Source organism: Toxotes jaculatrix, chromosome 3 (genome assembly GCF_017976425.1).
Source record: "Toxotes jaculatrix isolate fToxJac2 chromosome 3, fToxJac2.pri, whole genome shotgun sequence".
Classification (NCBI taxonomy): domain Eukaryota; kingdom Metazoa; phylum Chordata; class Actinopteri; family Toxotidae; genus Toxotes; species Toxotes jaculatrix.
The window spans coordinates 4,557,366-4,629,454 of NC_054396.1; the positions used below are offsets into that span (position 1 = coordinate 4,557,366).

At 41.5% G+C, this 72,089-nt stretch overlaps 1 protein-coding gene across 1 annotated transcript; it reads right to left on the minus strand.

The window, feature by feature from the left end:
* Window positions 1-903: 903 nt before the first annotated feature.
* Window positions 904-22,924, minus strand: wnt4 (wingless-type MMTV integration site family, member 4). Its single transcript, XM_041034653.1, has 6 exons — window positions 22,334-22,924; window positions 4,168-4,249; window positions 3,419-3,572; window positions 2,988-3,119; window positions 2,573-2,715; window positions 904-1,815 (listed from the first exon to the last, which is right to left on the minus strand). The coding sequence occupies exons 1-6, from the start codon at window positions 22,408-22,410 to the stop codon at window positions 1,345-1,347; spliced, it is 1,059 nt and encodes a 352-aa protein (XP_040890587.1). The 5' UTR covers window positions 22,411-22,924; the 3' UTR covers window positions 904-1,344.
* Window positions 22,925-72,089: the final 49,165 nt, after the last annotated feature.

Consider the following 72,089-nt stretch of genomic DNA (forward strand, 5'->3'; position numbering starts at 1 on the left):
GGCATGGGAAACTGTGTGCGCGTGTGTGTGTGTGTGTGAGAGAGAGAGAGAGAGAGAGAGAGACAGAGGGAAACTGAAAATTGTATATGTGGTTGGGTATTTGTTGCTGTGGGGCGAGGGCTCTATGTGCGCTTGGAGAGAAAGTGCTTAAGTCATCATGCATGGTGAACATGCTCGGCGACCCTCTGGCAGACCCCTGTGTGTGTGTGTGTGTATGTGTGTTTGCTGGTGCATGCATGTCTCTGTGTGTTTACTTGTGTTCGCATCAAGCCAGCTAGCATGTGGCACATGGTGACGTGCAGGAGGAGGCCAAGATCAACATCAGTCTAAATGAGCACACTAAATTTTCACAATATGATGCTCTGAAACGATAACAAATCCTTTTAAATCTGATCTGGAAACTGTTTCACTACAAGGTGTGTGGTTTCTCGTTGCAGGTAGCAGCTATGGGTGAATCCAGGTGTTGTTCTGGAGTAATTTTGGTGAGTATGTGAGTGTTTTGTGTCTGATGCCCATCACCTGCCAGCGCTACTGGCCGACAGAAAAGACAGAAAGGAGCTGACAGTGGCGTTCACCTGTTCATCCTCCCTCTGACAGAAAGAGACTGAATGTGTGTGAGTGGAGCAGCATCAGGGCATTGCAGGGGGCAAAACAAATGACTCAACAGCAACTGAACCTCAGCGCAGCACAGCCGTATACACTCAGGAACCAAATTACAGGAAGTCCGTCTGTGACTTGTTGTTCAAGTCCATCCTCTGACAGACTTGGCGTCTCCCTTTTTGACATCCGGCACGCCAAGTGAGTCACCGAAGCAGCAGCAGCAAGGACAGAGGGCAAATAACACTCCTCTTGACCCCACCCTAACCCCTTAATCCCACCCCCCCCCATCTGCCCACCCATGGGTCCAGTTTGTCCCTTATCTCCATTTGTCTGTCCCCTCCTTCTAGGTCCACTCCCCGTCAGTCTCCTCAGTCTCAACAAATAAGTTAAACATTACAAAAATAAGGAGCATCAATGACAAACCAAAAATGAGAGTGAGGGAGGGAGACAAAGTGAAAGATGCTCTCTACTAGAGAAGAAACAAACTGCCTCTGTAGCTTTGAAGGAAATTCCATGCATAAACTACTGATATCCATTACGGTGGCATAAAATGAATAGGACCTTCGACCTCTCAGCCACTCAGTCTGTTTCCATTGACCAGTAGTAGGAGGATGGGGTGGTTTCAAGCAGGAGAAGAGGGAGCTTCACAAGTCCTCTTCACTCCCTCTATAGCCTTGGTAACTGAGAAAATGTGTGGGGCGTTTGTTTTGTTCATCAGCAGTGCCTTCTGTGCTCCCACTTCCATCACCGGCAGGTGTGCATCTCCACCATTTTGCGGCACTGTTTGCATTTGACATAACAGCACCAGTGGAACTTACAGCTGCACCTGTCCACCACCTCCACCTCCTGCGTCTGGAAGCCACGACCGCAGCACATCAACTCGCAGCCGTCAATGGCCTTTGATGTTCTGTTACACTGGCGGCCCACGGTGCCCAGCATACCCGGCGTGCGCGGATCATAGTCGCAGAAATCTGGACTAGGGTCCAGGTAGACCAAGTCTTCGTCTGTGTGAGGTTTGAACTGGGAATTGCGAGGCACCAGGACCTTGGTGGTGCCCACCTTGCGCTGCTCCACCTCAGTGGCGCCGTCAAACTTCTCCTTGATGACGTTGCCCACCTTGCGGAAGGGCGGCATGGCTTTCCAGCAGGTCTTTACCTCACAGGAGCCTGACACGCCGTGACATTTGCACTCCACACGCATGTGGGACAGGATGGCCTGCAGAGATGCCAAAGGACCTTTGGTCAGCTGACAGATACTAAAACAAGATGATAACAATGCAGAATCCATTTGTCCTAACAGTAAGAACAAAATTTTCTGCTGCTATCAGAGCTGCAGATTTGAGAAATGGACCTGGGTTGAACTTGAGTCACAAAAATGAAGAACTGGGACTTGATCTTAAAATTACTGCTGTGAGACGTAACATATTTCAGAACTCAGTGCCTAAAAACTTGTCTTGAGACTTTCAAATGGAAAGTTCTAAACTAAAAAATAGTCCTTAGTTTTGTAAAATTCAGACAGACTTGGTAATAACTGGAAATTTGTCTGGCTTGACTTGGATTTTTCATAAAATGTCTTCAGATTTGACCTCAGATGTCCTCTAACAGACTTGGAGACTTGACTGGACTGGTCTTGAATGACCTGAGACTTGACTTACACTTGTGTCAGACTACTTGAAATTATTTTGAATGACTTTAGACCTGCCTGGGCTTGGACTTATCTTCATTGTGTTGAATCTTGCCTTGGACCAGTTTCAAATAACTGATAAATAACTTGACTCTCAATTTTCATTCTTCTCAGTTTTGCTGCTGTTGTAAACTCCCAGCCACGAAACGACCTGTGCCGAGGTCATTTCTAATAAACTAAGCTCATTTTCAAAAACTTTTCCCAACTGTAGAAAACATCTTGTTTTAACACTCAGAGAAGCGCAGTATTATACAAAAGGGTTCATTTTACTTGAGGAGCAGAGAGTTACCTTTCTTCCGGCCTCGTTGTTGTGCAGGTTCATGAGAGCCCGACTGGAGGACTGGCCTTTACTCCTCTCTCTCACATCCACGAAGGACTGAGAAAAGGCCACTCCATACGCAATGTTATCACTGCAGCCCGACCACTGGAACCCTATGACATTAAAATAGAGACACAAAGTGGTGGTTCAGTGTAGTAATGCATGACCTGGTATTGATGTTGTAGAAGATTCTAGCTATACACACGAGGAGATAAGATGAAATAATTAATATGCAACCAATGATGATCTCACAGGTCTTTTCAAAATACAATAAGTATTTAAATGTCACATTATTTGTTGGATTACCATGTACTGGGTCAGTTGTTCTTTGTATGTGTGTGTGTGTGTTTGTGTGAAAGAGAGAGCAAGAGAGAGAGAGACCTACCCTCTGGACTGACTCCATGTACGTTGTGGTCACAGCCACATTTTTCCAGCTCTCCGCTGCTGCAGGCCCTTGTGACCGCAAACGCCACACTGGCGGCTGAGATGGCATACACAAAGGCTGCCTCGCGGGTGCCTAGCACACACACATGGACAAACACAGTCATATTGTTTCATCATGCAACTGAAAGGAGCTTCTCATTCTGAACTGCAAAAAAAACAGTTTGTATATAGATAAAGAGTGTGTTAAAGTCTAAAGGAAGGAGCCCAGACATTAACACTCAGCAGCCTCCTGCTGAGTGTTAATGTCTAAAGCAACACAGATGGAAACAAATGTCACAGTGTCTTAAAAGAAGTCACATCAAAGATGTTTAGATAATTTAATTTAATTTAATGTGTGTTTGTGACAGGAATCGTTGCAGTGTATAATCTCACCCTGGGTGACCACTTTGCCAAACACAGGCATCGTCTCGAGAGTGGAGCAGTTCCACCGACGGTTGCGAAACTGAAACTGACACTCGTCTATGGCCAGCTGGGCTCCACGACGCACCGCATCCATCACCTCCACACTGCGCTTGCAGATCTGAACCTGGAGCAGAGGCACGCAGAAACCACATCAGCTACAAACAAAGTGCACATACAAACTAAGGTACTGAATTTAGACATTGATACGTTGTTATGAAATCAATTGTGGTGAAATAGACCAAGACTAATGCTACTCTTAATGCCTAGATATTATAAAAGAAGCATATTGTTTTTCAAGCAGTTATCAGGAGGAACATGAACATCCAAAAAACAACTGCAGGTGCCATACAAAAAAAAAGAAATCTTCCTTTGAATAAAGCACTGAATTCTGTTTCAGGATATATATACTGTATTTATAATATTTTCACCTTGGGTAAGGCTTTTAATGCTGGGCCTTTTACGTAATATTGCTGTGATATTCACATGAGTGTGATGTGATCACTCCCAGTAACAGAACAACTGGGTATGTTGTTCTCACATGTTACAAATGACGACCTTAGACACAGTTTTTCCCCCCACATACACAAAAATGACTCATAACTCAGAGTCCCTCTGAGTTATGAGTTTGCTTTCTTTGTGTAATGAGGATGTGTGAAAACATTCATGTACATGGAGTTCTAATTATTCAGTTATTATTGTCAGTAGTTAGAGGTGTGAACCTGTCTCTGGATGAGGCCTCGTAACCTCTCGCACGTCTCCTCATCCCTGATGCTTCCCACTGACGACAGCTTGGCCAAATACCTGACAGAAAAAAACCAGAACAGGAGTACTTCAGTGTGTGGTAGTACAGTTTAGTTTTCCAGGGAAGGAGCAAGAAAGAACATCCAGAAGAAAAAAAAAGTTGAAATGACTAAATCTAGTGTCTGTGAGTTAAAGTGGTACAAACTGAGATACACGCATGATCACCATCACGGTGTCACTTTGGTTCAGTAACTGTCACAGTTAATGTTCTCTTTCTAACCAGGATGGTTGAATTAGATGACACCACTCAAGGAGGGTTAGTTCCCATGATGCTGTGGGAATGTTTTGGATAAATGTCTGGTAATGAGGACACTGAGAGGAGGGAAAGTGGCTTATCACACACACCACCTCCAGGCCAGACAGGTCAGGCAGATAGCTTGCATACACACGCGCATAATCTGAGAAAATGGCATTGGTCTGGATGCCTTGACCCTCACACATCCACCTCACCTCACTTCAGTCTCATATCTCCTCGCCCAGCTGCACCTTACAGAAATAGGCTTTCTTATAAGCAGCCCTGATTATGTTCTGTCTACACTGCTCAAAGTGTCTGAAGACGTCATTTTTAGACTCAACAGATTGTGGAGAATTCAAAGTTTTTCTAAAACAAAGGGAGGTGATAATTCCTCATTCTCAGCACAGGTTCACTTGCTGTAGTAATTCTTTGAGGAACGAGGCACAGAAGGACAGATCACTTCTGTAAATGCTGGAATTTAGTTTGCCATTTTGAACTTTTTTGTCAGCATTTTTAGACTTTCTTTTTATGGCTTAATACTTGATTAAATTATTTGTTGAGAAAGATTTTTTGATGCAGCGTCGATACAATAAAACTCGTTTAGCATTCCACCCACTTTTTATTTTGCAGTGTGGCAGGTCTCTGCACATAAATTGGCAATTAAAAAAATATTTAATCATGCTCTCAAATCAACAGAACAAATGAAACAATAGCATTACTGTCCAAGCCCAGCTTAGCATAAAGAGTGGAGGCAGGGGCAAACAGTCAGCCTGGCTCTGCCCAAAGTGGACAGGGGACTTTCTAATTAACATGATGCATCTTGTTTGTTTAACTAAATAACTATTTTTTTCTTTTAGGAGGAGTTACATTCTGGAACTACTTCTTGACAAACAACATCCATGCGCAAGTAGCGTGTGAGGCTTCTCAGAGTCACGTCACCACAGTGAGTCTATTCGTGTTCGACATTACGCGTTTTTCAGTGTGTTACTGACAAGATTTACATGTGTTGGTAGATATGTTTTCAAACTTGCTGTTTCCCTCTACTTCCAGTCTTTGTGCTAAGCTAAGCTAATCATTGGGTAAAAACTGACCAACAGGTAAAATATTCACATCCAAAATAAGCAGAATTTAATCCAGGGGTCATGTTTACATCAAACTGTCCATGGGCTGACAATTGTAACAGTTTATTTTGAACTGTATTAGACTGTGGTGTATATGTAACTGATAGCAACCAAAGCTGCCATATAATGAGAAAAGAAGCATCACAACTGTATAAAAAAAACAAGTGTGTTAGGGAAATAAATGTAATAGCCCAACTATTTTAAAATGAAGCCATGAATTTGGTATTTGCAGGCTCCTCCATACAATGGGCACATTCTGTATATCAAAATGACCCTTAATAAGGCCAAATTCCAACAAAATGAACTCTTAGGCTGTAGTTCTGTACAAGTAGCCATGTTTTTCCTTAAGGTTTCTCAAGCTTGTTTTATGAGTCTTGGGTTATGAATTCCCAAGACCACACATACCTCTGTAAAACCCTGTTTGCCCGTCTCAATCAAACCCTGGCTCAGATCCAGATTGCAAAGAATTTTGCTGTCACATTATTGACAGAGCTATAATGCACAACAGAAAGTCATGCTACCGCTGCTTTACACCAGTGGACAGGATTGATAGGTGCAACATGGTGATTGTTCATCTTATTTTGCCTGTTGGCTGGTAGCTAGACCTCAGCTCTTTAAACCCTCCTGAACTTGGGTGCTAAAAGGGATAGAAGTACGAGACGCTTAGCATTAGGGCATTATGTTTAATGCTATTTGTAAACGTATTAGTATATTTAGTATATCATGCTTCCAGAGGTCAAACAGCTCCTCCTCTCCATTCACCCTTTCATCTCCTCCTCTCAACAGTCCAGATAATCTCTCTCTCTTTCTCTCTGCCTCTTTGATGGCAGACTTCTTCTCTTCCCATCCAGACAGTGTCAGTATTTAGCACTCATCGCTGTGATAACCCCGCTCTCTCCCACTCCACCACACCTCAGCCACATCCGCTCACATCCACCCTCGAGGGTGACCTCACTTTCTCATATAGTCGAAGCACCACCAAGTGAGTCAAAAGAAATATGAGTGATGAACCCACTGTATGCTACCCACCACCACAGACAGACACAGCTGGAGACAAGCTGGTGAACATAGTGTTGCTTTTAGGAGCTAAAGAGTCGGGTATTTTCCTCAGGAGCTGGTAGATATCAGGTGGACGGAACCATGAGTAAATGCTTATGGAACAGGAAAGAGGTTTAAAAAGGACCTGTGGAGAACACTGACACTGAACAGACCCTAGCTGAGAGGAAGCACCAACCTACAGCAATGTGATGATAATGCCCTAACAATAAATGTAAAGTCATACTAACTAATTCCACAAATAATTTCTCTGGCAGTTGTATGGAAATGTTTTGTGAATTGAGTTGCAGTGAATGTAAACTGTTGGGGGAACCCTGGTCCCCGCTCTCTGTGAGGTTATTGCTCCTCCTAAATCAACAGGTCTTGAAACTTGTGGATTGAGTCCAACTCAGCTCTGCCCTGCTCTGATTTGCTCCATTGCAGTTGTGAGGCTTTCATCAAAGCCATGTGCGGCGTTTGATCCCTCTTTGTTGTTTAGCGTAGCCTTGGGCAGGGCACTGCGTTTAGGCCAAGGCATCCAGCTGGGAGACCATCAGACAGAAAACACAAGATGACAACATAACGCTGCCCCTCTGATGGGCAGCACCGCACACACAAAGACACAAACAGCTGGATGGCATCCCGCTGCCCTGACATTCACCCTGGAAACATTTAATAAACATTGGATAAGCTGTTATTCAGGTGATTTTCTGGATATGTGTTTGTGTGTGTGTGTGTGTATACACACATGGGAAAAGTTCAGTGCAGGCCTTGGGCGAGCGTGTGTGAGCGTTTTCAGCCCTGTCTAGTTTTATCTCCTCATTCTGCTGTGTGTACCCTTCACTTCCCACAGACGAGGTTAACAAAACACCTCAGCAAAGAGACAGGGGAGTCAACCAGTAGAAGGACAGGGCAACACACACACACCATCATCCCACATCTCATCTTCATTCCTCTCCCTGTTCTCTCTCTGGCCTCTGGTGGTTGCGTGCTTAAATCCCAGGGGCCTAAGCCCAGTGGAGCCAGTGATGTTGTGAAGGCTGCGATGTGTAATGCAACACAAACACACAGCGGCTTGCGAACGCACTAGTGTCCAGGTGGAATGCTCCATACCTCCCACCCAGAGTCTCTCACGGCCTCATGGGAGGCTGAAACTGAAAATAAGAGATCATTCTAAACGGAGCAGACACTTATGACGCAGGTTGTTCTGTAGACAGGAAATAAAGGATAACATAAAAATGGTGAAAACCATGTAAAAATCACTTTTGAACCACTTTTATCAATCAAAAAATGCCAATTACTGCAGGTATTAGTTAATCAACAACAAACGCAAAGGTCTACTCACTAGCTTGTGGAGCTTCATTCTGAATGAAGACCATGAGATGTGGTTGAAAGCTTGGTAGTAAGTTGACCCACAAGCTTAGATTAGGCCTATTTTGTTGCACATGCTGTTAACACAGGGGTTTTTTTTAGAAGTTAAAAAAAACTGTTTCACAATCTTGTAAAAGTTAGATGAGAAGATCAATACAGCTCTTCAAGTCTGTACGGTAAATGCAAAGCTACAGCCAGGAGGCAGTTAGCTTAGCTTAGCGTAATGACTGGAAACAGGAGGAAACACCTAGCCTCGCTTTTTCCTGAAGATAACAAAATCCACCTACCAGCACCTCTGAAGCTTTCTATTTAACACGTTATATCTGTTTCTTTAGTCTGTACACAAACGGAAGTGTAAAAACAGGCTTCAGTTTTACCCCTGGTTTTATGCTGGGCTCTTTCTTGGTCAAGAGCAGTGGCCACCATCAACTCAGGTATATTTCCCATAATCTGAAATTTTTCTTTTTAGCCCATTTCTCTTTTCAAAACAATTAATTTGTAGATATTCCCTTGTTAAGTCTGTTAAGTTTCAGGAAATTTGGGTAACTGACAAGGTGCTAAGACCCCTACACCTTATGCTACCACTGTTGTCTTTTATTTCTTCATTGTTTAATATCAGTTCCCTTGTTAAACAATGTTTTTACCTGGTCCATCGTTCTGGCTGGAATGTATCCAAACAATCGATTTTCTGCAGCTCTACGTTGTCGCTGTTTCTATTCAACATTGCATATACTGGCTAGAAAAATGATTTTTATCAGGTCTGAAGGAAAGAAACATTAAGACTAGTGGAAAAGAGAAAAAGTAGTGAATAGAAGGATACAGAAGTTAGACACATCTGCATGACAGTAATGTGCTTCTGTAAACCTCACAGCATCCTGCATGCACACACACACACACACCTACACACACACGAGCGCGTGCAATGACACAAATGCACACAAACTGTAACACACTCTCTGCACCTCCATCATCTCTAATGTGTATTTATATGAAAATATCCTCATGTTTGACTTTCCAGCACTGAGCACACAGCGGAGGTACACAGTGACAGGTAAATATAGCATGGATGGGAAATGCAAAGAGGAGAGCTGCAAGAAAGAGCCAAAGAAATGTCTTTTCTACTGAGGCACTGTGCACAGGTCTTAAAAGAGCTAACAGACCTGCAAGCAACGCTGCAACGAGTTACAGTTGAGTCTTTAACTTGATTCACAGACAATATTTTTCTTTAGTTTTAGACCAATAAAGTGCCATGAAGAGAATTAAACTAAATCGAAGCGATAGCTCAGTTTCGCAAACGCAAACAATAAACCCTCACATTCAGTGCTGCCAGTGGAGAGCCTGCAGGCAGCAGAGATTTAAAGTGCTCGTAAAGACAAGTGTGACTGCGGTGTGACCTGAGCTAACCCTCCCTGTCCCCTCTGCAGTGGACACCTACAGTGTGTAAAACATATAGTGACCTCTAGAGGGCACTATTCTCCCAGTTTACCTTCAGACACCTCACGAGACTGAACAGTTGTAGATGTTTTGGTGTTCTGTCTGTTCACTGTGTGTCTGAGAAGACAGCTTTGCCTGTTAACTGCATGTCAGTCTGAATAAAACACTGATTAAGTTCTTAAATTACTGATATGTTGTGAAAAAAAGTAATTAATAAACCTATCTTTATAAATTTTCTAGTTGGAGCTACTTTTAGAGTAATTATTTGAAGGTCTGATTTAAAGGGACACTTTTAAAATTCTTGAACTGTCATTTCTTACAAGCTGGAGTCAGCTCCACAGACCTTCAGAGCTGCTGTTTTACACTAAAGATTTGCCTTTCTAGAAAGCAGCAGGTGGGCAAAGAGCAGGATGAAAAGCATAAAATGCTTAGATTTACCTCGCCTTGTAGTGTAGCTGTATCATGCTCTTTAAGAGCTCCTGCAAGCCTCTTTATATCAAAAGATGCTGACGCCTGTCTCGATCACATATTTCATACAAACCTGGCTCATTCTGACCAACACTATCCTCTTACAAACCTCATATTGACCTCTGAATCTGTCTCAGGGCCAGTGTCAGTGAGAAAGACTGAGACCAAGCTTTGCTGTGCCGCAGCTGTCCCATGAATTCAGAATCAGTATTTTACTATATTTGTCATTAATTTACTGTTTGGACAGATGAAACTCACTACTGAGTGATTTAAACGCCATTGTCTCAAAGACACTGCCTCAGGCAGTCATTTTAGTGTTTGGTTGAAGCCATAGTTTCTTTTGTGCAATTTAATTGACGTTTACCATTGGGGAACATAAACATGTATATTTACACAGACTTACTTTAAGTAGGGATCTCTATGCAGCCAGTATGAACAGGAAAAACAAATACAGTGACTGATAATCCTCTCATTGTACATTTGGCATATGTGTATTGTATTTAGACAGACTTGAAATAAACTAAACCTAACCTTTAAGGTATTTTGTATTTATAACCAATTTCCTATCATTACTTCAACTTCATAGCTCCAGGACACCAGACTCAGCAGATTAAATGCCACGCTGCGTCTTTTCCACCTTGTCCATTATTTGTGGCTATTAGTACATATTATCGCTTACATGTCTAACGCCATCATCTTGTGCTGTTACATGTTCATGAAGCACAGAGAAAGATAAAAGTGATGAGGTTGAAGAATGTTATGTAAATGTTTGCCTTCAACACCAATTGGGTGTGTTTGCATCTTGGCTGATGCCAGTGGGTTGACTTTTACATGAAACTATGACCATGATCTGTTGATAGTTGTAGTGAGGTCAAACATCACTCACAACATAAACTCCAGTATAGCTGTCATGGATTTAGGAATGACAGAAGTCAGGAATTATCCTGTATTTTGAACACATGTTGCTGACGTCACATTAAAGATAATGGGAACATTAAAAATGTAGTTATCTAGTATAAATCTAGTGCCAAAAAATATATGATTTTAAAAACCATCTGCTCTGAAATACAGTATAGTATCTGTATTTCTTTATCAGGAATCAAAAAAGCATGAATCATTTAAATGCTGGAAATCTCACAGGAATAAAACTCCTAAGATGATTGTGAACCAAAACATCAATATCATGAAAACAAAGCCTTGCTGATATACAGTCGTTGGCTCAGGAACCTTTGGGTGGTGGTGGTCATAATGGATGGGTGTGTGGGTTATTGTATTGGAGGACTAGGTGGATCTAATTTTGAGTCATAACACTTATAATAGTCCTGCTCTTATGTATTGAGTGACAGATAAAATAAATGTGGGAGGGACACGGTACCTTGAATGGAAAGAATGAAAGATAAGAAGGAGGGAGGATGTGAGGGGAAAGAAAAAGGGAAAATGACAGATGGAATCAGTTAAAGTCAGACAATGAAGGAAAGAAAAAAGTGGAAGCAGGGAGACAGAAAACTGATAAAACGGGAAAGAGTTAAAGGAGAAAATGAAAACTACTTGATGAGTTCAATTAACGATTAACTACGAGAGTACTGAGTGTGTGTGTGTGTGTGAGTGTGTGAGTGTGAGAGAGAGAGAGAGAGAGAGAGAGAGAGTGTGCGTGTGTGTTCGTGTGCCCACGCGTGTGTCTGAGTGTATTTTTATGCTGCTGGCTCCACTAGAGCTCATTTCCCCCTAAAAATAACATGCTCTGCCAACACCACAACCCTCACACACACACGCATACATGTACACACAAAAACACACTTTCACACACATTTGGGAAAAGAGGCAATAAAAGCCATGAAATTAACCTCTCGCTTAGTGTTAGTGCTGTGGCCCCAAAAAGCTAGAAACCAGTTAGTGTGTGTGTGTGTGCATGTGTGTGTCAGAATAATGTTTGTGGGCACCAGTCTCATCCAATCATAGCTTCAACCTGTTTTCATGTCTCTGTCCTCTGATGCTTTGTCCTGCTTTCTGTCGTGTTTCAGGTGATGTAACAGACACTCTGGCGGCCATGTTGGAGGTCTGTAGCTCATGGGAAACAATAGCTGTGAACAGCTGATTGTTTCTAAATGCAGGACTTGGCTGCAGCTGATTCCTGTGCTGTGTACCTGGGACCATTTCTGTGTTTAGGTAAAGTCAGCTTGTTAGCCAGCTAACGATGTATCATACCACCAAAGTGACGTGGCAGTTTTGCGTAGTTGGGTTTGGTTGGACAAAGATGGTAGACGTGCATGATCAGCTTCTGAGCCAGCAGGTCTCTACATCGCTGTAAAACATCATCCATTCACAGGGGTGCAGCTTCTAGTTCTCTGTGCATTTTCTTTGCTGGAACTTCTTCATGACTTTATGAAAATGTGAAACATGTTATTGGGCTTTTCCTGTTAAATTAATATTCAGTATTAGTCAGGATCACTGAAGTCATTATGATATATTTTCTGGCCTCCATGATCAACATCCAACAACAGCAATGCATCCAAGTCTGGAGGTCTGTTGGACCAACAGACAGGCTGAATGTGCCTCCCATACATCCAGTTGTAGTTTGTATTCAACAAGCTTCCCCAAGTCTTAGCCAGGAGCTAACTGGAAAATCTGGTGGAGGAGCACCAGGGCTGGCCAATCAGATTCCAGTGGATGCCAGTGTCCCTGCTTCAATCAGCTTTTTAACTGTGTAATAGTTTAAAACAGCAGCTGATGACAGTAAATTGTATTTTAATGGTTAGAAACAAGGAGATAACAGGGAAGTTCCCTGAGCATGTTTAGTGGGATAGGGTCCAATATGCAAGCTGAACATTGGATGAATTGACAATTTAAAGGCTTTCTAATGACACAGGAGCAAACTGAGCAAGTGAACAGGTTGGCTTTACAATAATATACAAGCAGAGTTTTCAGACACCTCATTATCAGACTAATGATTTGATCTCATATTATTAATTGGTTGGATACAAAGATTTATAGAATTGTAACCTCAGAAAAATGTGATTTGCATGTATATCTTTGCATTAGTGATGAATTTCTACAGCGTCAAAGAGGAATTTACGGCTGTTTTTATTTTCACATTCAGTCTGAATAGATCAGCTGGCTTATAAAGTTGAAATCAGTTATGCACAGTGGGCAGGTTTGGACATGCACCATTTAGCCCTCCTGCTTACTGTTTACACAGTTAACACATGTAAACTGTGTGTTGTTCATAAGTTAGCATGTATAAAGCACTCTCTGTGCACAAGGTCGGAATTCATTTTCAGGATGGTTCTCCCTTATCTGACACCTCGCCATCACTACTGAACAGAATCCCTTAGTTTTGCTTTTTTAATTTTTGTCTACAGAACAATGTGAAGCATTGAATGTTACCTTAAATATCCTTAAATGTTCCTACTGTCCTAAAGTTTGTTTTTTTCATCCTTAATTAAGTGGTATTAGCCCGGACAGGGACATGATATAAGCAACCCTTAGTTTACCGCAGGGATTTTCAGTGTGCCACTGTGAGTCCCACGCAGACAATGTTGGGATTATGTTGCCACAGATTCAGGAAGCTAGCTGTGGGCTACAACTATTTCCCTATGTTTTTAGCTGTTTTTTTCCAATGCAAAATGACAATATTAAATGTATGCCATATTGGCCATTAGCAGTTCCTGTTTCCAATGTAGAAAATGATGCACAGACAACTATCACTGGATAACTTTGGCTTTTAAAGTGGCTTAACTGCCTCCATGGATTGTATGTCACTGCCATTGGTGCTGCAACTTCTGACCATGTTGATACCCAAGCCAAGTCAGTGGGCTAAACAATAATAAGTAACTTCCTATTGGTTTTAGAAAAGAGACAGAATGTCTTGGAGGACTAGGTGGATCTAATTTTGAGTCATAACACTTATAATAGTCCTGCTCTTATGTATTGAGTGACAGATAAAATAAATGTAGGAGGGACACGGTACCTTGAACGGAAAGAATGAAAGATAAGAAGGGGGGAGGATGTGAGGGGAAAGAAAAAGGGAAAATGACAGAGGGAATCAGTTAAAGTCAATGAAGGAAAGAAAAAAGTGGAAGCAGGGAGACAGAAAACTGATAAAACGGGAAAGAGTTAAAGGAGAAAATGAAAACTACCTGATGAGTTCAATTAACAGCAACTACCAGCTCGCACTGTGAGAGTACTGAGTGTGTGTGTGTGTGTGTGTGTGTGTGTGTGTGTGTGTGTGTGTGTGTGTGTGTGTGTGTGTGTTCATGTGCCCACGCGTGTGTCTGAGTGTATTTTTATGCTGCTGGCTCCACTAGAGCTCATTTCCCCCTAAAAATAACATGCTCTGCCAACACCACAACCCTCACACACACACGCATACATGTACACACAAAAACACACTTTCACACACATTTGGGAAAAGAGGCAATAAAAGCCATGAAATTAACCTCTCGCTTAGTGTTAGTGCTGTGGCCCCAAAAAGCTAGAAACCAGTTAGTGTGTGTGTGTCTGTGCATGTGTGTGTCAGAATAATGTTTGTGGGCACCAGTCTCATCCAATCATAGCTTCAACCTGTTTTCATGTCTCTGTCCTCTGATGCTTTGTGTTTCAGGTGATGTAACAGACGCTCTGGCGGCCATGTTGGAGGTCTGTAGCTCATGGGAAACAATGAGCTGTGAACAGCTGATTGTTTCTAAATGCAGGACTTGGCTGCAGCTGATTCCTGTGCTGTGTACCTGGGACCATTTCTGTGTTTAGGTAAAGTCAGCTTGTTAGCCAGCTAACTATGTATCATACCACCAAAGTGACGTGGCAGTTTTGCGTAGTTGGGTTTGGTTGGACAAAGATGGTAGACGTGCATGATCAGCTTCTGAGCCAGCAGGTCTCTACATCGCTGTAAAACATCATCCATTCACAGGGGTGCAGCTTCTAGTTCTCTGTGCATTTTCTTTGCTGGAACTTCTTCATGACTTTATGAAAATGTGAAACATGTTATTGGATTTTTCCTGTTAAATTACTGTGCACTAGTAATGTACTAGAAAGTAAAATTTAAGTATTTCTAAGAATTTCAAAACAAAACTACAGCTGCCATGCTAGCAGCCCCCAGTGTCCCATGGTCCCTCTGACCCATCATGTCAGTTTGGACATTTTCATTAAGTTGCAGGTTAAAGTGGTATGAGTCAGCTGAGGGACAGAAGTCCTAGTGTATCAGCTTTTTAACTGTGTGATAATTTAAAACACCAGCTGATGACAGTAAATTGTATTTCAATGGTTAGAAACAGAGAGGTAACTTCTATATTTTGGAGAATTACTTTTAATTATTTTAGGTCAATGAGCTACAAGGAGAGTGAGGTGATAATAATGTATGAGTTGCATGAACACATTTTGTAGGATAGGGCCCAATGAAGTTGAACTGAGTTGAAATTTGGATGAATTCACAATTTTGAGTTGTAACCTCAGAAAAATGTGATTTGCATGTATATCTTTGCATTAGTGATGAATTTCTACAGCGTCAAAGATGAATTTATGGCTGTTTTTATTTTCACATTCAGTCTGAATAGATCAGCTGGCTTGTAAAGTTGAAATCAGTTATGCACAGTGGGCAGGTTTGGACATGCACCATTTAGCCCTCCTGCTTACTGTTTACACAGTTAACACATGTAAACTGTGTGTTGTACATAAGTTAGCATGTATTTTGCACTCTCTGTGCACAAGGTCGGAATTCATTTTCAGGATGGTTCTCCCTTATCTGACACCTCGCCATCACTGCTGAACAGAATCCCCTCAAGCACTGAACGTTCCATTTGCATATGATCGAGACATTTTCAAAGGTTTTTAAGGAAAGTCACAATTCCCACCTTGTTTAACTTGCTCATTAGAATTCAGAAATGCAATCAGCTGTTCACAGCCCAGGGGAACATGACCTCCAACGTGGGTGTGTTATGTCTCCCAAAAACCCCCTGCACCTCTCTGCTCTGTCTCTCGTCTTTCAGTGACCCTGGTGTTTCCTCATCAGCCCCGAGCTGTCCTGGCTATGATCTGGTCATCCTGAGTGATTCCCCGTGTCTCTGAGTGCTTCACAATGATTGTACACACACTGGTGACAAGAGGTCTCGAAATAACATGCCACCGCTTCACCACATTTGTGTGTGTGTGTGTGTGGGTGTGTGTGGGAGAGAGTCAGTCTGTAAAATAAGCGTGAGGCGCCAGCATGTACCGCAAGGTCTCTGCTTTCTCTGGTTACCCATCAGCTGCCGTCCCTTTAGCACCTGGTTGTCCAGGACACATGCATATCTGCTCACACACTCACACAGACAAAGAAACAGAAAGACAACGAGAGAGACTGAGGGGGAGACACAGAAAGGAAGACCACTGTGTGTGCTCCTTCTCCTGTGTTATATAAATGGACATCGATGGTGAACTGTGACTCTCCCACTCTGTATGTCACTCTGCTGTGTTTTCCCCCTGTACGTAGTTGGTAGGCGGAGTCAGGAGGATCATTTGCTCAAACACGCTACACACAACACACAAAACACCATACTTACACTCATCGACACATTACACGCACTATTGACTTCTGCCCTGTTTATATGCTGCATAGCTCTGTTAAACTATTTCGGTTTTTTTTGAGATCAATAAATTACTTTTTGTCTCCTAATTGTGCGTGTGGCCTTCATTTTTGTTGCCAGCCTTAACCCAGGTGGTAACACGGCCATGACGCAACAGTAATAGCAAAGCAAAACGTTTAAAATCAGAATTATCCTGCCTAAACCAGAACATTTAGAGACAATCTTCCAACCATTTCCATATTGTGTTTGCTTTGCTGCTGTATCTTTTGCTTAATGTTGACAGTAGCACATGGCATCCAAGCTTGAACCCAGTGTTCCCTACTGAAAGTGAAGTGTTAAAAAAGCAAACACTCAACTCCTTCTGGGTTTTTTAAAGGAGACGTGCTTTGCTAAGCAAATAAATGAGGATTGTCATCCTTTCTGCAGAGCAGATTCATGACAGTTTAACTAAACAAATAAATGAAACTGAGTAAGGCCTCTTGTTTTTTGTCTCTTCTGTAGACACATGCCAAACGTAATTCTTCTTTTGCCACGGCAGTGGTGAGAGTAGTTATTCTCAACCACTGTGATTACATTTTCTCTAAGGTTTGAGATTTTTTACATTTTAAATGACTTTTGAAAACATTTTGAAACAAGGACACAGAGTCAGTTGATTTAGTTTCTATATTAAAAATACTAATTGAAAGTAGCAAAATGAAATATCTCTACAGCTATTGAGTGGATTGTCATGCATGTTGGTAGAGGCATTCATGCCCACCTCAGGGTGAATTGTTATCTCTTTGGTGATCGCCTTCACTTGTCCACTACTGTCATCAAGTTAGAATTTAGATTTTTTAGATTTAGATTTTTAGTACAGACAGAGATAAAGATTCAACAAAGGTCCCTCGTTGGACTTGAACCACTGATGTTGTGGTTCATGGTCAGCGCCTTAGAGCACGTTGACATTTTTTCTAGTCTGTCTTAAAACAATGCTCACATGTTCATGGACATGTATGTCCATTGGCACAAGCTTTGATTGCTGCAGTCAATCATACTAGCCATTAAGACACATCTTCTTAACATGCTTCCAGTGGAAGAGATGGGGGACAAAATCTGAAGCTGCTGTGAGGCTTAGAAGGAGTTGGACAAATAAAGTGCATATCTTTTAAAGTTACTCTTTTTTTTTTTGCTTGTACTATTAGTGTTTCCTTACTGTGGCAGAAACTTCATGTTTAACCCCTAAGCCACAGGGGTCCCCCCCACCCCAGTTTTCCTTTGTCCAGTGCTCTGGTTTATGACCATACAACAATATCTACATGATAGCTTTGTCTCTGCAAGCATGTTAGAAAGCACCGCTCTGCCTTGTTGTTTTTATTCATCAAGAAGTAAAGTATGAATGTACATTTTAAACCTGCTTGTTACCTAAAGTATCCGTGAGGCTCCCCATCACTATAGAACTAAATCTCTTCCATTTTGACCTCAACTGTAAAAGTCCTTAAATGTATAAGTTACTGAAAAGGGCTAAAACAACTCAATATTGTATCTGCAGTAAGTCCACCTGCCAATCCATTTTATTTCTCACAAACCAATATATTCCTGAATACACTGATCTGATTTCAAAACAAAAACACACACACACATACACAACTCTCCTGCTTCCTCTCTGCTTTCGTTTTCAGTAGTGCTTGCATCTGTGTGTGAGCTGGAGCGTGTGCGGTGCACTGTGAGTGGCTACCATTCTTCCGTAGTCAGTGTGGTAATTACTGAGTGTGTGCCACTGTTGAGGGAGACGCCAGCTTACTTACTCCATCATAAAAAAAAAAATAATCACACAGTCAAAAACACAGACACACACACAGCCGACCTGGAGCAGTGTGCAGGTGCAGCAGAACCAGTCGGTGCAGGGTAAGAGGAGGAAGAGGAGGAGGGGGAGGAGGAGAGGGAGGGTGATGACGGACAAACTAATGAAAAGTAGCATTGAAATCCCTGTTCGGCAGCGGGACACCAAACATGACTCAGCAGCCACTGAGATTTGGCAAAGTGATCACATCCTGGCTCACAGGCTAAAGGTGACAGGTAGTGAGGTAAACAAACAGTCCAGTTCAGGCAAGAACAGCTGAGAGGTGTTAGAAACAGTTAAGCTGTTGTGAATCATAATCAGTGAGTGCAGATTTAAAGACATGTTTCATGTGTGAAATCATTCTAGTACATCAGATTTCTTCAATACAGTTTATGAACAGAACAAGAGCTGCAATTATTAGAATTATTTTCCTCATCATTTAATCTTCTGAGTATTTTTATGATTAATAAATATTGAATTAATCTATAAAATGTCAGGGAGTTCTTGCGCTCACTGTTTCTCATTCATTCAGTGTTTTTTTTTTTTTCAGTTTGATCTATGCTGTCTATAGAATGAAATTAAAAAATCTATTGATTGTGCAAGTTAAATGTAGTTATCACTATCCCAATTAAGTTGTAAGACTTATAAACAAACAAAACAATCAAATTAAACTGGTGGACCACATTTAATATAATCTTGAGATTAATCTGCTAGTCATGAAGAGTTTTACCCTGAGAAAATATATATAAAACATGTATGCAGCCTCAGCTTCTTTGATTTTGACTATGTTTAAAACTCTGTCTCTTCTAATTTGTTTACAGGTGCAGTACTGCATCACTGGGCTGCCTCCTTAATCTCTATAAGCGGTATGTGTCCAGTCCCTTTTTTCATTTGTTCCATTTCCAGTTTTGTCTCTTAACTTCCTGTTGCTATTGATGTCTATAGTGAATAAAAGTCAAAAGTGGCAGTCCTGACTGGGCTACACACAGTATACCATAAAGTTGTCAAAGTTGGGAACACACATCCACATTTATAAATGTGGAGGTCACATGACCTGACATCAAGACATACACAAGGGATTAAAAAAACAATCTTTGGTGCAAAGTTACAGTCAGTGTTAAGTGGCTTAGAGCTGGCTCAGACAGCTCAGTGTATGTTGCACCAGCAGCTTCAGACCAATGATGCAGGTTATTAATTATTCATGTTATTCATATACCAGCTGATTTTTGCTTTGCTGGTCTGGAAGCTGAATTATAAACATGAAGTAAAATACAACTTTACACCCAACTATGTACTAATGTAATGCTTATTTCATTAGTAACATAATTTTGAATAGTCACCTTTTTACACATTAGTCAGACAACTTCTGTAATGATAATATTTTGTAATAAACAGATAATAAAACACAAATACCAACACATGTCAACCTACACTGTGTGACACATTCCCACGTAGACAGGAAGTTAAAAGACAAAACAGCAGAGTCAGAGCACTTCCTCATTATTATCATTATTATTATTCTCGTTATGTAATGCTATCAGTCATTAACACATGTATTAAAGAGAACCTTATCCATGTGCATGGACTCTGTTCCCTCCCACAGATGGATTGCTGAAAGGCCCTATCAGACACAGGCTTAGGGGCCCCTTGACCCTTTGGGCTCCAGGGCCTGTGCTCCTCTATAGACGAGAGCCTTTTACATGTCTGTCCCCAGGGGCCTGTTGGCTCATAATCGGCCCATGTTCTCACATCATTTCATTGAAATATTTTATTTACAGTGCGCTAGAATATAAGATAAATATGTGACAATCACAGTGAATAACTGTCTCTTGACATATGAGGGACAGAGCTGCTGATTTTCATACCTGCACGTGTTGTGCATGATAGAAACAGCCACGATACCTCGTCCAATCAAGTGCTGCTGAGGTAAACTGCTCTGTACGCACAGTACGTTGTTGTTGTTGCATGTTTTATGGTCGGAGCTACCACGACTTGTTGACAGCAGTAATCTAACTGCTTCCCATCCTTTGACCCTTGCTGCTGTGCGGAGGTGAGACTGAAGCGTGAGGGTTTGTTGAGGTGTTGAGGCCTCAGATACAGTCCACACAGCTGCACACAGATTTTCCTCAACAGTGTAATCCCGTAGAGCAGACTGGCAGCTCGGCAGCTTGCCTGTACATGCCTGCTCTGTGCTGCTGTCACCACGCCTTCAGCCCCAAACAGCACAATTACCCTGCTCTCAGTAAGGGTAGGCAGTACTGTTTGGCATGGCCTTAATTTGACTTATTCTGATGAATCTGTCAACAGTATCAGTTAGACCGTCTGCAGCTCTATCCTGATGTAAACATAGTAGTCTGTAGTGATCCCATCATGACTCTTAAAAAGGTATTAACACAAGGAAATGAAGTCACATAAAAAATACAAATGTGAAAGTCCTTATTTGGCAAAGCAGCCACCCTCAAGCCCCTATAGGAAGATTATAAGAAAAAAGGAAGTGTGTCAGACAATAATGACAGAGTCAGTGTCAGGTATAATTCATATCACCGACCCTCGATGAAAGAGTGTGAACGAGAAAAGGAAGGTGCTCCGTCAATGATGAGCGCTGCTTGTAAATTTGCTGAAGCTGAGAGGAATGAATGGCAGCAGAAAATGGAGTGGAGCCTGCGGAGGAATGCAGAAACCCACCTAACCACCTCCCACAGGCTGCTGGGAGAGCAGGCACACACATGCGACCCGACCGACCGGCCCCAGGAAGAAGTGGCACTGAGCAGCTCAGCTACAGGCTCACGCTGTGCATTATCCTCAACGGGGATTTAACTAGATTGCTGCTGTCTGGCATCCTCCTGAGTTAAAAACGTAAATAAAATGTTGACTTTTTTTTTTTTTAATTATTTCTAATCTCCATAGATGGCCCTATGATATTGTTTTATGTTCATGGAAAGACCTGGTGTCCACCTTCAGAATTTAATGGTAAACTAATAGAGAATTTATTCTATTATTATGTAATTACGTATGAATTATTTTAGCATCACTGTAATGTTGTAACATGTTTTATTTAGCCTCTGATAATGTGGCTGTAATAACTGTTTCTGTCTTAATTTTATAATTTGATATTCTTTGGCCCAGATGCAGCGGACCAGTCCCACACCTGCCTTACAATTACTTCAGGTAGGTTTTTCTTTCTCTTGACCTGTAATTGGCCACTAATGTTTACAAAAAAATGAAATCAAAATATGCTATTAAGGATGCAGAACAAAGGATAAATTGGTCCGTGAACTCATCACAGTTCCTGTAAATTAAGACATGTCTGTTCTCACATTTTAATTGCCATTTACAAGAATATTAGCTCATTAAGTTTTACACCCTGCACTAAAAATCTTAATTCTCTCCACTGCTACATCAGTTTCAACATTTACTGTTCAGATTCATCAGAACAGCTCCTGTCAAATATGGTTGAGGGATATCAGGGTGAAAAAAACAAAAACAGACCTGGTCACTTAAAAACAAATCACAGTTGGCACCTAACCTTTTTATTCAGGCTGCATGTGAATGTTATCGTCATATGTCCATCTGCCATTTAATATATCAGTTTCAAACATACATTTTATTTTTTACATGCTAAATGCAATGTCATTTTCGGTAAAGAATATGAAATTTCACCTATATGGAAACCTGCACCTTTCCAAAAAGAACATGTGCTTTTTCACTTGTGGTCTGACTTTTTTTTTTTTCTTTTTTTATACTGGTCTTTGCAGGGGGGGTGTAGCGGTGTTGGTAAGTTATTAAGTCTGGGGGAGAGTGAAAGAGAGAGAGCGAGAGACAGGCAGAGAGAGTGAGTGTGTGAGTGAGTGTGTGTGGATGGTTAACTATTAACCTGAGCGGCCACTGAGCTGGAGGGAAAGGGGACGGAGGAGGAGGATGTGAAGATGTGGAGGAGAGGATAGAGAACAGGTGAACAGATAGGAGTGGTGGTGAGAAAGAGTGCGGGATGTCGTCCACTCTCTAAAATGTGGATGAGGGTTAGATATGAGAAGTCCAACTTACAGCCAGTTACTCGCGTTGGCGGAGAGGAGCGCACAGCAGAGCATCAGGACGCACCGCAAAACATATTCCTCGGTCATCTCGAGAAGGAGGGAGGGGAGGTCGGTGAGAGCTGAAATAATCCCGAGGTGGACAGGGGACCGGCGGTGAAAGAAGAAGAAGAAAAGCGACAAGGTCAGGAGAGGGCTGTTAATCCATCATCCCGCATCCAGTGGATCAGCCACCGGGGAAGCGCACAGCTTGGCGATCCGTCCGCCCGGTTCTCCCGTCCCTCCCTCTGCCACTCCGCACTGAGAAGGGACGGGGAGAGGGGGATAAGAGGGATGCAAAAAAAAAAAAAAAATACGGTCAAAACTCTGAAGCCGCTCGGGCTGAATCGGACCCTTCTTCTCAGTCAACTTGTTTGCTTTCCTACTCAGCTGCGCGTTTACGTGAGCCGGGAGAGCGCGTGGAGAGGCAGTCAAATAGAAGCCAAACGGACGAGCTCTCAGGCGGTTCTTCCTCCTCCTCCTCCTCCTCCCTGAAGACTTATCACCCGCTGCCGGGTCCCGCTCTCAGACAAGCGGGGCTCTCCTGTCTGCGCGCCGCGGGCTCTCCAACTCTCCCCCGACACATGCACACACTGAGCGTAAATACGCACGGCTCCTCCTCACACACCACCGTCTCTCGGTGTGTCTGGCAGAGGAGAGAGTGTGTGTGCTGACTTTAGTTGAGGGGCGGTGCGAGGATATAGAGGTATGGCAGCGAGATGGGAGTTTTCTGGGGATGAAGGAGGCGGGTTTAGTGAGCTGCTAAGGTAGTGTGTGTGTGTGTGTGTGTGTGTGTGTGTGTGTGTGTGTGTGTGTGTGTAGACTGTGTGTGTTTTAGAGGTCTCCTGGGAGGATGCAATAGCACAGCCATTCACTAATGCCCTCCCCAGTCACCCTCCACTCCTCTCCAACACACACATAAACACGCTCTCTTTCACACACACACACACACACACACACACACACACACACACACACACACACACACACACACTTCTTGGCAGCACGTCACTCTCTCTGTCACACACTCAACCAAATATTCTGCGGTCAACAGGCTATTTAAAGCTTGGCTGCAAAATGTCTGCATTTGAAACCGGCAAATCCCAATAATATGACAAATGTCAGCTACTCACTATTGATTGATGAAAACGTTGTAGGAGGATAATAAGGTGAGGCAGCCATGCTGGCCTCGTGTAACGCCACTGAGGACTCCACATGACTCACCTGATCCTGGCGGAGAGGAGCGAGGTGAAGGACTGAAGACTGTAAGATGATATTTTTTAAAAATCATTTACACAACAAAAACATTTATGGGAGAAAAAACACATGCACCTTATTTATTGCACAGGGATCAACGCTGCCCGGGTCCATCACTACAAATGGCTTTTACTTCAAACCCGCAGGATTTTATTTTTAACAGCAGTGAGGATCCCAGCGTTTCCAAATATACCAAATATGTCAGACTGAATTATGGGGAAAGGTGTATAAAAAAAAGATACACAAACATGTAGAGTATTTCTCTTTTAAATGTTGCAGCCATAAGAAACATGGCACTGGATCAAGGTTTGAATGTGTACAAGTACTTTGAATGAAATGAAAAACAAGCAGATACACAAAAGAGATATTGTACAGAAACTACATATACACCTTGAAAGTTATTTAAAGGGAATTTTAAATAACTTTAAAGGTCAAACCACTGTCTAAGGAGTTGTTAATAATAATAATAATAATAATAATAATAATAATAAATAATACATACACACAGATACAAACAGTAAAGTACATATATATTGTCTATATATAACAAGATCAAACTTTAATGATCCCAGGATGGAAGTTTTACATTACAGCAGCACTTAGTATATTTTTCTGCTTTTATTACTATCAATGTAATGACTGTACACATACATACATAAGCTATAAACATCATCTTACAATACTGTAAAACACAGGTGTAATAATATAAAACAAATGTTTTCACAGGACAAATTGTAATTGTCAACAAACACTGTGCATTAATAACACAAACATCCTTATATCTGCTTAGAACTACATTACAACATGTTATTAACCATTTGTTAAATGTTTATATATTTATAATGCCAAATGGGGGACTTAGAGTTCAGTGTAAGTATATAAGTAATATGATACAAACCATAAAATAATAAGCAAAATAATAATATTCAACCAAGTCTGTATTATTTTAGGAATAATAATATTGTGTATAATACAATGTAATCTAGTGTATATATACAAAATAATATAACACTGTATACTATGTATTATTTTATAACATATATAATATGCAATAACACGACACAATTAAAGTAAATGCATAAGAGACACAAACAACACAGAACAGAACAAAACCCACAAAAAAAGACATATTAACTTGTCTGTTTTGTTGACCCCACTGACCTGCTGGTGGGCGAGTCAGCACAAAGTCATGCTGTTCAGCCAAACTTTTGTTCAAACCCACAGAACTTTATTTTAAATTCTAGTGAATTCGAGCGGAGAAAAGCTTCCAGAGACACAAACGATGTCAGACTCAGTTTAGGAGAAAATGTGTAGAAAATGATGCACAAGGATCTGAATATCTCACTCAGTTTAAACATCATACAGCCTCGATGAAGAGATGGAACAAGCTCATGCAGAGACACACAGACAACCTTAAAGCTCCTTCAGAGGGAGATAAATTACATGTTAAGGACGTAGAACCCGTATGTTAACATGTGACATCAGAGCTGCTTTCAGTCACAACACACAGATGTGGAAAGACCCAGAAAAACCTTCAGCAGCAGCAGCCACTCTTTACACATGGGCTCCGTCTTAAGCTTCTGAGTGTGTGTTCATGTGTGGGTGGTGGTGGTGGTTGAGGTTTGGGCTGTGTGTGTGTGTGTGTCATCTAATCTCATTTCACTTATTGGGTTTTAGGAAGCTAAGAATACACCCTGCTGGGACAAGACGCTGCAGCCTCGCCACCAGCTGTGTGCAGTGTGGCTCCTGGCACACACACACACAGCAGCGTTGAGTAAGACAAGTCATCTGTCTGATTTTGGATACTTAAAGATAAGATAAATGTATATCGATCCCCGTGGGGAGATTCTGCTCCAGCAGCCAAACTAAATGAATTCAGCAGTGGAAAAAAAAAAAAAAGGCTGATATCTGAGTCCAAAAACAGAGGATCAGCTAAACACTGAAAACTGTAACTGACAAGTGGCTCTAAAGTTTTCTCCTCTGACCGTAAAGTCTGCAAGTTCTTCAGGAAAAGCCACATAACCGAAGCTCCCGCACAGCAGAGCAGGGCTGGTGTGGGATCCTGCTGACCTACATTCTGTGTTGTCAGTTCCAAACTTGTGCTCCCTCTGAACCCGTTTGTGCTTCACAGTGAGACAGATGGCACCTGCACCGAGCTCAAGGGAGTGTATAAAACTCACAGCGCATTACGGAGCCAGTGCGAGAGCTGCCGCCGCATTGTCTGCTGCCGTGAGGGCTTCAGTGTCCAGCGGTGATGTGAAATGAGGAGAACAACGTCTCATGAGTGCATCCAGATCGTTTCCCAGAGGTCACCTGCCTCAGCTCTGCTGCTGATTGGCCAACAGAGGGGGGAAGTGAGTAAAGAAGCTTGTTGATGATCAGCAGGGAATCACAAATTCACAGGTTGCTTTTACATAATGGAAATATAACTCATTACCACACCATCATGTTACACAGCTGAGGCTACAGCATCTATATGTGTGAGGGAGAAGTGTACAAGTCTATACAGTGGAATTCATTTTCTGTTTAGATTCTACAGATCAGCATGTGTGAAACAGAAAGACTCAGCTAATAAGTTTCAGGGTCATCACAGGACATGACTGACATGAAAACCTTTTCACTGTTGCTTGTTTTCATACTGTTTCTGACTGTGATTTCTCCTACTATACCTCTCTGTGTAGGACTGTGTATCATCTGTGGCAGAGTCTGCCGTTCCCTCACTGGAAGGGCTCACAGAAACTATGTAAGTAGCTGCTAAAAGTCCATTTCTTACCCCTAACAACTGAGAAATAGGCCTTTCGTGATGGAATTCTGGGAGTTTATTAATAAAACGTTCTGAGCGTTAATACCACCAGTAACCTCAGGTGTCGCCAAATCAGCCAGGACTGAAATCTCGTGGGCTGCAACTTTAAATGCTAACAATAAACTGGAATGATGGAGCAGAAGCGATCAGCTTTCATTTTTCAAAATGTGTGTCAGAGGATGTAAAGTGGGAGCAGTCACACAGCTGTGAGTGCACATGGAGAGTTTTTGACTGACTCGTCAGTTTGCAGCTGTAAACTCCTGCTGTGTCCTGAAGTGTCCTGTGCTGCTCACAATCACCATCAAATCTCATTTGCATAAAACACACAAGCATGCGAGGACTCGTGCCAACACTCAGCAGCCTCAGCCCATCGCTTCCTCTGCAATGCTGTGTGTGTGTGTGTGTGTGTGTGTGTGTGTTGTAACTAACTCCCTTTCAGTTTGTTGAAGTTAGATTGCTGCAGGCACTTGCCACCACTGAGGTCGCACACACTCATACACATTTGAAGTTACTCTCTCTCTCTCTCTCTTACTCAGATACGCACTCACACACACACACACACACACACACACACTATTGCCTCTGAAAGAAACCATTATCCCCCATGGAGCCCCAGACATCTGGGCTCGCTACACACACAGCATGCAGGCAGCCCACACACACACACTCACACACACACACATCTGTGCATGACGGTGTGTGACTGATAAAGACAGTGAGCGAGACAGACAGACAGACAGCCATGGACAGTGTGTGTGTGTGTGTGTTTTCTCTGGACAAATGAAACACAGTCAAAGGGGGTCATGAGAGAAAAAGTCTGACTCAGGACGTGTTACCCTAACAATCCCCCTTCCCCTCCTCTCTCCCCCATCCCCGTGGCAACGGGAGCTGGCACACATGCCCCGGCACAAAGGCATTCTGGGAAAGCACAGGTTTTATATTGCCCCTGGCTTTACACTCCTGTGCCATCACCCCGGTAACACTAATGCTGCTCGGCCCTCTAACATTTACTCTCGGGCGACACACACAGTCGTGCACAAATGAACTGACGCACATACACACACTCACACAGACAGCGTGTGACCTCTGGAAGAGTTACGACAAGTCTGACAAGTGTCTTCCTCTCTATGTGTTTCCCACTGTTTCCTAATCTGTCTCTCTCTCCCTCTCTCTCTCTCTGTAGATGAACATCCTGCTGCCTGAAGAGACAGACGAGATGTTTGAAGCAGAGGACAAGGAGGGAAAAGGTATATTGTGTTTGCACATGTAAACATCTTATTAAACTTTAAGAAAACTTGGTGAGATCTTATTAGATGATTATTATTATTAGACAGTTATTGCTCAGAGGTACTGCAGCATGAAAACAGCTTATCCAGATATCTGGATAAGCTGTTTTCAGTCAGACACTGGTGGGTTTTGTTGCTGGTGTGAAAGCAAAAGAGGCCAAACACAGCTCCTGTAGCCAGAGGAAACTTCTTGGAAGTTGGATTTTACTGAGCAGTTCTTTTTTCAGCATAATAATGGAAAATTGGAAATATATCATATCGATAACAATGGAATTTAGGATTAAATTGATGAATTAGTTCATCTAAATCTAGAAGCTGCTGTGCCTGTTGCGTCTTGGTCCTACTGCAGGATTCACAATATTTTTTCAGTCTGATTTTCTTGCCGTCCAAGTTCATGCAGTGCATTTTTTATTTTGTCAGAAGACAGCACTACAGTTACATTTAATTATATTTGGTGGATGAGACTTTCATAATGCCCTCACAATGTAGGAAAGGTAACTTCACTGGGAGCACAGAACCGTCATAACTACGCATTGGTTGAAAGTTGCATTTGAACTATATCAATTTGTGTTAATCTGTAGGGGCAAAGTATCCTGTACTACAGAATAGCATAGGAAACCAGGGGCTGGAGTGTATCTCTCCCCCGGCTTCCAACAGAGTGTCTTAGTGTGGAATATCAGGACCAGCTGCGCCTGATGTGAGGCACATCAATCAACAGCGATCAGAGAGAATATTTCTCAATACTCATCACGACTTTTCACAGTCATGACCAGCCAATCAGAAATGACCAACAAAGTCTAAACAGATTTTGATACTATTGTGCCTCACATGTATAAGTACAGTATTGTACAGACGTTCTAGGCTCTAAAATGTAAAGTGAGGGTGCTTACCCACTGCCAATGGATAGTTTTTATTTATCAGTTAAGAAGGTAAAGAAAAACTTAAGTGGTGTGACCACCCTTTAAAAACAGCCTTTAAAACAGCACCGGTTCTCCTCTGCGCACTTACACACTCCTTGGCAGGCAGGGTGTTCCACGGATCTTGGAGAACTTGCCACGGTTCTTTTGTGGATTTAGGCTGTCTCAGAGAACCCTGAGATCAGGGCTCTGCTGCAGGACTGCTTGGTCTTCTTGTCTGTGAAGATAGTTCTTTATGACTCTGGTTGTGTGTTTGTAAAAACTTGATACTTGTGTGCATGTAAACACTCTCAGCATTCAGACAGGCACACACGCACACACACACACTAGACGGGAAAAAATGTTGTGCACATTTCCTGTCTTCTCTCTTCAAACACAAGTTAGATCAATGCTGTTCAATATTGACTATAGAAATCAATGATGACATTGCGCTGTCTTTCTGTGCATTCTGACTTTCTAAACCATTTATTACACTGATGAGTCTTAAGGTCTGATTTCCCTCTAAACAAGTGAAAATAATCTGCCAGTGGGATAAAATTATTTTTATCTAATTCTCAGAGCAACAGTAGCTTGATAATTAGATTAAATCGCCTAGTATCACTTGTTTAAATTTCATCTGTTTAATGCTTACTCAGGGGCAAGGATGAAAAATATTTCTGCTTTTTTGTGCGTTTTGTTCGTTCATTTGCTGCTTCACTGTCATTTCATTGTATTTTAAAAACTTTCTGCTTAAATTCTGTTTTTCTTCCTGTTGAGCTCAGTAATTACTGCACTTTCACTGCTGTAGAGACTGAATTCCCTCACAGGGAATCTGTTCAGGTTGAGTTTAATTGCTATGTTTAAAGGAAAAATAATATGCTACTTTACTGCCTTGACAACACAGGTTCATTCTGTCACACAGACGAATCAGATTTAAACTGGACTGAATTTTGTTGCGCTTTTCTTTCTCTTTCTCTTTCTGTCTATTTGCGAGTCGTATCTAGAGTGTAGTTACTGATTACCTTGGGTCGTTGTGTCCTCTGACCCCCCCAGTGCCCCAGCCACAACACAGAGGTCAGAGGTCAAATGCCCTTTGGCCTCCCCCCCTCCCCTCCCTTGCTTTGTTACCCTTCCTCCTCACCCTCCTTTTCGTTTCATCCTCTTTTCTCATTCGGCTCAGAAGAGATTTTCACAGGGTGGATGTTGATGTATTTTCTAGTAAAAGAGGTACAGGGGTGTAATGAAGTAGAAGAGGATGATGTTGGAGATGAGTGTGTGTGTGTGTGTGTGTGTGTGTGTAAATGTGTGTGTTAGGTGTCACGAGGGCTGTCAGGGGTTAGGCCAGTAAATGAACAGCTGAGAGCGGTGATTTAGTCTGTATAAAAGGAGCCCAACTGTCATAACAAAGACACTCTGACAGCAGGCCAACCGGAGACAAAGAGGAGTCACCGGCCCCCAGGAGGCCTCCAAAGACCTCTTTGGACACACACACACACACACACACATATACAACACACACACACTTACACAGACAATGGGGAGTCAACAGCAGGCTCCCAGAGGCCTTGCGAGGGTCCGGGGACCAGACTGAGCTCGGTTGAAAGGACCTGAGAGGCGTCCACTACAAAGCCTGGCAGGCGTCACAGGAGCACAGCAGTCAGTGGGTCACCCATGGGTCCCATCCCTTCCACAGTGATGCCTCATGAGCAAATACTGAACAAGATTTTCATCCGGTGCAGAGATGTAGTGATGTTAAGTGGCATGTTGTCTAATGGAGTATTTGACTTGAGCCAATTACTGAACAAAGTGTAACTGTTAATTTAAAAGTGCTCCACAGATTCAGCATTGCTCTTCTGTAACATTGTGAGACTCTAGTGCCTCCATTACCCACAATGCCACCTGGCCTCTGACAGTTCTACCAGAAATTCAGTGTACTCTGTTAGCAGCAGTTGACTTAACCTCAAGCCACTGGCCCCAAGCACACATGAGGATCAGGAAATCATGAAATCAGTTGCTCACAGTGATGAACCCTCAGCAAATTATCTTTCAGCTCGTTGCTTTGGTTTTACGGCCCACAACTTTCCTGTTTTGGTTCACTCTCTTTGCTCTTGTGAGTCTTCAGCCTCAGCATGCCGCTGTTTTCAATGAAAATCTTCAGATAAAGCCTGTATATATTAACTAACCGTCAACAAACAGCAGACAGACACAGTTAGCAATTAGATGGTGAACATAGTGGAGCGTTCAGCAGCGAGCCAGATATTTCCTTCATGAGTTGGTGGAGACCAAAAAAGAACTGAAAAGAGAGTAAATGTTGGACTTACATTCATCAAACACAGACAGAAACACAAATAAATGCTAATGTTACTTGTCTCTTGAATATGAAATTGGGCGATATTTTGCTTACGTGTTTGCTATATCATCTTCTTATGTGTTTGCTATCATCAAATCCTGTTGATGTGAAACTCCTCTGAAGTTTATCTCCTCACTTTCTCATCTGTTGTTCTGTCAGTCAGCCGGCGTCCTGCAGGCCTGTCCAGCCTCAGTAAAAGGACGAGTGTGGCGCCTTCATCCTATTAGGCTTCGATTAATCAGCCTTTTCTTCAGGGTCGAGGAGCGTGATGAGGAGAGGCATTGAGCCCTCTGTAACCTCCTGCCTCACCCCCCCTCCTCTCCTCCACCCTGCTACCCATCCACCTGCTGTGGCTTTGTCTGTGGCTTTGGAAGAGCTTTGGCTTTCAGCAAAAAAAAAGCCAACACTGACCACACACTTCAACACGACGCGCACACACACTCAAGCTGGCATAAAGGCTGGAAAAATCAGCTGCCACAGAGTGCTCCTCTCGTCCAGGTGGAAACGCCACCAGAACACGGTTTCGACCATGAAGGGACGCTTAAACTCTCCCCTGAAACTCGTGCTGCTGAAATTTTCTCAGTTATGATTGCAGACAGGGCGAGGCGACTTTCACTGCAGGTTTTATAGACTTTAGAGAAAAATTCTCCCAAGCCACAGTGGAATGATGTCTCTGCTCAAGAGATCTGATACAAAAATAAACAAAACTCAGTCCTACATAGTTGGGTGGTGGAACCTGATCAAATTATAATTAGACCTTGAATATGACTTTGTCTCTGTGAGATTAACAAGCATGAAAAAGGTCTGGAGACAATATTGTCAGAAAATGTGATATAATGAGAACTTCAGCCGTTTTACTGGCTCTGAGCTCTGAAACAGCACTCTCTCACACGCCCTGTTGGCTCTCTGACATTAGCTAATCTACAACGCTAACTTGTATTCAGTTTTAACGAAAAGGGCTCCAATCTTCTCCATTTCCCTTTGAATAATATTCCATCAAAAATGCCTTGCATGATTGAACAGTCTGTTATCTCTAGTGAAGCTGTACAATAGGCAATATACCTTGTAAAGGTGATACCGAGCTGATCCCATCAGGTTGGCCTGCCTTAAGAAGCCATATATTCTCCAGAGGGTCCCAAATGATCCTCCTCTCAGTTAAGAGGATTTAAGTCAGAAGATAAAAGCTTATGTCGGGGATGGATGTGGCAGCTCTGTTAGTCAGCAGTGGATTAAGTTCTTACTTCTGGAGTAGTCGTAATGTTTAGTTTTATTCTGAATCCTAAAACCTAACCTATAAGAAAATAAGGCACCTGTTTGACACCTGGTTAATCCATGGTTAGGTTAATTTCACACAAACCAGTTAACTTGTATCATAGTGTACATATCAGTTATTCTGTGGTTACATGCAGTTTGCTAAGCGTTAGATTAGACGATGAGACAAGAGGCAGAAACAAAACAGTGGTACAAACTGAAAACACACAGGTCAGCCACTCTGACGTTTATAAAAAGACGAACTAAGATTAATGTTATCAGGGGCTGTGGATCTGTACGTTTTCCAGTAATCTTGCGACAGACTCGTAAGACAGACCTCTCGCAATCAAGGTAACTCAGAACTTTAAAGATGGTCAGTTACTTTTGTTTATTTTCTTCTGTCGGCTTGTTCATGGTTGGAAAAAAAGCTCGCAGGTAGTGGTAGTGTATTTACCCCCAAGTGTATGTAAATAAACACAAATTTAGAAACACCTGTCAATATAAATCGGTCCAGTACAACTCTACAACACATTTCTGACAATCTTATCAAAAACAGAACATTTTGATCTTTGTTAAGTAGATAGATAGATAGATAGATAGATAGACAGATAGATAGATAGATAGACAGATATACTTTATTCATCCCTCAGAGGGAAATTGTTAAAGAACATCTAAAGAGCTGCGCCATCTTGAAAGTTTGATGTTACGGGTGAACTAATGTATTGGATTGCCTTTGATTGTCCATATGTCCCTAATAAAGTGGCACATGGTGCAAAGCGATGTGTATCAAATGAGAATAATGATGATGGCTAAAAGTAGTTTCCTTCTTATTTACCTCCACAACACTGGTGATTAGGGTCAGTGCACTCTCAGAGCCCTTAATGATTGAAGGAAAGTGTTCGGCACAGTGGACTGTGCATGAGGCACGAGTGCATGTTGGCAAATCTCTGACCCTGTCCTGGTCCCAGCGATCTCAGAGTATCCCTTCACTTCTACCCTGCCTGGGTTACACACAGTGGTTACTGAAAGTCAGAGGCGGGTGGGCCCTTGAGGCGTTGACTACATAGGTGCTGGCTTTAGTGTTGGTTGGCCCTCTCTTTCCCCACATTTACTGGCTGTGACTTCCTCTGTTTTTAGTGACAGAAGCCACAGCTATGTATGTGTTTATTCCTCAGCGTCACTCAGCAGCGAACAGTTTCCTCACCAGCAGGAGGAAAGTGAGAAAAAGTGTGTGTGTGTGTGTGTGTGTGTGTGTGCACACGCTGAAAGTTCCAATTTCCCACTTGCATGTCGACAGGAGCGCCCTATGCCATTGTTAAGGCGATAAGGAATGTACTGCAGCATATTAAGCGTGTGGGTCAACGCGTTGAGCAGTCCGCGTCCTCAGGGTATGTTCACCTACCTTATCAGAGCCATTTCTGCAGCAGGCAGGGAATCAGAGCGTTGCAGAGGTTTGTCCAAGTATTCCAGGCATCAACCACAGTACCAGTGTGAAAACAACAGCCGACAGCTCCAGCCTGCCGGGCTTCGCTCTCACCGTGGATTTCCCTTCCCCGTCCAGCCCAGTGTCATTTTGGCCCACACATAAACACACACACACTCACAGCTGAATTTAATTTGGTTCATTCCTCTGTTTTCTGAGGGCGTTGAACCGCGTCACCTCTTGCTGTCACCAAGACTCAGCCATCAGGGATTTACCACGAATGTGCTCCTCTTTGGCTGCTCAGGCTGCAACGTGCACACAAATACTCACTCATACAATTCGCATACACATTCAAAGCTAAGGGTGTGTCTAAACTACACTAAACTATGCTGCTTGACTCTGTAAAGATATTTGGACAAATTCAAGAAATGTTAGGAGGACCCTTGTTGCACCCTGTGTATCCCTGGAACATACAGGGTATTAGTGTGCCATCAGAAATTACAGTAGTAGAATGTTAAAGCAAAGGCACATGAAGCCATGGGTGTGTATTTGATTTCAGATGCGAGGAGGACACAGTGGTAGCAATTCTGCAACCAGGCACAAAGAAAGTGAATTATATTATATTTATTTTTCAACAATTATTATAACCTGCAAAAACAAACAAACTTGTGTCTACCACAAGTTCAGTGAAAGTTAGAATTAAAGTTTAAATATCTGCACAATGCACCATCACTGGAAAGTATATGTAAACTTTTAGTAATCAAAAATGAGGAAGACTGTCTTCTGCTGCCTTTGCTTTGATTAATGCTCAAATCGTGTTGAAATAACTTTCAGTAAGGTATAAATCTAACCTTTGTGTTGCTTGTAGCGGGACGTTTTCCCCCCAGTGTCCACAAGTGGCAACAATGAGCGCACTCCAAACTCACAAAGTTGACATTTATGCTTCATCTGAAAATTTTCACACAGTAGTTGTCAATTTCAAGTTCTCAGTCATGACAAATATCAGCGGGTGCTTTTTGCTCTCCGGCCTCAGGGTCAGTAATGAGCCCATTACAGATTGGTTTCCTATAAATCTCACTTTCACTATGCAGTTCTGTCTGCCACTGGTGAGGAAATCACCCAGGAAAATGAAGGCTCCATTAACAGTACAAAGTGCATCTGCCTTTGTGCAGCCAAAGCAGGATAGTGGTGGAGGTGAGGTGTGGAATTGTCTGTTGCCACTTTAATGTCCCCACCTCTGTTAAAGTGCAGCATACAGCCACTTCCCTGAGCTTTTCTGGGAAGCGTTAGGTCAACTAGTTCTTTTCCACAGTGCCATATTAAACACCTCTCTGCAACATTACTCTGGAACAGTACTATGTTTTGCAACATACTGCAGTTCCTAGATGAATATTAACACAGTGCATCATCTGAAAGTAGAATGGTGCACATTTATGCAGTATTGTCACTAATCACCCCGCCCCCAAACTCACTGCTGGTCCCTGTGGTTTTCCTCTGTGCACCTCTGTGTGTCTCTGTGTTGGACTATCAGATGGCAGACAGGGATTTAGGGTTTGGGATCTTTGTTGTCTGAGCTCAAAGCTCTGGCATTTCCAGTCGGAATCACAGTTCCAACGAAAACCACAGCGTCGACCCCACGATCCCCAATTACCAGCGCGCACACACACACACACACACACACACACACACACACACACAAGGCACTGCCACCAATCAACAGCTGGGTTAATGTTTAGCTCCAACCTTGTGGACAATGTGAAGACACGCACACTTAGATTTGGTATGTACACTCAACTGACCTGTAGTGGGTCAGACGGACATATCTCAGTATAGACAGTTCAGGGATTCATGTTTTGTTTTGAGATGGGAGGGGCAATGGTCAGGTGGCTCTGTTAACCCTGCAAAAGCTGACCTGCTCATTCATTCACATTCATTCACTTATACCTTGATGTGCTCAGAGTCCCTCGTATGTGAAATACAAACAGTTAAAGAAAGAGGTCTTTATTTCTCTAACATAGTATTTTATATATTTGCATTGTCCAGCATAAGTATGCTACTAAGTATGCTGGCAGTGGCTGCTGGTGACACAGCAGCTTCCTCCAGCCTGTGGAGCTACAGTTCTCACTGGAGGAGGGACACACACACACACACACACACACACACAGTGACGAGCCTGCCTTCAAACCACAACCCTCTTCCCCTCTCCGTTAACCCATCTCCACTCTGTGACTGAGAAATAAAGGCCGGGAAATGAAGACAACAAATACCTTTCGTGGTACATGCACATACCAGCATGGATACACACATGCGTAACACACACACACACAAGAGCGTGCTCAGCCATAAAACCACTGGGCTCCAGAGACAAAAGCCTTGTCATGCTCTGGTGGGGTCCTGTCACTAATCCACACAGCTTTAGGGGTTGCAGACAGCAGACACACACACACACACACAGACAGTGTAGATCTATGTGAAAGAGAAATTCGACACACACACTGCCTGGATTTGTGGATACATACTTACACACTCTCACACACACACACGCGCGGACACAGTGGTGTTGTGTAGCCGGCTGGCTGGGTGTTAAGGCCAAGCAGAGCTACTGGCGACAGGTTGGAGAGAGGAGATGGCTCACTAAGCCTAATCACACAGGGGAATGCTGTCTGGGGCACCTGACCATCAGGCCTCTCACTGTGTGTTTGTGTGTGTGTTTGTGTATATGCTTGCTAAGTTACATGTAGTTTTGCATGTGCATTTGACTGTGTGTGTGTGAACTCCGGATGAAGGCAGTCATAATTGGGGCTTATCACCCTGAACGGGGCAGAAGGAGAGGTGCCAGAGCAGGACTGGGGGCGTCTGACCGGAGCTGGAGTTGAATGAAGGGAGGGGGGTGGGGGTGTCGTAATGACTCATCCAGATTCTTACGGGCAAAGCCTCACACAGCCGGAGAACATATTCCATACACTGAACACAGTCCATCCCATAAAACTCAGCATCAATTACTTTAATCCACAGATCAAAGATAGCACGAAATGTTTGATGTTCATCTGTTCTGTTCATCTGTTCATATTCTCTGGAACCTGCAGGGTAGAGACAGGCTCCGACTGACGTGTCTGGTTTGCTCTTTGTAGATCTAATTGCCAAGGCTTTGGAATGACAGTAGATTTTATCAGCTAGCAATACATTGATCCACGTGACCTCTGCCCATCCAAACCAACTTATCTAAGGGCTTTTAATCAGTGGAGGAGTTGGTAAACTTGCTAAGTTTTCCCCTTTTTTTGGTTTGTTTCCACAACTGCATCACCAAATGCCACGTGTGAACGTTCAGTCCTCTCACTGGTTTGATGTGTCTGGGGCATAAACCTTGTATTTGTTCCAATCATGAAGAAATTGGGAGGGAGAGGGAAAAGAAAATGACCATCCAAGATGTTTTTTTTCTGTTCTCTATTCTTACGTTCATTTTTTTGGAATATAAGGTGCCAGTGTTGAGCACAAACACAAAAAGTTAAAAAGTTTCAGACAAAAACGTTTGAGAAAGTGTTTTATAGAACCCGCTGAGTAAATAGATTGATTTCAGTTGATGTGTGTGAAGGCTGAGTTGTGATATGAAGTTTTTTTTTTTTTAGAATTTAAATATTGCTTTGAGCATTGCTGTGTCTCTGTCAAGAAACTCTTGAGTTGCCCAAATTAACAAAACGAAAGAAGGAGAGAGCTGCAGAATCTCAGGTGAGATCTGAAAATGGCTCACAGCAGATAGTTGGTTCAAACTGAGTAACACACTACCTACAGGCTTTTATGCATTTATTTTCTTGAAAATCTATCACATCAAGATTTCCAATATTTCAAGATGTAAAATATCTTTAAAATCTGTGAAAATAAATTCTGATTCAAGTCCAGTTTCTGGCAAATAATGTCAGCAAACACATATTCAATTTAAAATTAACTTTCTCGGCTCTTTATGTGATAGAGATAGAGAACAAGTGCCTTATTATTTTGGCCATCTAACAAAAAAATGTCCCTACCAAAGATAAAACCAAACCTACGCCCTTGTACTGAAGGTCTCACAGGGTGAGAGGTTTTGGAGGAGCAGCTGCAGCTCACACTCCATCCATTCACTGAACTCCTTTGAACATGGGCTGGTGTTGCTGTGAGCAGAGGTGGAGGCTGAAGGCAAAGAAGAAGTAGATAGAGTTTTGTCTGGTTTCCAGCATCTGGAGAGTTTCACTCAAATCACAGGAGACGTTTATTGATTTTCTTTTTTAAACATTCTGCCTTTCAGCAGCTCCTCTCCTTCTCTGCCACGTTACGAGAGGACTGTCACGGAGTGAACTTGAGAGGAATTTAGAGATTTTAGAGAAGCCCAAAAGACATTCTGGTGAGGGTGATAGGAGTTGTTTGGTTGGAGTTGTCTCTGCAGGGAGGTGAGTTAGGGAGGTGTACCGGATGGAGCTGCAGTTTTAATTCATTTTGTAGGAAACACTGAGGGAATAGGGAAACGGCTGCAGGTACAGTGCAGCAGGTGTTTCCTGATGCGATCCTGGGTAAAGTCAGGTAAAAAACACATTTTGAAATACCCCATGTAGTCTTTGACATGTCACTGACACAGTACAGCTTTACAATGCAGTACACAAGGGATGCAACCTCTTAGCTACCTTCATTTCCCCACATTGAGCCAGTCATCCCTCCATATGGTCTCAACCCCCTCCATGTCTTCTGTCCAAAAACCAAAAACTCTTCCTACAAAGAGAAACTCTCCCATTTGAGTCATTTCCTCTTCTCTTATATCATTTCCCCTATTTTCCAAATGCAGACTCTAAGACAGACAGATGAAAATATTTTAATGACAGCAGAGGAGTCTTACAATTAGATGAACTGACAATGATGAGTGGCAGGAATACAAAAACACACACTGGTTTAAACCAGTGTCATTTTATCAAGCATAACTAGCCAACATGATTTTTTCTGTTGTCAGCGCCTATGACACAAACTCTCGCCCTTCAGTTCATCATCATTCCAGAGTTACTTTGCACTTGTGGACAGATGATCACTGCAAAAGTAAGGCAGAATGACAAAACTGTTGTCATTGTGCTATAGCTGTAGCCACTAGTGTCAGATTGGGTGGGCAAAAATTCAGTTGGGTTACTCTTCGTACCATTAGGGCTGTTTTCACCCTGGAAAAAGTTATACTATATTCCAGAGGTTTACACTGTGACAGGCGGGGACGACTTGCTGGTGAGGCACAGTGGGAGAGACATGAGGCAAAGACACTTTATCAGGTGAAAGGGTGAGGGGTATACTGGTGTTCTAAAGACAACGGGAGGTTAGTCATTGTAGTTTGGCCCACAAAGAGGCAACTGTGGTCAACTATGTCTTGTAGAAATTTGTGTCAAACATCATTAAAATCTGAACACAGAAATGAAAGGAATATGTTCAGGTTTAGTGTGACATATACCTTCTGAAGACGTCATTATCTTTGATCTCAATCACAAATAAATGTCCATAAACCTGCTCAGAAATCATGGATAAATAACCCTTCTTATAACTCTCGAGCTTTCCTGAGAATCATCATGTGTTTGCGTTTCCTTCTGTATCTAAGTAATACATCGATAGTTGGATGATCAGTACATCCAATGGCACATTTCCACCAGGAACTGCTTATAGATGATTTGGCATACTGAACCCTCTGAAGACCATGGGATAAAATACGCTCCCAAATTTCACTCTGCTTTTAGAGCAGCATTACTCCTCAGAGGTTTTTTATCCTAGAAGGAAACCTGAGACTAGAATCAGTGTTTTCTGGCAACTGCCCCGTTTGTCCATGTGAGCCATTTACTTCCATCACTAAACTAATACGTAAAGTTGGAAAAGTTGGATAGTCTCACCTTCTGGCACACTGCTTATTCCATCTGTAAGTATATGGATGGGTTCTCATCTGCAGTCTTTGCTGATGATGTGTGAGTCATGTTTCTGAATCAGACACTCCTGTTGGCTGCAGTGGGTGCCATCACAGCCAATCAGAGTGTCTGATTCAAGGGCTTGGCTGTGAGCCCGAACAGGAGCAAGACTGAGCTTAAAGCAAAGAGAAGTTGGTCTACGTTTATTGTAGTTGCAGAAAAAAAGGACTTAAAGACTTTACAAAAAATATATTCAATGCAGCTGAGTCTTTGGTGTTTTGGTGCTTATTGATATTCCACATATTCCGAACTATCCCAATCCTTCATGATTGCTGCAGCTGATAGCTCGTAAAATCTCTTCTGTGTGTATTGCTAACTATTATGCACTGTTATTACATTTGATGTGGCTTTAAACGCATAATCTGTTACTTCAACTGGACTTTCTGAGGCATATTTCATGTTTCAGCAGTACCTCAACAACACGCTCCCACCTCTGCAGCCCCCTGCGTTGTCTTATCGTGGGGCTTTCAGTGTGAATCCCTGCTGACAGCCTATGTTCTTGTGTTGTGTCTTCCTTCTTATTTGGGTCAGTCAAACAGGACAGCAGTATTGTGTATAGGGAAACCATAGCATAGCAGTTTAAAAGTGTGCCATTGTGAAACAGACCAATCATTAGATATGAAGCCGGAGGCTCAAGAGATCTACGTCGCTCTGAAACATCACAGTTGTAACTTGCTTATGCTAACATGAAACAGAGCTGTGACTGCTAACACAAAGTGCTCAACCACCCTAACCTCTCTGTTACACTTCATGTTTTATCCTTTCACCTTTAACACAAGCTTCATGCTTGCCCTTTGTCCTCAGCCTCTCTGTCTTACAGTATTATTGACACCTCAAGCCCAAAGGAGCAGCCATTATCATTCTGCCCCGTGGTCCAACTCTGTCGTTGCTTCATCCTGCCTCCAATGTGGTTATGATTAATCGCACTTACCAGTAATCGGAGTGCCCTTCTTCCCCTCCGCTCCCTCTCTCCTCTTCCATGGGCTCCAGATGACTGTCTGATGTTGGGGCATGAGACAATGGGATCCAGATGCGTGATCGATGGAGGACGGACGATGTTCATAAGCGGCGAGGCATTGTGGTTTAGATTTACAGACATACGGTCCTGTCCGCTGGCCCGGCCTGCCTTGTGGCTGCGCGGGTGATTAATGGGACTTTACTGGCAGCGAGAGGGACCTGTTTCCGTTCTGACACAGATACAGAACAATATGCTGTGTACAGCACACGCTGTTGTTAATGCTTAGATTCATATGTGCACATATGCAGGCACAGGGTAAACCTCTCATGCGCTCCACTGTCAGAAGTGATGAGTTCCTGGTGGTGTTGAGGTAGGCAGAGATTGGATGTGAGGGGATATATGAAGGAGGAGAGGGAGCCAGGAAATAAGAATGATGGCAGAGAGGATACAGGATGGGTATATGAGTACTGGTTAGATCACCACGAAGCATCTTGTAAGTCACATGATCGTCGGGCAGTGAGATATCACCATGTAAATCATCATCTGGAAGAAATCACCAAGGCACTCGTTCATGCTTAAACAATGTACTCGCAGGACAAATTCACCACAAATCAATAACTGATAACCCTCTCGATGCTGTCGTTTCTCCACCTCTTCTCCATATACCACTGCCTCAGTCATCCCTCATGTCTTCTGTTTTTTTCCTCACCCTGACTCATTTTTCTCCGTAAAAGCGCATCAGAGCAGAGCCCCGCTGTCTCTGGCTGCTGTACAGTACTGTATGGCATGGCTGCAGGATCATATGTTGAGCAGATGTGTGTCTGTGTGGAATCTCTGGGTGGCTCCGTGTGCTATCTGATGATAAGCAGAGGATGAGATCCGATCGCAGCTGACTCCGGACTTTTGTTTCCATTTGCAATGAATCTGTCTGGTTTGTTTTGTAACTGGTGTTTTTTTTATTTTATTTTTTTTTATATGACCTACACACTAACACAGCCCACATGAAAAACATTTACTGTAGTAAGCATAGTGTTTTGTTTTGATTAGCCATTAGAGAGACTGGAGATATGCATCTGTCTGGCTGCTCCAAAACTCCAAAATGTATTTTTGGTTATTGTGCATGATTTTCATATATATATATATATATATATATAATATATATAATTTGCCGCTCCTTGTCTAGTAATTGTACATTTTTCATAATGCCTTTTTTCCTGCAATCGTTTGTAATATATACAGGAGTTCAGATGGTGTTAGCATCTCTACTTCTGGTGCTCTGTCTCTCTCCTTTACTAAACGTAACCACACTGCCAAGAAAAACACTTCACACACGTGTGCACTCAAACACTGAACTGCGGCTTAGGAAAAGTATCATCCTAAGTGTCAGGGATTAATAGCACAATAGCTTGAATCAACAAGGCGTTATTAAAACCTCACTGTGGGGGAGGCAGCCCGGTGCAGAGGTTTAACACTACAACCACAGACACTCCCCAAGGTGAGCTCGTCACTGAGGTCTCTGTCTCTTTAAAGTGGCTTCCTAATATCTTTTTGGCTAAATGTAGACAGAATGGTGGAGTTGTTTTGAGACATTTGCTGACAGAAACATACAAATGTATTAAGTAAGAATATATTTAAGCAAACTTTCGAGACTTTACTTGCGTACTTTACTTTTCCATTTCATGCTACTTTCTACTTTTACTCAACTACATTTATTTAAACTGGTTAAGCTGCTCAGCAGTAAATTAAATTGTCAAAAGTAGCCCCAACTTCAGGAGTTTTAAAATTTGTGATGCTTATGCATCACAAAGATTGTGGCATTGCTTCTTTTACTGACTGTATGTTTTGATGTTTTACCACTGCACAAAAGAAATGTTACAAATTGGAAAACTGATAAGGGCTGGAAGGTAATAATTTATGCTAATCAGTCCCACTGTTCCCATCATCACCCACTCTCCACTTGTTCCTCAAGTATTTGTTGTACATGTTGATCACATATATTGCAGTATTCAATTAAGACAAAAGTTTCTTACCATGTAGAGAAGATTACATATAAAGTCTATACTGCTTAATCCGTCAGGGTCGCGAGGGAGCTGGAGCCTATCCCAGCTGAGTATGGGCGAGAGGCGGGGTATACCATGGACTGGTCGCCAGTCAATCGCAGGGCTGACAGACAGACACAGAAGGGCCCAGACAGGGGTTTGAACCTTGAACTCTCTTGCTGTGAGGTGACAGTGCTAACCACTGCACCATGTCCACATAACAATTTATTATAAAGCACTCACATATGAAAGAAGACCGGAAAGACTGATTACACATGAAGTCAATAACATCCTTCCACTCTGCACATTCTCAGTGTTTTTACCAGCTGTCTCTTGTTAACAGCGTTTCCATGCATTGTAAGTTGTTTGTTTATTATAACTTGACTAATGAATGTGTATTCATTAAACCTCATCAAGTTGACTCAACAACAATAAAGTATATTCCACAATAAATGTGGCTATAAATACATCAAACCCACAGCTAACATGCCTCAAACTCGGTGGTAACGTAAACCAAAGACACTCTCAATGAGCTTATTGTCAGAAGTACTAAGATTCTGTACTGGACTGAATGCAAAACTGCTCTGTTACGAGTAATTCAAAAGTCAAAATTCGAGGGTCAAATTATGGAGCTCCTGTGGTCCTTAAAGGTTTTTCAGTCTAATGCAGACAATAATATTTTGTAATCACACACTCTCCTCTGTTTCCTGTTATGACTTTATCATTCTTAATGGTTAGCTAATGTAAGTCCCAGAAGATCTTTGCATAACTCCAGGTCTAATCAGCCACATGACTGAGAACAACTGGGTACACAGGAGCTTGCATCATATTTTCTAAACTGATCATATGTTTGTGTGTAAAATCAAAGTAACTGGCAATAGCTGTATAATAAATGTAGGGGGGATGTGAGTATAAATGAATTGTGCCTCAAAACCATACCTAAGTACTCTACCTGATTAAATCTGCTTTCTTCCCACCACTTCCCATAAGCAGACACTGTTCATTCTGGTGTTTTCCATGTTTTCCCATACCTAAGGACCAATATGCAGAAGATTTTTGGGTTGTATAGTTGTTAAAATCTCGCAATTCATTCAAACAAACAATTTAATTGGGACGTAAAATTTATCTAAAATAAAAACAGTAATATTTTATTTATGTATGTTTTGTACCTTGTTTGTGTTCTCATGTTTTTCTAATGGACGCTGAGGCTGACAGGAAAGATGAACTGAACTGAACTGAACTGAGCAATTCATCTTTGACAGTGTCTTCATGCCACTTCGTCCATATTTGTCTTGTTGAGGTGTGCACCATCATGCACCATCATGTTCAAACTTGCAGCAGAAGCAAACCTATGATGTAAAACGTAAATTGTTTGGCACAAGTTCACAGAAATTTGCCTGGTGACTTGGCTTAACTGCCAAACAAATGTCAGACACATATAAAGGTGTGTGGAATATTTCTACACGCTTTGAGTGTTTAACCACATCATAAACCTGCTGTAAAGTTAGTTGGAAAATACACCTGACAGTAAATCTTTCCCCGGCTCTTAAACACACAGTATCCTCTCTGTAAGTTAGCTTCATTTGCTAATGCTAACAGACCAGGTGACCTACTATTACTTCAATCAATAACTTTATAAAATGCATCCTTTTTGGTTATTGTCAATGTGTGTGTGTGTGTGTGTGTGTGTGTGTGTGTGTGTGTGTGTGTGTGTGTGTGTGTGTGTTGGGGACGCTGGCCATAGTCTGTGACTGTGTGTGGTTTGGCTAAGTGTGTGTTTTGGCTTGTGTGCGGCCTCAGGCAGGGGGGGTCAGTATGTGTTTTGGGGTCACTCTGAGGGTCTCGGATGGAATTACCCCCTCACTGCAACACACACACCCGCATATGCACACAAACATGACCATATGAGTACAACAGTACACAGAATAGATTTTTACTGGTTCCACTTCAGTGTGACTACCACCCCATTGCTTCTGGTATGAGTTTAATCTATCACCCTGTTCTGACACTGCACTTCCATCAGCACTCTGATTGTGTGTGTGTGTGTGTGTGTGTGTGTGTGTGTGTGTGTGTGTGTGTGTGTGTGTGCCTGTGTTTGTGTGTGCGAATCTTGCCACCCAGGATGGAGACCATGGTCTGAAGAATCTGCCTCAGGCCTGCTGTGCATACGTGTGTGTGTGTGTGTGTGTGTATTTAGGGTGCTGGTCACAGCAGCCTATCTCTCTTTGTTAACACCCCCACCATCTCACCCCCACTATCCAGATGTGGAATTGCACTGGTGAAGGTGTGAGTGTGGGTGGGTCAGTGTTGTGATGTTTCTATGGTGTCTGTGTTAAGATGTGCGATTTTATCAGTGCAGTTGTGTATAACTGGTGGTGGTGTGTGTGTGTGTGTGTGTGTGTTTTGGGGCTGCGGGGCAGCTTTAGGATGACTGATATGTTGTGAGCAGTGCTGAGGGATACCTGAGACAGCAGGCAGATCAGATGGACATCACTCCATCAGTAAAGTGTCAGTGAGTCTAACACACACACACACACACCACTACCACCAGTCTGAGAGAGGAACAGGAAGCAATGAGATGAGACGAGGCAGTGAACGAGAGGGGGGTGAGAGAGAGAGGGAGAGCGTTGTATGTGCGTGTCAAGTCGGAATGTGTGTGTTAGGCAGGTGAAAAATGAGGAAGCTGTTTTGTAGACAGAACGAGTGTAATTAGTGCCACACACACACAGACACACACTCACACACCTTCTGAGAGGTCTGTGCATATGTTTGGTGGTTTGGTTTGTTCATGTGTTTGAATGATAATCAGTGTTGTTCACAGCTTTTCATGCATTAGTTTGCAGCAGAGAAAAACATCTGAGTTCTCGGGTACAGTTCTGAGGCACTTGAGTGTTGTCAGTAAATGAAACTTTGTATTTATTCTTTATTTTTTACCCTGCAAAACTTTCTAGTTACTTTGCATATTAAGATTTTAAACTCAAAACATATGTAGTGTAAAATATAATGCACTGTGATAGATTTAACTACCCAGCAGTGCAGACAGTTGTTAAAATTAGCTCCACTTCACCTAGCTACATCAAAATGCTGCTTACGTGCTAATGCAGATTTGATAGTTAAAGTACATTTTGCTGAGTTTTACATCGTGGTATCGATATTTTTACTTAATATTATATCTAATGGTATGCCTCTGTGTGGTTGGGTGCCTGTTTGTAGCAGATGTAGAGGCAGAGGATTATGGGTGTTTTGTACTGATAATGGCAATGTTTGGGAAGGTTAGAGTGTGTTAGTGGGTGTTCACAAGCAAAACTTACATAAGATCACAGTGGCCTTGACCTTTGACCTCTGACCTCCAATACATATTGACTTCATCTTTGACAAGCAGTGATAATATGTGCAAAGTCTGAAGAACATCACTCAAACCATTGTAGAGGTAACATATTCTGAAGCAATACATTTGCATTAAGGTTACAGCAACCTTGATCTTTGACCTCTGACCTCCAAAATCTACCCAGTTCATCCTTGAGTCACAGTCAACATTTGTGCAAAGTTTGAAGATAATCCTTCCAAGTGTTCTTAAGATATTGCATTGCCAAGCAAAACGTAGGCATGGTCATAGTGACCTTGACCTCAGACCTCCAAAGTCCACTCACTTCATCTCTGAGTGACAGTGAACGTTTAAAGAACGTTACTGCAAAGTATTCTTCAGATCATCACATTCGCCTGCATAAAATTAAATGTACAATCACAGTGACCGTGACCTCTGACCTCCAAAATCTACTCACTTCATCCTTGAGTCACAGTTCACATTTGTGCAGTTTGAAAGCCACCCCTCAAACGGTCCTTACGATATTGCATTACCATGCAAAACATAAATATGGTCATAGTGACCTTGCCCTTTCACCTTTGACCTCCAAACTCCTTTTAGATCTGCTTTAGGTCACAGTCAACATTTGTGCAAAGTTTGACAGAGAGACCTCAAAGCGTTTTTGAGATATAGCGCGTTGAACAATCCGGGACCGACAGACAGACGGACAACCCAAAAACATAATGCGTCCGGCCTTGGCTATCGCCGGCGCGGAGGCATAAGAACTTGTATTACTTGATTTCTTTGGCCACTTATTAATGAGCTATTGTGAACACTTTAGCAAATATTTGCCTGTTTACATATCCAGCAGATACGGAGCTACAATATTCACTCTCCTTTGAACACTGGTTTTGAGTATGTTCACCCTGTCGTTGTAAATGATGCCTGTCGCAGGCAGTGTGCAGTGGGTTTATCAGAGCTGCCTACTGCATCTGAAAGGCAATAAAAGGCTTTTCAGAGCTCATCTAATGTTCATGTAAATATATAAATATATTGATTTGTAAAGATTTATAACTTTAAGTGAGGCATCTGAATACTTCTTCCACCACCCACTCATTCCTGACAGAATGAGTTTGTATGTCGTCTTAATAAAAATGTCAGGCAGACTGAATCAGAGTGGGAGAAAGAGGAGGAGGGAGGGTTACAAATTCTCTACAAATTGGCTCCTGTTCAGGACACAGAAGCCTGCTGATGACAGACAGTCAGCCTCACAGGCCAACAGGTAGAGACGCTGACATTTAATGCCACCTTCTCCACACCCTCTTCTTCTTCTTCTTCTTCTTCTTCTTCTTCTTCTTCTTCTTCTTTTTCTTCTTCTTCTCGGTTTTCACTGTTTCTCACTTTGGTTTGCTCACTGCTGCTCCGTCATAAACAAATTCCTGTTGTCAGGTTTGCTGGAACTCCCTCACTCCCACCTCCCTGCGTCCCTGCCCGGCCGTGGTGATACCGCAGTGACACAGGCCCTTTCACAGGCAGACACCTGACACTGAGCCGCTGCTCTCACACACGGATTAACACTGGCATTCCTCCATCTATCCCTCCCTCACATATGATTCCTCCATCCTCATTCACCCCACTTCCTAACTTTCCTCCCTTTTTTTCTTGACTAATTTTCATCTTTTGTCCTTTCTTTTGCTGTTGCCTTATTTCTTCCCATTATTATTACTTGTTTCCTTTGTCCTTTCCTTACTCATCTCCTCATTCACATCACTTCCTTTTGATATTGTCTTGTTCCTTATTCTGTGCTTCCCTCGTTCAGTATATCCTCCCTTGTTCTAGTTGTCATTCTCTTAATTTGCCTTTTTCTACTTCCTCTTTCCCTTCCCTGCCATATCCCTCTGTCCAGCTCCTTCTCTGTCTTTCTGTCTTTCTTTTTTCCTTTCCCATCCCCTCCTTTCTTCGATACCTTACCTTGTGGTATCTTTCCCTTACAATTCCCTTTTAATGAGAAGGCAATTGTAAGGTCAAGACCTTATATTTTTATAGAGAGAAACCCAGTGGCTCTCACCATGAACAAGCACTTGGTGACAATAGAGAAGGAAAAACGCCCTTTAACAGGAAGAAACCTCAGACAGAACAGGACTCAGGGTGGGCGGCTGTCTGCCTCAACTGGTTGGGCTTCCAGGAGAGAAATGGGGGAGCGAGGGAGAGAGAGAAAGAGAGAGAGAACAGCTGGAACTACTGTTGTATTCAAGCACTGTCAGAGTGGTCGTTATCATGATAATTGTAATAGTGATCCTTACAGGTGTAATAGTGTTATTAATAATAACAGCAGCACCAATTAGTAATAATGATAATGATGATAAAATGGATATTGATGATGTTGAGTGTTGAGCAGTTGTGGCAGACCCATACCAGAGAGACCTGCAAACTGAGGACAGGGAGAGGGAGAGAGAGAGGACAGAGAGGAATAAAAAGTGTCATTGGGGGAAAAAAAGCCATGATGAAATCAACATGCAGTGTTCATTTGATTTTATTTATTTCATCGTCCTCTTTATTCATCCTTTTTATTTATTACTGAACTGAACACTGTTATTCTTTAACTACCGTCCTTCCTGTCTGCCCTCTGCTGCATCCTTATTCCCTCCCTCTCTACTTGCATACACCTTTGTGTGCTCCATGTTTACCTGTACTTTTATTTTACAGTGTTGTATTAGTATTTTTACTTAAAGTTTTAATTCTCAAGATTAATATATGGTACATACAGTATATTATGATACCAATAATTTCCCTTCTCTCATTCCTTCCTTTCTTTTTCTTCCCTTCCCTCCCCTGATCAGCCCTTTCTTTCTCATACCCTCTCCCTTTTATTCTGTAATCAACTCTCCTTTCCTTGAATCATTTCCTTACTTAAATCTTACAGTTCCTCCTCCTTTATTCCCTCCCTCTCTCAGCTTCCTTACTTCTTATTCTTCTCTTTGCTCATGCGCTAAATAATTTCTTTATTTTATTCTCTACTACATCCCTCTTTTCTTTCTTTATTCTGTCGTTAACTATTAGTTCCTTTCCCTCCCTTCCGGGCTCACATGCTCCCACCATCCTCCTTGTGCGCTCATCATGCTACGGTGGAAATGAGTCGGTTTACGAGAAGAGTTAAGTTTCATAACCCACCATGTCCCTGACCCTGGTCATATTATCTGCAACAGCCCCACTGGACATTTAAATACACACACACACAAACACATGCAAACAGGCACACACACTCTAGCGGGTCCAATAAGAGAAGGAAGTGTGCTTGGATGCAGCTCAACAGCAAACCCACCTTAAGTATTCCCCTGTGTATCCTATAACAAGTTATATCTCACATCTACTCTGGCCATTTGGAAAATCATTACTGGCATTCACACATCCGCTTTTCCCATCTGCGCACAAACGTCTTGGCTTGGCGTGTGAGTAAAACTATATTTACACATACACAATTCCTCCGTTCCCTTCTCTCAGCTTTCATTGTTGTACACTGCAAATCCTATATGTTTCTGTCAGTTTGATAAAACACACAACCTGTAAAAATGAAAACTTCATACCTTCTACAGTGTCTGTGCATGAGATGGTTAAGGTTAGAAAGACTGTGGTCATTGTTTGTCCCATCCACTACCCTGACTTCTGTAAGGTCACTTTCCAACGCTTCATATAAAGGACTACTTCTTGTAATGATATTTAGGATTTGCGTCAGGTGCAGAATCATCCAATATGAACATATTTCCTAGGGATACAGGGCTGGGATGGATAAAGGTTTAATCATGAATGTTTTTTGTATAGCAATACACAGAGCAGAATAACGCTGCACTTAGTCTATATATTACTTATTGTCTACAAATACCACAAAAACATTAAAATGAACAATATGTTAAGCTGGACACACACACACTGTGCATTTTTATTAGCTTATACATTGTGTTCACTCACTCTACACATTACAGTCAGCCTTTTTGTGACAGCCACGACCTGGAGCTCACGCTGAACGTAAACATGGAAACACTGCTCAGCTTTAAAAAAGGCAAAGTTTAAAACAGCTGGGCTCTGTAGTTTTTAGGAAACATGACTCAGCCTGGAATAAATAGTTCTATGTTGCAAACTATTTTCATCAGCAGATTAATCTACATTTGATGCACTAGTCAGTATTTCTGGCAGCAAGATGGTCTATGAGGAATTCAGTCAAAATAAACTAGTGTGTGTGTGTGTGTGTGTGTGTGCGTGCGTGCGTGCGTGTGTGTGTGTGTGTGTGTGTTCACAGTAATGAAGGACTATGTTGCCCAGTTTAACAGTATGACTTACTTATGAACAATGGAGCTCTATGGCACAGATGAATAAGGCTTTGGATACACAGATAACACTTGGTAGTGGGAGCAAATTCTACTTGGTTTTGAACAAGTAATGACAAAGAGGGACAAAATGCCATTGTGGGGATTCAAAAACTTAGAAAGCTGTCAGGAACTGGAAGTGGGTCAGTGGGAGCACACCTGACAGATGCAGCTACTGGAAATGGAAGAACATGAGCGAGGATTGTCTCCGTCAGTCTCATCACCTCTCTGTGTGTCTGTCAGCACATAAGCCCTCTGCTGAGATCTTATCTCTCAATTACTGCACCCAGCACATTCCTGTTAACCACACACATGCATGCATGCACACACACACACACCTGTGTATTAAATTCAAAACATCTCAATATGCAGCACTGCCGGGCTCGTAACCGCTCTTACATTACTCTCAGTCTTGACTTAATGGGCCACATTTTTCTCACCAAAAGCGCAAATAACATTTTGCTCACAAGTCAAATCACAAGCGCTGAACACTTTGTAGCCACAACTGCTTTGTCAGATGATGAGGAATTGCTTTTGCCATGTTCCATATTTCATCCATTTCACTTAAATGGTTCAAACCATTACGACACACACACCCGTCGTGTTCACACACTCTTTTCTCACACTCGCACAAAACTCTGTGCTCTCATTCACTGAGCTCTCTAAAGAACAAATGAATCTCAAATGCTCATAAAGAGTTTTGAAATTCTTACCCGCTGACTCATGTTGGTCTAAGAGATGTCACAGAGCATGAGGTCCACACATACACAAACCTCAGAAACACATGTGCGCACCCAGGGGCCATTTTGACGAGTGAAAGCCCTCAAAACTGTAATAACTCTCAGCTACTCCCTATGAATCATTAGAATATCCAGAAACACACTGTGTGTGTGTGTGTGTGTGTTTGCCTACAGAGTGAGCTGTGAGCCCTACATGCCACACTGTGTGTATCAATCATAAAAGGAGCTGACAAGGATTTCGTGGGAATTGCAAAAGCAGGGTGGACACCTTCTGCTAAAGTGAAACCAACAAGTTAACTAGAAGCATTCGGACACAGTTATCTCAGACACACACACACACTGATCTGAGGTGGCTGATGAGATACAGTTTTATGGTAATAGGGACTTTGCATGGCTACCTGAGACGGATTAGACCCACACTATCCGTACCAGCCACGGTCCCGACAGAGTTACAGGGAAATGCCCTGAGGTTAAAGCATAAACCCAATGTTCAACACCTCACACACACACACACAAGAACACACACCAAGACAATCTTTTATTTTTCGCAAAAAATAACAACATTGTGGCAAAAGTGTTTAGTGTTTTTTTTTTTGTTTAATTAATTTCATGTACAGCTTGCATATATAACTGCACGCTAAAAACTCTCTTTCTCTGCACATTAGCACATTTAAATAATGCTACAGAGGAGTGGGGGAGCAACAGCTGTAGGAAATGTGGCCTCATGGCCACGTAGTGTGATGTGAAGTGACCAGCACTCAGTGTAGCACAGAAAGCCGTGAGCAGCTACTGTCACACTCTCCATTTCCACACTGGAAAGACAGGGAGTGTGGTGGAGCAGTCACAGAAGCACATTTATGTGCCTTTGACAGAGTTATTGAGTACTTGTAGAATGTAGAGTAAGCTCTACTTACCACATTCATTCAGTCAGTACCTGACTGAATGAATGTTTTCAGCACATTCAGTGAGGGAGGCAGAGAATTCGGCTGAAACAAACTCTGCCCACTTTTACCACTGACTTCTATTCAAACCTAGTTACAGATATCTGTAATTTACTTTTGACTTGTTATAATTCCAAGTCAACGTGCACAATGGAATTTTGTCCAGTTTCAATTCTAATTAATATATCTACAACTCAGTTCCCACTAGCCAAAACATTGATTCCTAATGTCAGCAATTCAAATCTTACTCGTAGCAATGTTCACTGCAGATATAATAGTATCTACAACTGTTCTTGCATTACAGATATTTCAGCTTGGAATTGTAACTATCAAGAATGTAATTTTAGATGAGATAAATTGTCACACTGAAAGGTTTCTCACCATCCTTCCCATGCAAACAAACAAACATCTTTTTCTCTTTGCTATTCTCCTCTTTGGCTTTCCTCTCCCTATGCCAGACACACACACACACACACACACACACAGTCACGCACGCACTCATCGGCCTAAAGGTTTTACATGAGAAAATGTCTCTGCCTCACTCTCCATTTCTGACCCTGTGCCCCAAACAAATCCTGAATTAATTAAAAAGGGAAATCCCAATGGTCCTCAGGCAGAGACACACACACACACACTCTCTCTCTCACATACACACACACAGATTGAGTGTCTCTCACCCTCATGCGGTGGTAAGGGATTAGTGGAGCTTGTTCAATGATGGGAGTGTTTCCAGGTTGACAGAGAGTGACGGAGCTCAAGCAGCCTTGGTTCAAACATTGCCAAGCACTCTGCTTTTGGGACACTGGCCATTTGGACAGTGTCTTCGTCCAGGACAAAGATACTGTCCAAAATTTAATAATTAAATTAAAGTAATTAGAGTTGGACCTAATCGCACCAGCACTTACTCTTCTTAGACTTAATTTAGTTGATTTCAGTGGAATTGCCACAGACAGGGGACTCAGTTGTGGAAGCAAAGTAAAATGTGTGAGTGTAGTTACTGTGTGCTCACATTTAACTAGGATTTACAGTTACTTAGGGACTGTTAAAATACACAGGGAGGGAAAAAAGCTAATTCTGTTTTAGCTCTTTTTCACTTTCTGATTGATCAGAGAAAATTACCACACTCACAAGGTGACATGCATACATGGAACCATGGTTACCAAATGGTTTGCATGTATATGTGAGCTGCACCCAAATCTTATCTAGATTTTATTTTTTTTTGGCCCCACGTATCATTACAGAATGTGACCTGTACCCATGTCGCACCGTGATCACAGCTCTACAAAGTCAGTGTGAACATGAAACACAAGAGAACTAAAAGACAACAATGTAGGATTTCCTTGCTCTCTCAATCATTAAGTTAATGAAATTGACAAAAACTGTGCCCAAAAATAACAAATGTGTAAACCAGGCTGACAAGTGCACCTCTTCTCATTTTAACACAGGCAGATGACCACGCCAGCCCATACAAATCAAGTTTTATTTGATATTTATAGGTAGACCGATGCTTACTTTCCTGACCTGTCCACTCATAAAGTTAATGTTCGGTATAATTATGTCTCTGAGGACACGTCTGCAGCTGCTTATCTCTCCACAAACCTGAATGGAAATTACTCTCTAATGTCAGAGCTGAATTAGGAAAATGTGCCTTCGTGTCTGCTCTGCTTTCAAGGAACTCATTATGAAATGATTTAGAGCTGAAAGAGCCTGTCTGTCCTGGTGAGTTGAAGCTGATGATGAAGGATGTTGTGGCAGAGTGAGTAAGGGTCTGCCTGTGCTTTGTTTAGTCAAGATTAAAATAGGTTTGGCCTGTGATCCTATTGGTCTCATATCAGACTATTTCCTTAAGGAGCAATTATGTGGATGAATGTACTTTGCTCTCTGTACAATGGGATTGTGGTTCTGTTTTGATTTTACATATACATTTATCTTTTACTGACACAGATTTGACCATTTCTTCACTCTGTATTTATCTTTTTTTGTATGTTATGGTCTGCAGCTTTTGTCTTTTTACCACTTTGGCATTGCTTTTTATAATATTACATAATTTCAATGTGTTAAAGTGCTATGACAAGCTTACTGGGTTAATCAGCAATAAACTTAAATAAACTTCTTAAAACGAGAACTCAACAATCAGTGCGACTGCAGGCACATTTGTTCTTGATCTGTTTGTTTCTGTGGTGTTTTATGTGAAAGTTACAGAGAAGTGGGAACCTTTGATCGCCTGTAATCAACTTCTCATCTTGTCTCGCTGTTTTGAAGCTGCCAGGCCGGAGTTATGTTCAGTAAACAAAATCACATCTGCAGGAAATCAGGAAAGTGTGGAAATCCAATTGGTTGTTGATGGCTGGTGATTAGGAAAACTTTTCTCATCCGACAGGCTTGTTGACTGAGCTCACGCTGTCTGACTTTCAGCTCTGTTATGAACGGATCTAACACACGCCCTCTTAAGTTAAAACTGTAAGCCGTCTTCAGACATGCTGAGTAGGTCATATAGACTCTGAACCCATGAAATCCATTTTTAAATTCACTCCACACAAATGTGTCAGCTCCCACAAAAGAATCATATGTTGAACTCATTGGACATACTGCAGAGCCATTCAAAGTGAACTGCCAATTAGCAGGGATGAGAAATCTGGCTTTTACTCTTGTACTTCATCTTGTAATTTTCAGTTTTTCCCCATAAAATAGTTTCTCTTCCCAGAAGGGTTTTTTTTTCCTTTTACTTGTTTACTTTAGAGATTTTTTTCACTATTTCTCAGCTATATTTTGTATCAGTGCTTTTAACTGAGCGCAACACTATGGTTCTCTGTGGAAAATTACTATACACATATTTAATTTTCAGGTGTTGTACTTGTTCTTTATTTATTTCCATTTTAGCTAATCTTTGTTTGGCCTGCTATATTTTCAGAGGGGAATGATACATTTATTTGACAGTTATATGAAAGATTATATTTTACAAAATAGGCTATCAGTACATGCACATTATAGATTATACCACCCAGCAGTTTGTTGTAGTTACAGTTTTCTCAAGCTTGACCAGCTTCAACAACAATGCATCATCCTAATCCAACAATATACTATACTGTGTATACAGAATTATATAACACTGATAGAGATATTTTGCATTTTGATGCTTAAGTACATTTTTTATACACAATTACTTATGTATTTTAATTTCAGTAAAAGTTTGAGTGCAGTATTTTTACATTATGTTACTGATGTTTCAGAAAGTTATCATTTTGGACATAATAGAATTTCAATTCAGTTTTATTTATATAGCTCCTTCCACAATCAAAATTGTACATAGGTGGTATTGTTATTAGTTTGTCTACTTTGTGTAGGCACCTTAGGACTTTGCGGTTGTTTTAGATGGAAAGCCTGAGGTGATCTGCTGGACATCTGCAGTGTTTCTCCTGGATCAGTTGAACCAAAATGGCATGCTTCACTAATATAAGGTGAGGCATCTGAAATGCATTCAGTCTGGCTACATGGTCACTCAAGAGACAATCAGGGAATTGCTGAAAATACTGGATCCCCATGGAACAACTGAGGTGCAGGAATCACCTTCAGCAACATTTGTATCAGAATCCAGGCCTGAACTTTTTATGGCATGTAGATTCATATGATAAACACAAACCATATGGGATCTGCATCAGTTGTGCAATAGACCAGTGTTCACGAAAATGGCTACATGCATACTCTTCAAGTAGTAATCCCAAGTAGTTTTGTTAATGTGGTCCCCCTGGAAAGCATCTTGATAAGATCCAACAGCAACATTTTCTTACTTTGAGCAACAGGCCATTCTAGACAAAATGTTTGAACTATTTGTGACATTAGCAGGTAAAATTAATGATTGCTATTTTTTTTTCTATCCACTGTGCGATTTGGTGTTTATTAACTATTTAAGCATTTAAGAAATGTGCCTTCCTTCCTTTCTTAACAAGTGATTTCACTTGCAGCCAAACAATTGAACAAATCAATATTTAGTATCTTCCTAAATATTGATTTATGTTGAAGTGTGCTTGCCATTATGCTATTAACAAATAAAGCCTGATTTATTTGGGGGACCAGATCCTACCTGTGGTGTTTAGTTGTGCCTCTTCTATTGGGAGAGCAGGCTTGTGTAAGATAGTATCGTCAAGATCACCTAAAAATGGTCAACATTGCTTCTGTGTCAGCTGCTCATCATCTTCTGTTGGCTATGATCTGTTGTGTTGTTTTTCTGTTGCTGGTCTGACCTTCCTGCATCTGTTTCTCAGCTTCTTCTGCCATTTGTGTGGACACTTCACCTCCGCTGGTCTGTGAACTCTTAACAGTTTATGTGTCTCATGGAGCTCTCCCACACTAATACTCTCATCCAGGTATGCTTCCTGAAAGTCAGCAATGTCATGACTGAACTCTTCCCACTTTCCCTTTCTTGAGAAAGGGAAAAAATAGCTTTTTAGCATGAGACAGAATCTTTGTTTTTCTTGGAAATATCAAGAACTCAGGTTCCTCCACCACTGCATTTTCTCACTTGTCTCTTGTCATGTATCCACCCTAATATTATTTTTCTTGTCATCTTCAAGGCGCTTTTATTATTTCTTAGATGCATCTTTGTCGACTGCATAGAGCTCTCCTCCTCAGAATCTTGAGCTTTCTTTTTCAAATGAGAACACTTTATTAGATCTTCTCCACCTCTTCTCCCAAATGCAGTCCTTCTCTGATTTGCAATCTTAATTGGACATTTATAATAGGACGACCTGTTATAAATATCCAATCCAAATAATAAAAGAATGGACTGCATGAGCAAAAAGAGCATTTGAAGCAGGATATGACTATGTTATAAACATCACCAGTTTATTCCTTCTGCTAAGCTTATAATAACAAAAGTACCTTGAAAAAGGGCTTACATTTACACTTAAACAAGAGGTTGTGGCTAATTAGATCTTCTACCATTTTGTTTAACACCAGGCTTAAACAGTTCTTACTTTCTTCACATGCTTTGACTCTTTTCCATCATGGGAATGAATGAAAAGGAGCTAAAACAAATAGCAATTTAAAAAAATATGATGCTGAAAATACAATAGATATGATGCTGAAAATATATTTAACAGTGAAATAATTGAATTTACATCAAAGAAAGGCAGCAGTCTGAATACCTTTGTAGGGAAGTGATGTATACAGTGTAGGTCCTCAGATCAGGTGTCAGAAGTATGTGTGTGAGTGTGTGTGACTGTATGTGACCGGCACTGCTTGTGGGATGGGCAATCACAGCCAGTGCACAGGCACAGGTCTTCCTCCACATTCGAAGACAGGCTGATTGACTGTGTGTGTGAGAGGGAAAGACACAGAGATAAAGAAAGAAGAAGAAAGTAAGACGGAGGGAGAACACAGGCTTGTCATCAATCATCTGTGACTGTTCAGCTTCTATTACAGAGTAAACAGGCTGCTTCTACAGAAAACCCACTCCCGGGTGGCCATGTCCCCGAGCTGATCCAACCAGTTAACTTGTGTGTGTGTATGGATGTGAATGTGTGTGTAAGTGCATGTAAGTAGGCTACAGTATCTGTGCAGAGGTGTGTGAATCTTAGAGTGTAAATGCACCCCTTCCAAACAATCCGGGAGGTAATTTACTCTAATAACAGACCTGACGAGTGGAGTCCAAAACCATGATTAAAAACCGTTTCTATTCTGAGAAAGTTGTGTGCATTTTTGTGTGTGTTTGTGTTGGTCTGAACACACTAAAATAAAGTCTATCAGCAGTTAGCAGAAGTGTCTCAGTCGTCTCTCCGCTGCAGGACAGCTTGTGTGTGCAGAAGCCCTACAGCGTCAGTGTATGTGTTGAATGTATGTGTATGTTTGTGGCTTGCACGTGTGTGTGTTTGCACCACTGGTTTTCCTGATCTAAAAATGGTCAGATAGTTGGAAGCTTGTCATTGCAACCCCAACCTGGCAAGACCCCTCCACTCATCCGTGATCACTGAAAAGTATGAAGGTGTTGATGTTGGACTGGAGTCAGCCGATGTGTGTGCCTAGTCTGGTGTGTGTATTTCTAGCTATTTTGAGAGAGCCATGGCAATAGGCCCATATAAAACTCTGCTTTATCTCCTCTCAAGTGGCTAAAAACTCCTCCCCCTAGGAAATGAATAATGAAAGACTGTGCTCTTCTGCAAACATACAGATAACCATCTTTCATCATTCAGTTATCCCACTGTGTAAACTGTAATGATTTGACTTTTCAATGATTTTTCCATCACTTGATTAGGTTTGGTTGCCAGAATTTAGTCTAGTTTCCACTGCAGCTGAGCCTGATGCAAAGGCAACAGCTGAAAATCGTCATCTCAAGGTGAAAATACACAGGCTCATTTGTGGGGCAATTTTAGGGTAAAAGACTGCAACTAGTGAGGCCGACGGACACATCTGACAGTTGGAGCAGTGAGAAAAAGTATTTGATTTTTATATAATGTATTTGTATAATGAGTTAACAAGTATCAAATGATAGTGGGATGACATGAAAGGGTTCACTCATAGTAAAACACGTAGAATTAGCACCTGAATCTGCAGCTCCCCTCTTCATGGAGTTTTATATTGAGTTTCAGCTCGTTTGTTTAGCTGTCCAACACACAACTTTACTGTCTCAGTGGGTCATTTTTACAGCTCTCATAGTGTCATTTCCAGCAGCAGCAGGCAGCTGCTTTCAGTGAAAAAGCTCAAAAATCCTCTGTACACTACCTCCTCAGCACCAAACAACAGACAGACACAGCTGGTGACTAACTGGTGAACATGGTGGAGTTTTTAGCTACTGAAGAGTCAGATATTTCCCTCAGGAGTTGGTGGAGACCAAGCACAGAGCTAAAAGTGAGTGAATATTGGACTGATATTCAGCAGGTGGCCAGGAACGTGACCCCAAATACATGATACTGTTGCTCCTGCTTGATGTGTGATAAGTGTTTGCTGATAAGTTTGCTGATAATATCAACCTAAAAGGTCATGAAATGTCATGTCAGTGTAGATTTAATTTGTTTTATTAATAATATCCACTGAAATTTCATACTGTAGTGTTAGAGTGGCATAATGACCTAGTGATAAGAACAAACAAGTGTCAAAGCCTGATGAATCCTATCCCTGCTATCGAACGCACACATTTGCATTGCCCATGAGTGTGTTCACACATAAAGCCATGTACACAAACATACAAACTTAAACCACAAGAACGCCAAATATTTAATCAAACACATATCCCAACCATACGTATCATACATGAACACTAATTATAAGCACAGACCACGCAGACACAAATTAGTATGAATGCACTCATGCTCACTCACAAACCATACATAGATATATATTCACACATAACACACCTACACAAGTGTATAGCACGCTCAGACTGTGAAGAGATCCAGCTGTGCAGTGAAGGACAGAACAGGGGAGGATACACGACACAGCTGGAGCTCAGCTTAGGGTTTGACCCAACTAATATGTTATCACAGTGTGAGGCTAAAAGGCTCCCAGTGGAGAGAGAGAGAGAGAGAGAGGAGAGAGGAGAGAGGAAGGGTGTGTGTGTCTGTGTCACTGTACTTGTATCAATCACAATGTGGAATAATACACTCTCAGTCAAACTGTGGGGGCTCACCTTCAAGGCAAAGCATTAGAGGACAGACTTGTCATTAGGTTGAGGGCTTCATTAAGGTTAGGGTTGGAATTAAGCATGTAGTGGCAATGGTTAAGGTTAAAACTGTGTTCACACAGAATGTGTGACAAAGTGTAGGCATGCTTTGACTGCATACAAAATCAATGGAGAAACACAAATGGAAAATGACGAGTGGAAATTTGAGCTTTTCTGGGACTGAATCTACTAATGAATCTATGTGAGACAAAAGGAGAGACTGGAGAGAAATAAGAGAAAGAACTGGATCAGTCAGAGACACATTAACACAGTTGGTGCAGATTTATACACAGTGAGCATCTCATAACTGTATATTTACTATTGAAAACACACTTTATGTCACCCATACTTTATTTTGCTCCACCACGCTTTGTACCACCCCATGAAATACAGGCAAATACAGAGAAAGTATACCATACCAGTGCTTTGCTAGACTGAACTTTTTCTGAGCAGCCAAGCCTGACAGACAGGAAAACACTCCCTGAGATCAGTTACAGAGCTAATATGTACCTGTCAAGGGCCCTAATTACACACACACACACACACATGCACACACATTACAGCTGTCAGTGCTTCCAGTTCGCCCAACAAATCCCCAGCTGTAAGGCCAGCACTGTCCAGGGACTGTTGCTAACTGGTAGCAGCATTGGCCTGCAGCGATGCAGCGATCAGACCAGTGACCAGGATGTGATGGGAGCCCGCTGGACCAGACCTGGTGTCTTTACTCCTGCAGTCTCCAAACACAAGAGATTAAAGCTGACTCACACTTGCACTTATGTTGTAGCACAGCTATAAGTGCAGACTAGCAACGCCTGTGTTTAGGCCAACACTAAAAAACACACACAGGATTTAGTTACATAAAGAATTTAACCTCCTGCGTTAGTGTAAACTTGCGATCAAATGTAATTTCAGCTTTTAGTTTACAGTAAATGTTAGTTATGATTATGTTTGGCAGATGGATCAATTATGGTAGTCTGAATGTCTTTTATTTACAGTGTTTGGTCAAAGTCCTTTCTCAAACGTTGATAAAAGGCAATGTGATATATTTCAAGGAACAATAATTATTTTGGCTGGAAAAAATTAATCTTGGCAACTTTGTTCCTATTTTAGCAGCCCCAGCTTGGTGGGTTTCAAAAGTAACAACATTACATAAATCAACCCAAGGATTTAACTGCCATCCAGCACAGTGACTAAGGGATTTAGACTGCTACCTCACAGCAGGAGGGGCCTGGGTTAGAAACTCTGCCTGTAGGTGTTAATGTGTGTTAGCTCTGTGACAGAACAGTATATTGTCTGTGGCAAAAATATTTTAGATGTGAAGATAGGGGAAAGGCGGAATTTGATCCACTTCAATGATCCTCAAAGTGGAACAAGACCGCAGTCACTATAGCCACACTGTGAGGCTGTATGTCTGCACAGTGATCACCAAAATCAGTAGGATTCATCCTCTGGGGATCATGAGTGTGTGCACCAAATTCCATGACAGTCCATCCAGTAGCAGTAGAGATATTTTAATCTTGACAAAAGTGGAAGACTGGCTAAAAGTGATGCAGGGCATTCAGGGAGGAACCACTTGAAACTGACCTCCAATGACAATGTGTGGGAATAACCAGATTCACACAAATTCAACAACTTTTAGTAGCTACTGTGTGTGCATCTACACTACACTCAATTATTAATTAACAGGGACCCTTCATATGATTTGTGCCAGCCACGGTCAGGTGTATTATGTGTAGCAGTTAAAGGATGCTAATAGCCTTCAATGTTTTTATTTGTGCGTCGCTGCTGCCAAGACATGTTTATACTCTCACCAACACATACAGTGTACAAATTGCTGTAAGTTTTGTGGATACCAGCATTCAATTGTAACCTTAAAACTCTTGAGATTTGGTCCCATGTTGGTGTAACTGCTACTGATAGGCTGCAGTAGAAGGCTGGTTTTCTGTTTTACAACCTAGGATCTGGAGAGACAGAGTGACAGGCTCAAGGATCCTTTCTAGTAAGCAGATATTTGATATCCTGATCTGTTCTCAGAAACAAAAATTTAATATCTCCATCACTGAAGTTTACATCTCCCACCAGGGTTTACAGACACAGTTTTCTTTGGAGAGGTCAGCGGCTAAGTCAAACTGTTCAAGACACAGCAGTATGGGGAGTGTTTTCTGAGCTGTCAAGTCTTGTCCATGGGAGGTGAACTGCTGATGTTGCACAACACAGTAACAGCATGTGGTGCCTCTAAGAAACATGATTAAATTTACTCCTACATACTGAATAGTTTCACCTCAAATGAGAAATCCTCCAACTAAGACTAAATCCTCCAACTGTCAAACTGAGGCATAGTGCATCCCAAAATTTAGAAAAATAATAAATAAAAAAATAATAAGGATTATGTTGAATTAAACTGTATGAACGAAGTACTTAGGCACAGTCATCCTAAGAACTAAAAGTTAACATGGACATGCAAACATACAGTGACAATGCTAACATGCTGATGCCATGATCAACCTTTTCAGTGAGTCTTTCTTGGACTCCTATTTGGTTTCTGTGTTTTTCTGTTTGGTGTTTCCTGTTTTATTTTGAAGTTACATTCATTGTGTATCAGTGGTGGAGTTACTTCCTGCCTTTGTGATTGCCTTCCCTGCCCTGATGTGTTTCACCTGTTGCTAAATACCTCTGCCTCCCTCCTGTATTGAAGTCTCTGTGTTGTCTTTTCTCATTGTCAGGTTGTCTGTGTTTGTTCCCCTTTGTTTCTGTGGATTTGCTTCCTTAATGCTTTGATCATAGAATAGATCTTTAGTATCCATCAAGTTTACGTTGCCCTCGGTCCTGGATTCCATTCTGCCATCTTCTCCTGCATGATTGTAAGTTTATTGAAGAGACATGTTTGTCAATTTGCAAATTACATAATTGAACACATTTTCTTCCAAGCTACAAAACTTTTTGCTAAACTGATAACTTCTTCACATTTGTGTGTGGCTTGTCTCAAAGGCACTACAGCATTTCATTAAATACTCACAAGTGAATAAGAGAGAAAGAAAATCAGAGAAAGCTGTTGAAAGAAGACCATGAAAGAAACATGAGTCAATCCTGAGCCATCTTTAGACCTGATTTTAATGTTTTTATTTTTATCTGATTCATTCAGTTTTATTTAAACGTGTTTCAATTTCAATCTTATTTTCACGACATCTGTTATGCATATGAGGGGTGATTGTTAAGTTAATGGCAGGAATCAGTTTTAGAAAACCCAACATTTTTCAACGTACCGCAATGACATCATCAGTGACAAAATGGCGACCACTAAGATCCTTCTTCATCTTGGAGGAAAATATAATATTCTGAAACTTGCTCAGCTTAACTGCACATGCATGTAGTGAAAACCGTAAAACTCCATTTCCTTTTATGGTTTTATGTGTACACATGCACAGTATGTCTCTTTGTGTGGCACACTGGTGTAAACCAGATTGAATTTTAAAATGCTGTGTGAGTGAAGTAAATTTGAAACTTGAATTTAATAACTGTGTCAACATTTAGTCTCCACAAGCCGGCTGCCAAGACCACTACAACTATTGTTTCAGCTTGTCCCAAAAGCTAAATTTTCACTCTGGTTTACTGGACTGTTTTTTCATACTATGTTGTTGACTCTGCTATAGGTTTAGTTTAGATTTTATGGCAGTAATAACCTTGGCAGCTGTTTGAAGGCAGGTGCTGGGTGGAGACTGCACGTGTGCAGCGGTTAGCAGTGGTTGAATAAGAAGCAGCTGGGGCCACTGACAGCCTGCACCCCTTTCTTTGTCTGCTTCACACTTCAGCTCATGCTGAGGAGTTAGCCAGTGCACCTCAGTCCTTTACCTGATGTCATTATAGTTAATGAGGCTGAACCTTTTGTGGTGGTTTTAACCCACAGGACTGAAGTTGTGAAACATACTCCAGCATGCATATGTATTGTACAGTAAACATGAATAGCAAAGAGGTCATGTGATAGACAGAGTAAGGAATTATTCTTTACAGTTCAGGAGTTCCCAACTACAGGCTGTGGAGACCTATAGAAATACAGCCACTACTTACTATAATACCACTGACTTCTGAAGAACAAGCTAGATTTGAAAGTCAGTGCTTGCCTGTAAATTTGTAATAGCCAGCTCGAATACAGATCAATATATTTCCCCTGAAAATGCTGTTGAAACCTTAAATATTTAGCCTCCCTCAAGATCAAACTACAGCATAGATGATCGAGCTTTGTGAGTTGCATTAGTAAAGTGTCATTGTTGTACAAATAATGTCTTAAAATTCAGCTTGTGAAATTCATTTCCCACTGGCAACTAGATGCAAAATCTAACTGGTCTTGATCATATTATAAGTGGATTATCCAGTGCTTTCTAACGTCCTTTGCTTTAGTTTCTGCCTGCTAGTCCAAATCTTAAGCAAAATGGGACAATTACCCTACACCTAAACACAATTACCCTACACCTCATTGCTTTGTTGAAGGCATTCAACATTTCCTTCCCAAAAAGAGAAAAATGTTTTAATGTTCAATGCTTTTGAGGTGAGTCAGTATCAGCTGAACTGAAATTAAACATGTTATACCTGAGGTTTAATTTTGTCTTACTCTTTGTTTCTATTTTGTTGCTCTCATTCATCTGTGGACCCCCAAACGTTTCTCCAGACGGCTAAACACCAGTCCAGTCCTTCTGGTCCAATCACCTAACCACCTCCTGGTTGCTGGCACAGTGCCACTGATGACCTTACCTAAGGTAATGATCCACAAGGCTCCTCTTATCCTGATCAGATGTTATTGCACCTTCTACCTCACATACCCCAAATGTGTTGCTGCTTTGTTATCCATTGTCCAGACTGAGGGACTGAAGGACAGTATTCATGAGCGTAACCTTACTGTTAATTACAAAAAAGCAATAGACAAATGGAGAGAATTCTCTAAAAAGTAGAGTAGAGCCAGAAATGCAGAGGTTTGTCATTGTTTTGGTTTGTGGACAAAATTAATATGTGTGAACTTGATTTCTGTGTCCAATATTTGTTTCAAATTCTGTGAGGATCTATACATTTTGAACAGCCTGGTGGTATTTCTTTTCCTTGTTTGGTTGGTTGGGTTTTTGTTTTGTTTTTTTTTCCCCCAATATTTTTCCTTTTGGGTCAGAACTGTTGGTAACTTGAAGTAGTGAAGATAAATTAAAAACTATTTAAAATAGTCCCAGGGGAAACATTTCCTTTTCACAGCAAATAATCAGTTGGCTTATGACTGCTGACGAGTTTATTAGCCACAGAAGCAGAACACTTTAGAGTAGAGCATGTTAAAAGCCAGTTATCAAGAAATGACCGCTTGAATTGCTGTATCTTTTGCCTTGGTCCTTATCAATAAAACATGCTGTTTTAATAAATGTCATTTGAAGTAATTAATGCAAAAAAAAAAAAACAAATCTGAGAGGAAATAATTGTCTTTTACATCAACTAGGCTTAACTAGATTTCTTGAAATTATTTTATGGCAAGATTTTATTTGTGCACTATAATGACAGCTGGACAGCCTGACATCATTTAATGCACTTGCAGCCAAATTTGCTGGTTTTATGTGCAAGCATCCTTGTAATATATCTATATAGGTTTGGCCTTAAATTTGACAGGGCATTTTTGCAGTGTAATTTTCCTCATCTCCTTCTCTACCTATTTTCCACCCCCATGTCCTTCTCTTCCTCTCCTCCCTCTTTTTCTCCCAATGAGACTGTGTCCCCTACATGTCTAAGCCTGTGCTCACCGGTGTTTGATGTCAGTTAATTTGCTGCAGTGTTGACAGGTGGATGGCTGCTCAGCACAGCGTGTGTGTGTGTGTGTGTGTGTGTAGGTAGGTGTGTGTGTGAGTGTGAGTGTGTGTGTGTGTGTGCGTGTGCGCGCACATTTATGTATGTATTGTCGTGTGCTTGTGTGTGCATTAATGTATGAGTTTGAGATAGAAAAGGTAGAGACAGGAGAGCGAAAGTCAGTGTTTGAATTTAGGCATATGTCAATTTAGGTGTGTGTGTGTGTGTGTGTGTGTGTGTGTGTGTGTGTGTGTGTGTGTGTGTGTGTGTGTGTGTGTGTGTGTGTGTGTGTGTGTGTGTAGGTTCCCAAGCTGCTCACTGTGGTGTAATTGCTGCATCTGAATTCGCTGCTCTGGATTACCGCAATTTACTCCCACGGGAGTGCCGAGCACTGTGGGAAAACCTTAAGTAAGAGTGTGTCTTTGCGCATGTGTGTGTGTGTATTTGTGTGTGTTTTAGCTCTGTGGGAAAAGTGTGCCTGTGCAGGAGGAGGGCACAATACAGCCTTTTCTCTTCCGTGCACATCCATGGAGTCATATTAAACTCACTGACCACAGTCCTATAGTGTCCTTTAAGATGGAGGGTTCTCTACCTGTTTTATGCAGAGCTCATGTAGTGGATACTCTGTGAGTGAGTGTGTTGCACATTTTTTTGCAACAGTTAGTTAGTTACAGCGTTTGGTGCAGCAAATTAGAACAAGGCATCTTATCATTGATTTTACTGTGCTGGGTGTGTGAATGTTTCTCCCAGATTAGGAAACACAGAGATGCACCTGCTGCTAGAAAGAGAGCCTCATCCACTGAGACTAAAAACAGCAGATTTCCAGTCAAATCTGTGGTTTGAAATCTACTTTTCATTATACTGTAACATGAAGGGCACAGTTTTGGTTTTGGCTTTGTTAGATTGGCTACTTCTTGTCAAAAGACTAACATGCACAGCTGTGTATGTGTGCACTTAGCTTGACTTTTATCCAATTTGTATTTGTGAATGTAACATCCCTCAAATAGTATAGCATAACATAAATCTAAGACAAATGCACATTCAAAATGTATATATGATAAATTCTTCACACTAAAGGCTAAAAGAAAATAAATGAATAACTAAATAATGTGCTTCTGTGTTTGAACCAACCTTGTAATGCTCCTAGATTCACAGGCATTCAGTCATTTCACAGACATTACCGTATCATATACTGCAGCTGGCTGACAGTGTCACTGTCTTATGGTAACTCTCAGGCTGCGCAGTTGCTTCAGAAACTGTTCAGACTCCTTCACTTTTTAGACATTTTGTGTTGTAGATTTAATTTTAAATGGACAAAAGTACAATTTTTGCTCATCAATCTACACTCAGCGACCAAAAATGAGAAAATGAAAACTTGTTTTTATTTTTATGTATGTATTTATTTATTTATTTATTTAATGAAAAATAAAAACTGAAATCTCTTATTATTATATCTCAAAATTATTCTGACCCTTTACTGTCACACTCCATACTGTGGTCTGGTGCATCCCCTTTGCTTTAATTATCCTAGTCAGGTGTCTAGAACTTGATTGGAGTCCACCTGTGGAAAATCGAATTAATTGCACATAGTTAATAAAATCATACGTGTATAAAGTCCCACAATTCTTTCTCTCATTATTAATATATCTAACCTTTTGCAGAAAAAAACTCATGCATGTGGCTAATAAGTAAACATCCATAAGTCTAGTTACAAATTACAGATGCCCCTTATACCTACAGAACTTTCCTGAGAATCATCACATTTGTAAGTTTTTTTTTTTTTTTTGTTTTGTTTTTTCCAGTATCAGTATTCTTCCCATCTGTGGTCATCTCAGGACCTTTTTAATTATTGGCAACAAGAGGAAATGACTGATTACTAGCCTATTAACAGCCTATATAATTTTCTGTGGTTGATTCAGTGACTCTGGAACACCCTCATCATTTATGGGTGGCAGCAGCTGACAGTAGCATGTGAATAGTGTGTGGTGGCATGTGTTTTTGTATCAGTGTTTACCTGGTCACCACAGGAAGTCTGTGTACCCAACACAGTAACAAGACATATGACAGAGAACTATGGCTTGGGAAACACACACACAAACGTGAGCACATGTACATTTCTTACACAAATGCTTAGCCCTGGGAGTCCAGGGAGATTTGGGAACCATTCGGAGTTGTGTTCACAAGGCAGCAGCAGCCTTTATCCTCCTGTGTTTGTCAAGGTCCTTTAAAACAAATCCATTAGGACCAGGCGCCACAGGGTTTGACTGCCCAGCGTGGGCACACAGATGGCCTGGGCTGGTTTCAGACATACACACACAGACATTATGATTGGCTTGTACAGGTACTGATGATCCAGACCCAGCAGGGATCTCAGGCTGTTTGGACAGAAAATGTCTGCTTAGGGTGGATGAAGCAGGCCAGAGAGGGAAGATCAATGGAGAGGAACTGCCAGGAGAGGAGACTTGTTCATGGGAGGAGAAACACCACAAGACAGACTGAGTCATTTAACCAACAGAAACCCAAAATACCACCAAGTCAGGGAAACAGTCCAGCTTACATCTAATGCTCTTTTCATAAAACTGACTGCTCTCAGAATAAATCAATACAACTTGGTAAAATCTAATCGATCATTCCACTGAACTGATGCAGCTGGATCCTTTTAAAACCACTCATCTTAAAAGCATGAAAAACTACTGCAGGTCACGCTTTTTTTTGTAAGTACACACACATTTACATAAGTAGGATTTTTTTTCTTTATTAGATTCAGTAATGCCATCCAGGTGCCCTTTGTAGCAGCTGTAAAGTTCAAACTCAGTGTAGTTCAGTGGTTTCAAACCTTGTGGCCACTCGCAATGAAAAAAAATCCTCTGTGGGCCAAAAAGCATTTTTCTTGTAGAACACCACTGGTGTTACAGATGTTTCTTAGCAAACAATTTGCACATTACAAGTCTTTGCTAGTTTAGAAATTTCTTCACTAGTCTGAAGGTACCTACCAGTTATTAACAACAAGTGACTTTACACATTAACTCACAGTGCACATGTAATATAATTTTGAGGGTTACAGTGTGCCTTGTCACCATCGGTTACCTCTGCTCCAAAGAACAATATGTTTGTTGTTTGAGAGGGAATACAGAGACCAGCCTAAGGAAAGCTTCACTCATATCTCATAAAACACATCTGTCCTAATGGCTGCTAAAGCAGGTTACCTGGCTACAGCAGCGGGAATCCTGCGGGACAATAGCAGTATACTCTGTGTGTGTGTGTGTGTGTGTGTGTGAGTGTGAGTGTGAGTGCAGCAGTTGGTTTAGTGAGGACAAGACATTTCTCAATGGTCTTTAGTGTCCACCCCACACCAGACTTTTATGACCTTTTCGTGTGGAGTTCAGAGCTGTTGCCCTTTATATTCACATAAAATTTACAGCTCTAATACAAACGGACAGATGGGATTGACACTGCGGTCACACACAGCCAAAAAAAAAAAAAAAAAGACTACCCAGGCTCATTCACAAAAATTCCATTCAGGAATTCACTATCAGCCCATTCATGGTGAACTGGGAGAACATGATCCAACCGCATGAGACTTAAACATTCCAAGACAGACCAGTAGAATCCAGGACCCACTCATACAAACGTATCCAACATGTGATGTTGAAAATATATTACAGCAGCCTGTACCATTGTTGGAAACCTGTAAATGCAGTATTGCGCTGACAGAAGAAATTAGATAAATTCATATTTCTATGCATTTAAACACCCATCAGATTGGCTGAAAACAGCTTTTCCATGGAGTGAATTTCCAAATGCAGAATCCCTCCCTATTCCTCAGAGGGTTACAACAGCCTGTGCCCGTTTAGTCAGCACTAAACTGTTCACGGTGTAGTTTGTTTTTGAATATTATTGTCAGTTGAGAGTTTATATAAGGTAAAATCACGAATTAGCTGATATCAATCAGCATTGCACTGTTTAGACTGTTTAAGCATCTCTGAGACTTTGTTTTTCCTGTCTTCTTGTCTCCTGAGCTTTCCTCAGGTTATGTACTCTGTAACCTCTCAGTTCATTAATGTTATTTGTCATAGCTGGATTCTGCTATCAGTCTCTCTACACACTGGCATTCGCCAAGCAACACATCTACAGACAAGTTGAGGCTTGACAGAGAAGAGTGTGAGTGTGAGAAAGAGAGAAGGGGTGCTAAAGTAAAATGACACCTCTAGCTCAGTGACAAGTATAAATAGTTGTCTACTCCTGATTATCTTATTGCTTCTATGGGATTTGTGTCTTCCTCCCTGATCCGGACAAAGAGCACAACCTCCCTACTTCCTCACATCTGCAGCTCTACAGGTCCTACCTGAAGGATGTAGATGTGTGTGTCTCTCTGTGTACACACTATGTGAATCTAATTTGAAGTAACTGGATGTCATTACATCTGACAGGCAACAAATAAGTTATTTGCTAACAGAGTCATTCCACTTGCCTTTAACGCATCCTCCTGTTCACTGCTTCCTGTGATTGGCACAATTATAGTCATCATAGCATATCCACATACTCCACATAGACACAGAGACTAGCTGGTGACCCTAGTGCAGCATTTAGCAGCTGATGAGCCAGATATTCCCCTGAGGAGTTGGTAGAGTCACAACATAAGGGTTTGTTATCAACAATATCAGCTTTGTAAAGATAAAACCTAATTTTCTTTCATTTCAGTGGCTACGCCAACCTGAAACTCACTGGTTCCAATAGTACGAGTCATCTCCTGCAGTTACGGTTAACTGACGAGCTGCTGAGCAGGAGACTTGGTTAATAGTGGGTGTGGAAGAGAGACACAGCCTTGATAACAGTTAGAGAGCAGCCTGGTCTGAAAGTGGAAGTACTTCCGTACACTCTCATTTGGACTGTGCCCCTCACACAAGAAGCATACAGTTATTCACACAGAAGTCAACCAAGTACAATTTGAAAGCATTTTTTTCTATTAATGCTGACATAACAAAAAAATGTTTTATCATAATTATTTTCCACAATGAAGAAGCCTTTCTTCTCTGGATAATAGAGAGGAGCAGCACCCCAGCACCCTACAATAACCAGCGACCAATGCACCAAGACCAATGCAGCATTAATGTAAATTTAATCTATTAAAAAACTTGTTTACGATTTTAAAATTTAATTGAATCATAATCCATTTTCAACTAAAATGGCTTATGATTGTTGGCTGAGTTAACAATATTAACCCCACCCCACCGCACCTAAAACTGCCCCACTCCCAAAAAAAGATTTAGCACCAGACACCTCTGCCTATCAAGGAGTGCATGCACCAAACCACCTAAAATCTTGGATTTCTACTTTATAATTTATGAGATGGAAAGTTCAATAAGCAACATCTTTGTTACCTAAAAACTTGACTTGCACATCATTAAGTGCTTTGCATAATTTTTAATAATATAAATTTGTTATTGTGAGTCATATGTAAAGGATTAGACCACTACATGCTACTCAGATCTCTGGTGACCCAATCCAAATTCTTGTTGTTTACCATGGGTGCTGAGTTCTGTCTTGGGCCCTGTTCACTGAAATGTGTATGCTTAGCCAACATGAATGAAGAAATAATGACCTAGTTAAGTTATAGAGGCATGAGGTTTCCTAGTCCTTATATAGAAATAAGTTATGACTTAGAGGCTTCTTCTATTTGACTGTATAATATAATGTACTGTGTAAATGTTCAAACGCAGAACCCTTCACAACCAAATACTGAAGCAGAAACAGCAGAGGAGAAAATAAGCCTCCTTCATGACTGCTATGCCAACTGCATTTGGTGAAACTCCTAGTGATATCATCAGTCATGACAATGGGAACCAATCACTGGTGGAAAGACACCAGGATACTCCCTGCTTCCTGTTTCCTGTAGGGCAAGACAGAGCAAAACAAAAAGAGTAAAAGAGAAAAAAAGAGAAAATAGCAAGATTATTCTCTCTCTGCTTCAACTTTTTGGACAGAGGACACTTACATTCAGTAGTATCCTATTAAGTATTAATAACATCACAGCTATAAAAAAAAAAAAAAAAAAAAAAATGCCTCAAGATAATAAACAGAAATCTGAAATGTGTTGTTAAATGGATACTCCACTGAACACTTCTGAGTACGAAAAGGTCTGAAAGGTTTGTACCTAGCACCTGTAGCCAATTTGGCTTCATAGTAAAAAAAACAAAAAAACAAAAAAACAAAACACATTCATACACTCCTGGCAAACCAACATGATCCTTGTATGGATATTTGTATGGAGAATGTATCATATTAACATCATTCTCCACACTCATACTCCACTCCACACTGCTTCCATTTGTCACTGTTAGCATAATTTCCTCACGGGGATTAATAAAGTATCTCTATCTATCTAATCAGCTATTTATACTGTTGTGCACTGCCAGTGAAACCAAATTTAGTTGTGTACATCAAAAGTAAATTGCTAACTGTGCTAGTAACAAACATAAGCTATGTTATGTTCTGTTCTGATATGTTTTGATGTATTTTGCTGAAAACAAAGAGAATGTATGCACAGTATCATCTTCATTACAGGACACTTTGGGTAACATGTTTTCTTGTCCTTGCTGCTGCTCTTCAGCTGCTCCTGTGATAATCTCTGTTGTAACAATGTGTGGAATCTCTGACATTTTAGGAATCAGATGGAGACACGCTGCACGAGACAAAAACCACAAA

What these genes read in the sequence shown, in the direction of transcription:
- wnt4 (XM_041034653.1), bottom strand. Translation starts at nt 22,410, where the DNA reads ATGACCGAGGAATATGTTTTGCGGTGCGTCCTGATGCTCTGCTGTGCG. An exon ending in TGGCAAAGTGGTCACCCAGG is followed by an intron (nt 3,120 to 3,418) that starts GTGAGATTATAC and finishes TGTGTGTGCTAG; the next exon opens with GCACCCGCGAGGCAGCCTTT. An exon ending in ACATGGAGTCAGTCCAGAGG is followed by an intron (nt 2,716 to 2,987) that starts GTAGGTCTCTCT and finishes TTAATGTCATAG; the next exon opens with GGTTCCAGTGGTCGGGCTGC.